The 59,195-nt window shown below is 41.8% G+C and overlaps 1 long non-coding RNA gene across 2 annotated transcripts; it reads left to right on the top strand.

Moving 5' to 3' along the window:
• Positions 1-32,733: 32,733 nt before the first annotated feature.
• On the top strand, positions 32,734-39,522 carry LOC124683750. 2 transcript variants are annotated; one of them, XR_006996800.1, is made up of 7 exons: positions 32,734-32,858; positions 34,415-34,475; positions 34,766-35,910; positions 37,306-37,366; positions 38,994-39,095; positions 39,210-39,266; positions 39,359-39,522. It is a non-coding gene; the product is annotated as an uncharacterized LOC124683750 (long non-coding RNA). The 2 variants fall into 2 exon arrangements; XR_006996799.1 differs by having other exon boundaries at positions 34,766-37,366.
• Positions 39,523-59,195: the final 19,673 nt, after the last annotated feature.

A 59,195-nucleotide genomic window follows, 5' to 3' on the forward strand; every position in this document is an offset into this window, starting at 1 on the left:
CTTGGGATGTTACAGCTTCCTGAACTTTGGCTGCCATTATGGCTTGACCTTCAAGTTCTTCTTGAAGGTATTGGGGAGTAGGAATCCAGCTTAGTGCAGTACTAGAAGAGGCGGAGAATGGTTGAGCTAATCGAATGTCGGAAACAAACGGTGGCAAGTATGCAATGGGATCCGGACAAATAGGTTCTAATGTATTGGTTTCTGGGCTACTCAGAGAGCTACCAGTGCAAAGTGGCGAACCATGTGACATGCTTCCAGCTGCACCCATGCAAAGCTAATTTGAGTAATCCGGAACTACGCTAAGTCTTCTTCTACAGAGCTGGTGCACGTACCGTCAATGGCGCGGTGGTCCGATGAAGCTCCGGTGAAGTAGAGTTCACCGGACTTGGAGTAAACTTCGCTTTTTGACCACGAATCGGCGGCGGGCAAAGTTTCCCGATCAATCGCGATGATCTTGGCGCGAGGGGATGCTCGGAGTGGCGGCGCGCGAAGCTTCCCGCGGAGATGCTCGCCGGAGATGAGATCGGACTGGCGGCGCGGCGTGAGGAAGAAGATGAAGTGGGTAAGGAGGTGAAAGAATGGAAAAGTTACCGCGCGTGGGGGTATTTATAGACCTCATGCGGAGATTCGTGTTTCGGATCCGTCGGTGGAAACTGAACGGTCACACCATTGGATGCGTGACACGTGTCTTAGGTTAAAAGCGGTGAAACGACGTGGAGGTAACTTAACTGTGCGCTCCCGAAATTTCCGGCTAAAGATTCGCATCTCCGAAAATTTAGCGCGGGAAAAGAGGAAGTTGTGCGCGGGAAAAGTGGAATCTCCGTTATATTGCCGATTCAGAAGAAAAGAGGATTTCCGAGAAGATGATACCGGAAACAAGTAAAGGTTTGAAGCTCTTCAAGATTCTCTTCGGATCCGAGCTGAATGAAGTCGGAGGAATGATGAATCTCGGAGAACTTCGGGGGCTATTGTTGTGGGTATACTTTATGGGTATATCAACGGCATGGCCTAGATCCGGCAAGCTCGGGTGGCCCACAGATGGTGATGTGGCATGTGGCCCATCGGGCAGCCCTTGCTGTAGATCCTGAAGGATGAAGTTCGGTCCAGGAGCAAGGAGCCGGATCCCAACCGTCCTACGAAAGAGGCCAGATCCGTGAAGGCCCATGAAGTATCCGGATCCAGCACGGTCCTGGAGGAAGGCGGATCCTTGACGTACACGACAAGATATTGTACCGTAGCTAGGCAACTTGTATTCCGGCTAGGACTCTCAATGTAAACCCTAGATCTGTGCGCCTTTATAAGCCGGATCCTGGAAGCCCTAGAGGCACGATCACAATCACAACCACAACTCATTGTAACAACGCGAGAGCGCCCAGATAATTCCAGACAAGCAGCAGTAGGCCCTGTTATCGTGGAGGTGTTCCAAAGCTGGGTAAATCGCGTACCACCGTCCCGAGTGCACTCCGCCCTATGGCCCCTACTTCTTCTCCCCCTCGTGAGGATCCCTCCTCCGAGGCACCGTCGAATAGGCAACGACACTCATTGTCCTCATTGATAATCATGACTTTGCGGTTGGGACAATCTCTCTTGAAGTGACCTTTGCCACCACATGTATGACAAGCCATATCACGGTTACGCGCAGTAGACACATTAGAGCCACTCGTACTTGCAGCAGATTCGGACTTCTTTGTGTTGGACACATTGGAGACCGGCTTACTAGGCGGAGTAGAGTGAGGGGCGGAGCGCGTCGAAGGCGCCGCACCGTAGATGGGGCTGCGCGGGGTGTGAAACGCCCAGCTCCTGAAGCTCGACCTTCAATCTTTGCTTCGTCAGCCAACTGTGATTCAGCTTCTCTTGCATGATGTAACAATTGATTCATATTGGTGTAGCTGTAGTGACGAACAATGCCTTTGATATCATAGTTCAAACCGTTGAGGAAACGCTGCATTGTCATCTCAAGAGACTCACGGACACGGCCATGCTGCATAAGCATCTCCATCTCCATGTAGTATTCATCCACAGTCTTCACACCTTGTCTCAATAAAGTCAACTTATCGTATATATTACGCAAGTAATTTGTAGGCACAAAGCGATAAGTCATTGCTTCCTTCATGGCACGCCATGTGCGTATAGGTTGCTCACCATCCTCAGCGCGGTTACGAACAAAAGCATCCCACCAACGCAATGCATAGCCATCAAATTCAGAAGAAGCAAGCTTGATCTTCCTATCTTCGATGTAGTTCGGATGTAAGTTCCATAACTTCTCAATCTTGAGCTCCCAAGTGAGGTATTCTTCAACATCAGCTCCTCCTTCAAACTTGGGTATGGAAAACTTAGGCTTACCCAAACCATCTTCCTCATCATGTCCACGACCGTTGCGGTCAAGCGGAGCCCATCCTCGAGGACGATTGCCACATGGCGCACCACGAGCATTGTGTGCGTCATCTTGAAGCTCAGGATCTTCGTCTTCGTCTTGTTGTTGTTGTGCGGTCAAATTCTCAATAGCTAAGCGCATATCGGCTATATTGCGCTGTATATCCGTCACTTGATCAGCCATTGTGGTGACGGTCGCATTAGTAGCATCCAACTTTTGGTTGATCTCTTCAACCTTCCCATTAAGCACATCGTCCTGAGCGCGGAATTCACGTCGCATCTCATTACGAAGAGCCTCAAACTCCCTCCATGTGATGAGGTCTGCAACACTCTTGTTTTCCTGGTTAACAATTTTATGATCACTAGCAGACATGATTAGTAGGTTAGTGCACTAAATCAAAATATATATGGTGGTACTCTCACAACTCACTCAAAACTGATAAGAAAAGGAGATCTTACCGTTCCAAAGTAAATTAGTGTTGCTTACCACTTGTAGGACAACTAGTGCATGGATGTAGCGAAGCGAATATCAAGGGTATAAGAACAAATCACACGACAAAGCAGGGTATATGTGGGGCTGTAGGTAGGCTACGTATTTGCACCAATAACAAGCTCTAGCGCTGACCGTAGACAACCAATGATACTCACACAAGGAGATAAGATGGGGCAATGCAACTATATGGAGGAAAGGTTGCAATGCACTAGAGAGACGCTAGCAAAGCTCAACGAAACAGGCACAAAATTGCTCAACTACGGGTGCAGTAAAGTAAACGTAGGCCTTCACTTGATTCTTCTAGCACGTCACTTTTCTTTTTGTATTTTATTTTTGTAGAACACACAGCTATGTAGCTCTTTTGGCTTCTTTTCAATTTTTATTTTATTTTATTTTATGACACACTCCTTGATAACACGGCCAACAAGATATGCAAAGCACCAAAACCCTAATGAGCAGCCTGTCGAGCGGGAAAACTAGTCTCTTCTGGGGAAGTTCCTAGTCACGTATATCGATAGGTTGTGGCTATGGTTGGGAAAAGCACACTGTACGCTATGTGGACTCGGAGTAACAATAACTACAACTAGATGATAGTAGAGACTCAAACCCTAACAATACTAGATGCAAGAAAAAGATACGCAAAAACAACTACGAAAAGCAACTAAAACTTGAAATTAGTGCAATCTAAGGCTATGGCAAACCCTAACCCTAATATTTTTGGCTTTTTCTGGATAGGAAAACACTCACAACTCAACTATGGGGTGAATTGTGGATGGCTTACCGAGGAAAACTGAATCTGATACCAAGATGATATGGGGTGGCCCGATCTTCTCAGTAAGCAACGGTGGTGATGATGATCACGGGGTGATAGCAGCGGAGGAACACGACGATGTAGTGGATGATAACTTGTATGACGCAACGAGATCTCTCGATTGGTCCCTGTCGCCAATGCAACAGCTCTCAACCCTGCAAGATATTCGCAACTCCACACACTTGCGCACGTAGCCGGCGACCACGAAGCGGTAAGTTGCAACCGTCTAATTCCCAATGGAACAGCAGATCACACAAGACTTTATCAGGATCTACACAATATCAAGCAATATGGTGTAGGGAATTCAATAGTTTTGCAGAGCAAACAACTAAGAACTAGGGTTTATCTTAAACGTGGTCTAAAGCAACTAGGGGGCGTCCTGGGCACTTATATAGGCGTTCGGGACGACTTCTGGTCGAAAAACTATGAGAATAACCGACCCAGAATAGATCTGGTCGAGACAGACTCGGACACGGCCGGTCTGGAGGCCGGTCAACCGGGCCTGGGACCGGGCTGGCTGGTTCAAACCGGGCCAGGGACCGGGTTCCAACCGGGCTTGGGAATTGTGGTACAGTAACCCCGCCGGTTGGCATCAGCGTGGCACCCGGTTGGTGCCGGGGTGGATCCGGCCTGCCGCCAGGTTGGACCGGGCCAGGGACCGGGCGCGCCGGCATGGCGGCCAGTCAGACCGGGTGCTGGGCCGGCCTGAATTTCATCTTCTCCTCTCGCGCATGCCTCCCGCTCCTCCCTCGCGCGTCCATGAGATTTCTTCATGTCCAGCTCCTTGTCCAGCTCCACGCATCTTCACGTCCAGCTGCTCTTCTCCTCCTCGTGCGATGCTTGTCTCCTCTTCATACCTGACGATACATAGAATGGGACTTAGGTAGTATAAAATTCTGATCAATAAAAGTATCGTTTAGGAACAGGTTCACCTGTTGTTTAAGTAGCTTCGCACGAGCCCTTGTAATAGGTCCAATCCGAACTTCATTGGACTTGAGCTTCACAGCAGGTTCATCTTCAGTTGGTAATGACGGAGGTGGTAGTGAGGTAGGGATGTCCTCATCACTATTACTGGATCGTGCTCGCGGATGAAGCCACTGCCTGAGCGCTGGTGCAGGTTGCTGCTCGCGCCGGCGAGCGCAGCTGTTGTTCGCGAGCCGCCGCTGTCGCAGGTTGTTGTTGCTGCACGCGCCGCTTACGCGTGCGCGGACCAGCACCACTGCTGCTACTTATGGCCTCGCGCGCGTAGCCTAGCGTCGCTGAGCGGACGGACGCGCATGCGGAAGATGGCGGTATTTGAGGATGCGCGTCGGACGGGGACGGCGTGGCCGTGGCCGCGGCCAGCCGAGCGCGCAGCTATTTTCCCGGGGCCAAGCCCCCGAGTTTTGTTGTAGACACCGGTGTTGGTGAAGATGAAGAGGGCGCGGCGGGGGTGCAGTCCGCGGCAGCGGCGATGATGGTGAGGTGGCTCGCGGTGGCGAGGGCCACGGCAGAGAGGGCCGCAACAGCGGTGAAGACGTGCCCAGAGAGGATGGCGATGCCGGTGGCGTTGAAGGCCGCGGCGGTGAAGCCGTGCCCGGAGAGGGCGGCGATGCTGGCGGTGTTGAAGGCCACGGCGGTGAAGCCGTGCCCGGAGAGGGCGGTGATGCCGGCGGTGTTGAAGGCCACGACGGTGACGATGATGAGGAAGGGTCCCGTCAGGACGAACTCCGGCCGGCACCACTTCAGGTCCCACGGTGGGCGCCAAATGGCGTGGTATCGTCACGGCATATGCTACGGGGTAGCTAAAGTTAGGTGATTCATGTATGGGCGTCGACGGTATCCGGATGCGGGATTGGTACACAGCACACGGTGATGTACCCAGCTTCAGGGCCCTCACGGTGGAGGTAAAACCCCTACTCCTGCATGTCTGATGTATATGACAGTATATAGTGTTACATAGTTGCTCCTTGAGCTGTTTGTCCTGAGGAGCAAGAAGCTACTGTGAGCTAAGAGGAGCCTGACCGGTTTGGGAAATGCTCGTAGGTGAGCTCCCAGAGAGAATGAGAGAGAGGGAGGGCAGCGCTGGCCCTCTTGGCCCTGTTGGCCATGATCCTCAAGGGCTCTCCCTGGTGTGCTTTATAAAGGCTGGCACCCAGTGGTGACCCGCATGCACTGTACATGATATGACTACTGGGGTCCCATCAACTGTAGGCTACAGTGTACAGTCAGGAGCACTATTGCTCTACACGAGCCTATCGATAACGTGTACGTAGACGTTGTCTGGTCGTTGTCCGATCGATGTCCCGATCGTACTCGTGGCAGGGGATCCAATGCCTAGTCTTCTGGAGCGATCGTACATGGCTCGTTCTTATCATCTGGATGGTTTGAAGCTGGCTCGTGGAGGTTGGCCACACCCGGCCACGCGAATGGAGAAACAGCAGCAGGAGCCGACCTTGGATGGTGAAGCTGGCTTGTGCGTGGCCTTGGAGCAGCTGGACACCACGATGCTCCCCGGGAGCAGCCGGCCATGCATGTACTTAGAGAAGCTGATGGCGGCGATTTGCACAAAAATAATCCAAAAGTGAAAGAAAAGCACAGACTGACCCTCCGGCGAAACTATTTCACCCATCTAACCCTTTTCTGTGGCGCCCCTCCCATAGGTGCCACACATGCCAGTGTGGCGCCCCTCCTGCCGGCGCCACTCTCCCAGCCGACGTGGCGCCCTCGACGCTGAGCTGGTCCGCCGATCCGACGTGGCAGCATGTGTGGCGCCCCTCCCATCGGCGCCACACATGCATTTGTAATTGCCCAAAACATACTGTAAGGCAAATCGTCTGGCACTTAGCCGTTTTGGCGAGGCTCTATGTGTGGCGCCGATGCCACGGGCGCCACACTAGCATGTGTGGCGCCGATGCCATGGGCGCCACACATCCACTTAAGTGTGGTGCCCGCGCCCGCGCCCAGCCCGACCCTCTTCTTTCTTTCTTTCTCTCCTCTCTTTCTCTCCTTCAACTGCCGCCGCCGACCGCCTCTCCTCCGCCCCCCACCAAATCCTCCACGGATTGGACAGATCTGGCCGGCCAAATCCATCCCCATACAATCCTCAAGGTATTCCCCTTCGTTCCCCTTCGATTCATCTGAGATTTGCTCCGATTTAATTCGATTTAGCCGTTTTGCCTAGATTGGAAATGTTTGTTGTTGGAATCTATATTGATGTGTATGTATTGAAATTGATAGCCTCATTGTATGCATGTGTTTGAACCATAGATTTGTTGGAACCATAGATGTTAAATTTTGCTAGATTTGTACATGAACCCTAGACATGGAAACTAGATTTGAAATGGGTATGTATGTGTTAAAATGGCTATGTATGTGTTGAATGTGTATGTGTAGGAACCCTAGATATGTATGTATCCTAGATTTGTGGACGAACCCTAGGCATCAAATTTCATGAATGTGTATGTGAAGGAATAACTCATATTTGTGATTGAATAACTCATATTTGTAAAGAATGGCTCATAATATGGTGTTCTATCCCTAGATATGAATGTATATGTATGTATTTGATGTATGTGTGATGGCTTATTTGGATATATTCCCATGTATGTGTTGCTCATATTTGTTAGAAATGGCTCATAATATGGTGTATTTCTGTAAACATGTAGGATGGTGTGGCTCCTAGATCAAGAGTATGACAGAGATCACCGGGCTTTTCATATGACGGCGAGGACAACGGATCTTCACCCTTTGAAGATTCGTTACCATGGCACAGTGGATATACCGTATGACGAGAGGTATACGGAGCACATCGAGCCTACCGGTCTTCTCCCGTTCATATTGCTTGTAAGCCGTGGGGGGCCGAACATGAACCCCGCGGCACTCACCGCCCTTGTCGACCGGTGGAGGCCGGAGACGCACACCTTCCACCTGAGAGCCGGCGAGATGGCCCCTACTCTCCAGGATGTTTCCATGATCCTTGGACTTCCTATTCAGGGCGAGCCACTGTGTATGAACACAGCTTCTGATGGGTGGCGCGAGCAGATGGCGGCGCTTATTGGCATGGCTCCTCCGGCGCCAGCAAATCCAAAGGAGGGAGCTTCCGCCGGTGCGTCTTTCTCTTGGATCAGGCTTAACTTTCGACAATGCCCTGAAGGGGCCAACATCGACACTATCAGGACGTACACCCGCGTGTACTTATGGTACATGATTTCGAGGACACTTTTCCCTGACAGTGGGGGGAAGCTGGCCCATTGGTGTTGGCTCAAGGCGCTTACGGTGTTGGAGCACCGGTGGAGTTGGGGAACAGCGGCACTTGCCTACCTCTACCGGCAGGTGATGATTTGTTCTATGTACTATTTTCCTGTAGTATTGTGCTAGACAAAGTACTAACCAAATGTCTTATGTACGCAGTTGGACGAAGCTTGTCGCAGGACTGGGTGCTGAAATATTTGTATGCTGCAGGTGGAGTGGGAGCCATATGGTATCTACTACCGTATTGGCGCGGCGATGACTGACCTCAACCACAAGTGCACGGAGGAGGCGCGGTTCTGGCGTATGCGCTGCCCACTCATATGCATGTGGCTTGTTGAACACCACCAGCCGCACAGAGTGATGAGACAGTTTGGACTGTATCAGGAGTGCCCACCTCAGTGGCAAGACACGGACAAGGAGCTTCATAGGTAAACTTCTGGAATCATGCGATGGAAGATTCTTGATAGAAGAGTGATGTCTACGCCCCCTCCTTTTCCTGTAGACAGTGTTGGGCCTCCAAGAGCAGAGGTTTGTAGAACAGCAGCAAGTTTCCCTTAAGTGGATCACCCAAGGTTTATCGAACTCAGGGAGGAAGAGGTCAAAGATATCCCTCTCATGCAACCCTGCAACCACAAAGCAAGAAGTCTCTTGTGTCCCCAACACACCTAATAGGTGCACTAGTTCGACGAAGAGATAGTGAAATACAGGTGGTATGAATATATAGTAGCAGTAGCAACAGCACCAGAAAAGTGCTTTGCCCAGGACAGTAAACAAGCAGTAGTAACGCAGTAAAACAGTAAACAAGCAGCGATAGCAGTATTTAGGAACAAGGCCTAGGGATCATACTTTCACTAGTGGACACTCTCAACATTGATCACATAACAGAATAGATAAATGCATACTCTACACTCTTGTTGGATGATGAACACCATTGCGTAGGATTACACGAACCCTCAATGCCGGAGTTAACAAGCTCCACAATGCAATGTTCATATTTAAATAACCTTAGAGTGCAAGATAGATCAACACAACTAAACCAAGTACTAACATAGCATGCACACCGTAACCTTCACACTATGAAAGGAGGAATAGATCGCATCAATACCATCATAGTAATAGTTAACTTCATAATCTACAAGAGATCACAATCATAGCATAAACCAAGTACTTCATGATGCACACACTGCCAACATTACACCATGGAGGAGGAATAGACTACTTTAATAACATCACTAGAGTAGCACATAGATGAATAGTGATACAAAACTCGTATGAATCTCAATCATGTAAAGCAGCTCATGAGATTATTGTATTGAGGTACATGGGAGAGAGATGAACCACATAGCTACAGCGGAGCCCTCAGCCTCGGGGGTGGATTACTCCCTCCTCGTCATGGAGGCAGCGATGGCGGTGAAGATGGCGGTGAAGACGGCGGTGGAGATGGCTCCGGGGCAATTCCCCGCCCCGGCAGGGTGCCGGAACAAAGAGTTCTGTCCCCCGAATTGGAGTTTCGCGACGGTGGCGGCGCCCCTGGAGTCTTTCTGGAGTTTCGTCAATTCGTGCTGCGTTTTTAGGTCGAAAGGAGTTTTATAGGCGAAGAGGCGGCGCAGGAGGGCTGACAGGGTGGCCACACTATAGGGGGGCGCGGGCCCCCCCTTGGCCGCGCCGGCCTAGGGTTTGGTGGGCCTGTGCCCCCTCTTCGACTCTTCTTCGGTGTTCTGGAGCCTTCCGGGAAAAATAGGAGGTTTGGCGTTGATTTCGTCCAATTCCGAGAATATTGCCCGAACAGACCTTTCGGAACCAAAAACGAGCAGAAAACAGCAATCGGCCTTTCGGCATCTCGTCAATAGGTTAGTTCCAGAAAATGCATAAATATGACATAAAGTGTGAACAAAACATGTCGGTATTGTCATAAAACAAGCATGGAACATCAGAAATTATAGATACGTTGGAGACGTATCAGCATCCCCAAGCTTAGTTCCTACTCGTCCTCGAGTAGGTAAACGATAAAAGATAATTTCTGAGGTGACATGCTACCAACATAATCTTAATCATACTATTGTAAAGCATATGAGATGAATGCAGCGATTCGAAACAATGTAAATGCAATGAGTAAACAATTGAATCATATAGCAAAGACTTTTCGGGAATAGTACTTTCAAGACAAGCATCAATAAGTCTTGCATAAGAGTTACTCATAAAGCAATAAATTCTTAGTAAAGGTATTGAAGCAACACAATGGAAGATTAAGTTTCAGCGGTTGCTTTCAACTTGTAACATGTATATCTCATGGATAGTTGTCAATGCAAAGCAATATAACAAGTGCAATAAGCAAGTATGTAAGAATCAATGCATGTTAACACAAATGTTTGCTTCTAGGATAGAGAGAAATGGGTAAACTGACTCAACATAAAAGTAAAAGAATGACCCTTCAAAGAGGAAAGCATCGATTGCTATATTTGTGCTAGAGCTTTGGTTTTGAAAACATAAAGAGAGCATAAAAATAAAGTTCGAGAGGTGTATGTTGTTGTCAACGAATGGTAGCGGGTACTCTAACCCCCTTGCCGGACAAACCTTCAAAGAGCGGCTCCCATTTTATTTTATTTTTGGGTGGCACTCCTTCCAACCTTTCTTTCACAAACCATGGCTAACCGAATCCTCGGGTGCACTGCCAACAATCTCATACCATGAAGGAGTGCCTTTTTTATTTTAGTTTTATTATGATGACACTCCTCCCAACCTTTGCTTACACAAGCCATGGCTAACCGAATCCTTCGGGTGCCGTCCAACAATCACATACCATGGAGGAGTGTCTATTTAAGCTAATTAATTTGTGACTGGGAATCCCATTGCCAGCTCTTTTTGCAAATTATTGGATAAGCGGATGAAGCCACTAGTCCATTGGTGAAAGTTGCCCAACAAGATTGAAAGATAAACACCACATACTTCCTCATGAGCTATAAAACATTGACACAAATCAGAGATGATAAATTTTGAATTGTTTAAAGGTAGCACTCAAGCAATTTACTTTGGAATGGCAGGAAATACCATGTAGTAGGTAGGTATGGTGGACACAAATGGCATAGTGTTGTTTGGCTCAAGGATTTGGATGCATGAGAAGTATTCCCTCTCGATACAAGGTTTTAGGCTAGCAAGGTTGTTTGAAGCAAACACAAGCACGAACTAGTACATCAAAACTTACATAAAAGACATATTACAAGCATTATAAGACTATACATCGTCTTTCTTGTTGTTCAAACACCTCACTAGAAAATATCTAGACTCTAGAGAAACCACTCATGCAAACCAAATTTTAACAAGCTCTATGTATTTCTTCACTAATGGGTGCAAAGTATATGATGCAAGAGCTTAAACATGAGCACAACAATTGCCAAGTATCACATTATCCAAGACATCATACCAATTACTACATGTAGCATTTTCCGTTTCCAACCATATAACAATTAACGAAGCAGTTTCAACCTTCGCCACGAACATTATGAGTAAAGCCTAAGGACATACTTGTCCATATGCAACAGCGGAGCGTGTCTCTCTCCCACACAAGCATTTATTCAAACAAAAACAAAAACAAGAAACATACAGACGCTCCAAGTAAGGCACATATGATGTGGCCGAATAAAAATATAGTTTCAAGAGAAGGAACCTGATAATTTATCGATGAAGAAGGGGATGCCTTGGGCATCCCCAAGCTTAGATGCTTGAGTCTTCTTGAAATATGCAGGGATGAACCACCGGGGCATCCCCAAGCTTAGACTTTTCACTCTCCTTGATCATAGTATATCATCCTCCTCTCTTGACCCTTGAAAACTTCCTCCACACCAAACTCGAAACAAACTCATTAGAGGGTTAGTGCATAATCAAAAACTCGCATGTTCAGAGGTGACACAATCATTCTTAACACTTCTGGACATTGCTCAAAGCTACTGGAAGTCAATGGAACAAAGAAATCCATCCCACATAGCAAAAGAAGCAATGCGAAATAAAAGGCAGAATCTGTCAAAACAGAACAGTCCGTAAAGACAAATTTTAAAGGGGCACCAGACTTGCTCAAATGAAAATGCTCAAATTGAATGAAAGTTGCGTATATATCTGAGGATCACTCACGTAAATTGGCATAATTTTCTGAGTTACCTACAGAGAATTTTGCCCAGATTCGTGACAGCAAAGAAATCTGTTTCTGCGCAGTAATCAAAATCTAGTATGAACTTTACTATCAACGACTTTACTTGGCACAACAAAACACTAAACTAAGATAAGGAGAGGTTGTTACAGTAGTAAACAACTTCCAAGACACAAAATAAAAACAAAGTACTGTAGCAAAATAACACATGGGTTATCTCCCAAGAAGTTCTTTCTTTAGAGCCATTAAGATGGGCTCAGCAGTTTTAATGTTGCACTCGCAGGAAATAGTATTTGGAGCAAAAAGAGAGCATCAAGAAGCAAATACAAAACACATTTAAGTCTAACATGCTTCCTATGAAGAGGAATCTTGTACACAAATGAATTCATGAAGAACAAAGTGACAAGCATAAGAGGATAAAACACGAGTAACTTCAAGATTCTCAACATAAAGAGGGGAAACTTAATATTATTAAGATGCATACGACCATATTTCCCTCTCTCATAATAACTTTTCAGTAGCATCATTGATGAAATCCACAATATACCCATCACTTAAAACATTCTTATCATGGTTCATATGCATAGAAGTATCATTAAATTTGGCATAAGAAGAGTTATTCTCATTAAAAGTAATTGGAGCAAGATTATTATCAAGAATTTGAACATGGTAAACAAGTTGCATATTAAAAGAATTGTTTTTGGTAATCCAATCATGACTATGACAAGTTTCATAAGGGTAGTTATAACCTATATCATAGCATTCTTTATAATAATCATCAAAGATCGGAGGCACAGTGTCATCATAGGAAATATAATAGTTATCTTTCACAGTCGGTTTATCTGTGTCCACACTATTATTGTTATTAGAAGGACATGTATCAAGAACATAATGACCAGTAGCTAAAGGATTTTCAAACACCTCTTCCCCAAGCTTAGAACTTTCTATATCATTATGGGAGGAATCATGGATAGCACTGACACTATGGCAATCATTGTCATTATCATTTTCAGAATTAGTTTCCCAGAGATTTGCAATATCAAAAGTAGTGTGCTCATTCAAATCATGATTGCTAATGTATGTAAAGGGCATAGGAAGATCATCGTATTCAGATTCATTATCACAATAATCATTAGGAGCAACATACTTACGGTTACCTAGCGTTATCTCATTCACGCGGGGATACGCCGTTACCTCTTTCTTTTTATTCTCCTTCTTCTTCTTCTTCGTTCCCTTTTTCTTCTTCTTCTTCTCTTCCTTCTCCTCGTTCCCTTCTTTAGGAGGAAGAGGCTTGAAGGGTGGCTTGTCCGCATAACCTGATTTACTTTCAGAAACAATAGAAGAAACTTGGGAGGATCCCTCCTTTTCATTAATTAGTTGAAAACACACAGCGGTCCTATCATATTTTGGCAAGGTGTCATCTTCTAAAATATTTTGTATGCAAGTATTTGTATGGCTATTATCAATGCAATAAGAAAAACACCCATGCAGGACATCATCAATATCAAGATCACTCATATGTAACAAAGAGATTTTTCTCGACAGTTCTTCACACCCCAAAAATAAAGTAAGTTCATCATGCTGATTAGGAGTAATTTCAATCATCACAATACAAATTTGCAGCACTCATTGGGTTCAAATTATCATTGGAGGAGCATTGAAAATTAAAATGACCCACTTCATGGCAAACTTCACAAATAAAAGGATAGAGGGCACAAACTTTTTTACCAAGATCATCTAGAGCCCTAAGCCACTTTCTAGTTTTTTCATTAATATGATGGATGCAATATTCATCTTTGGCTTGATTAATTCCACAAGGTCTATGCATTCCACAAAAATTAACATGCTTATAGGAAATAGCATTCTTAGGAGTTTGAGCATGCTTATTGCAATAATTAACAACAATTTCATTCTTCATGCGAGCCTCTTTAAAAGGTTCATGATACTTATCAAAATTCTTCTTAGGCAATTCAAAATGAGAAGCAAAGGATTTATAAAGATTTGCAGCAACTTGAGAGTCAAGACCATAAGTAGCACTCATATTTCGAAATTTATCGGTATCCATAAAAGCTTCAATGCATTCATAATCATAATTTATACCCGACTCTTTACCTTCATTGTTCTCCCATCCTTCAGCGTTCTCCTTAATCCGATCAAGAAGATCCCACCTAGCTTCAACCTCCTTGCTTGTGAAAGATCCCTCCGAACATGCGTCCGGATAGTCCTTGTGTTGTCTCGAAAGCCTCGCATAAAAATTGTTAACAATAACATTACGGGGAAGCTCATGAATGGGACATTTGAGCATTAGTGATTTCAATCTCCCCCACGCTTGAGAAATACTCTCTCCATCACGAGGATAAAAGTTATAAATATAATTCCTATCAATATGCACTTCACGAGGAGGATAAAATTTAGAATAAAAGAGAGATGCAATTTCCTCCCAACCAAGAGAATGACTATTCTCCAACAATTTATACCAATGCGCCGCTTTACCAGACAGCGAAATGGAGAATAGCTTCCTCTTCACTTCATCCATAGAGATACCTGCACACTTGAATAACCCGCATAATTCATGCAAAAACAGTAAATGATCTTTAGGATGAACAGTTCCATCCCCTTCATAGCGGTTATCCATAACACGTTCAATAATTTTCATGGGTATCTTGAAAGAAGTACTTGCAGTTGGTGGATTTAAAGTATCACAAGCATTATTAGAGTTGTCGCATATGGGAGATAAAGCATTATCAGAACAAATTTTCTCCCCTAAAGATGGGAAGCCAAAAAGATCACAGAAACTAGCTTCCTCAAGCTTAGACTTATTCATAGCATTAGTAGTGATTGCGTTCATACTAATAACATTGCTACTGGCATGCAATTGAGGCTCCATAGGTTCTTTAATTTTCGCATCACACAATTCATGTCCTAACTTAGGAAATAAATCAAAAAGCTCATAGTTGTATTCCATTATGCCTAACTAGTGTAAACAAGAAACAAAAAGTTGCAATTGCAGGATCTAAAGGAAATAGCTTCGAGCACAAACACAATGGCGCCAGAAAAGTACTCGTTACACCGGAACCGAAGTATGAGTGCCTTTTACCTTTCCTCCCCGACAACGGCGCCGTAAAATAGCTTGATGTCTACGCCCCTCCTTTTCCTGTAGACAGTGTTGGGCCTCCAAGAGCGAGAGGTTTGTAGAACAGCAGCAAGTTTCCCTTAAGTGGATCACCCAAGGTTTATCGAACTCGGGGAGGAAGAGGTCAAAGATATCCCTCTCATGCAACCCCGCAACCACAAAGCAAGAAGTCTCTTGTGTCCCCAACACACCTAATAGGTGCACTAGTTCGGCGAAGAGATAGTGAAATACAGGTGGTATGAATATATAGTAGCAAGTAGCAACGGCACCAGTAAAAGTGCTTTGCCCAGGACGATAAACAAGCAAGTAGTAACGCAATAAAACAAGTAAACAAGCAGCGATAGCGATATTTAGGAACAAGGCCTAGGGATCATACTTTCACTAGTGGACATTCTCAACATTGATCACATAACAGAATAGATAAATGCATACTCTACACTCTTGTTGGATGATGAACACCATTGCGTAGGATTACACGAACCCTCAATGCCGTAGTTAACAAGCTCCACAATGCAATGTTCATATTTAAATAACCTTAGAGTGCAAGATAGATCAACACAACTAAACCAAGTACTAACATAGCATGCACACCGTAACCTTCACACTATGAAAGGAGGAATAGATCGCATCAATACCATCATAGTAATAGTTAACTTCATAATCTACAAGAGATCACAATCATAGCATAAACCAAGTACTTCATGATGCACACACTGCCAACATTACACCATGGAGGAGGAATAGACTACTTTAATAACATCACTAGAGTAGCACATAGATGAATAGTGATACAAAACTCATATGAATCTCAATCATGTAAAGCAGCTCATGAGATTATTGTATTGAGGTACATGGGAGAGAGATGAACCACATAGCTACAGCGGGAGCCCTCAGCCTCGGGGTGGATTACTCCCTCCTCGTCATGGAGGCAGCGATGGCGGTGAAGACGGCGGTGGAGATGGCTCCGGGGCAATTCCCCGCCCGGCAGGGTGCCGGAACAAAGAGTTCGTCCCCCGAATTGAGTTTCGCGACGGTGGCGGCGCCCCGGAGTCTTTCCGGAGTTTCGTCAATTCGTGTTGCGTTTTTAGGTCGAAAGGAGTTTTATAGGCGAAGAGGCGGCGCAGGAGGGCTGACAGGGTGGCCACAATATAGGGGGGCGCGGGCCCCCCCTTGGCCGCGCCGGCCTAGGGTTTGGTGGGCCTGTGCCCCCTCTCCGACTCTTCTTCGGTGTTCTGGAGCCTTCCGGGAAAAATAGGAGGTTTGGCGTTGATTTCGTCCAATTCCGAGAATATTGCCCGAACAGCCTTTCTGGAACCAAAAACAGCAGAAAACGGCAACTGGCCTTTCGGCATCTCGTCAATAGGTTAGTTCCAGAAAATGCATAAATATGACATAAAGTGTGAACAAAACATGTCGGTATTGTCATAAAACAAGCATGGAACATCAGAAATTATAGATACGTTGGAGACGTATCAAAGAGGTACAATCTAACTTCTTGATTCTTGCAGGCTTGATAGGCAGCGGCAGAGGAAGATCACAAATTGGCCTGTCCATCATAGCGGCCACGTCGCAGCGTTCCAACACTGTTTGGAAGCGACACGAACTGCTGGCCCTGTGGAGATTGTGCCTCACGACTTGGCCGCTTTCAACAACTACCTCCATTGGTTCCATGAAAACACGCGTATCGAGTTAGTGAAGCACGCGTATGCTGAGGACATCTTGGACGACCCCATCGAGTTCGATGAGGTTGCGCAAAGCCAGCACGACACCTTTGCTCGCAGGGGGAGATCGACTTCTATTGCTTCCGAGCTGAACTTCGTGGTAATGGATTCTCTCACTAACTAGTACATCATCTAGATTGCCATGTGCTCGCTTAAATTGTGTATGCTATGTTTGTCACAGCGGACGGAGATCACAAAAACAGCTGAGGAGTGCGAGATTATGTGGGACCAGAGCGGGAGAGATGAAAAGCCTGTCGGACCGTTGCGGCATTTCATTAAGGTATGATCACCAACTTTGAATGTACGCTATTATGTTTTGGTGGCTTTGTAACCATGAGTTCCATGACGCAGAACACTGCACGAAAGATGCGGAGGTTAGCCAACTTGCTAGGTTGCCACGAAGGCAAAATTCCTACATCCTCCTCTTCTGAAGAGCGGGAGGTATGGACTATTTTGTTGCTGTCAAACATGTTCTTACTAATTTCAACTTTTGTAATCTCATGTGTTCATGTTTGTGAAGATTCCTGAGGATGACGAAATTCTGAGTCAAAGCATACCTCCAAGCAAGAAGCAAGCCCCACGGTCGGCTTACCGGTTGAAGCCAAGGGGCAAGGCTCCAAACCGGTACACTCCGGAAGATTATGTCAACCGAGGAAAGAAGGTTGTCATTGAGGAGGATGAGGGGCCGCCGCGGAGATCATCTTTGTCGAGGATGAGGAACGACGAGCCGTTATCTTCGGAGGAGCAGGGAGCGAGGAGGAGCGAGGAGGAGCAGCAAGCAACAAGAGCCACGGCAGCGGACGAAGAGGATGGCCGTCCGGAAGCAGCCCGTGAGGACGGCACGTCGAGGACGACACTAGGATGTGCTACGTGTTGTTGTGAACTATATCTTCATAAGTATCGAGTTGTGAACCCTATGTCATTTCGAACCATGTCTGTAATGCTACTTGTTGTTTGAATCTACGTGTTACGATGTGAGTTATGAAGTGTTATATGTGTATATTCTGAAATTGCTACTTGTTGTGTCCAATGTTGTACTCAAAACTGTTGGAGTATGGTAGGATTTTTCATGGTTTTAACACAAGTCAATGTGTGGCGCCCTTCACACTGGCGCCACACTGCACTGTGTGGCGCCCGTGGCATCGGCGCCACACATGCCAACTTATATCAACTTTTGGGTCGAAAACATCCAGGGCTCCGGACGATAAGTCCTTAGCCGTTTTGGCGAGCCTCTTTGTGTGGCGCCCATGGCATCGGCGCCACACATGCTAGTGTGGCGCCCGTGGCATCGGCGCCACACATGCTAGTGTGGCGCCCGTGGCATCGGCGCCACACATAGAGCCTCGCCAAAACGGCTAAGTCCCAGACGATTTTCCTTACAGTATGTTTTGGGCAATGACAAATGCATGTGTGGCACCGATGGGAGGGGCGCCACACATGCTGCCACGTCGGATCGGCGGACCAGCTCAGCGTCGAGGGCGCCACGTCGGCTGGGAGAGTGGCGCCGGCAGGAAGGGCGCCACACTGGCATGTGTGGCACCGATGGGAGGGGGCGCCACAGAAAAGGGTTAGATGGGTGAAATAGTTTTGCCGGAGGATCAGTTTGTGCTTTTTTTTCACTTTTGGGTTATTTTTGTGCAAATCGTCGCTGATGGCACACACGTACGTGGGAAATGGAGCCGGCCACCTTGCATGCGAGTGAGCAGGCGGGGCGCTCCAGGAGCGCGATCCCTATTCTCCGCTTACTGCGGAAGCAATCTGGCGCTCCGCGCACCCCCGCGTTATATGGGCCTGGCCCATAAACTTTTCATGGTAGCTTCCCAGACTGTTTAAGCGTCTTTTAGTCAGAATCTGGCCCGACCTGTAGTTCTCGTCTCGCTTGTTCCTTGCTGGGTTCGAGCAGCTTGCCTGATTCGCTTCCGGCGGCGGGGCGCCGCAAGAAAAACAGTGAATAGCTCTGAGATGGTTTCTAGTTCTAGTGAACTACTCCGTACATCACATCACTATTTTTATAGTAAACATTACCAAACACCAAACACTGTTTCTAAATTCTAACAGATATTTCGTAATTTCTCTGAAGTACCGATGCGCACTACAGCCCAGCACTGATTGTATGAATGATGGATAGTTGGAATGCTAAAAAATAGCATATGTAGTACTTCAAATTTTTGGGGTTGATTCTTACAAAATGATGAACGGCGAACCCTTGTACCTGCGATAGCGAATCCCACGGATAAATGTTCAATGAGGGAAAGCATTCAACTTTCATAAATGTTCTTACTTTTCTAATTTTGTTTCCGAGTAAACAAATGTTTATCTCAACAAATGTTATGTCCAAATAATTGTTAAAAGTGGAAAATATTTTCATAAATGTTTACTGTTGAAAACATTTTTTCAAAATTTAGAAATGTTCAACCATGGAAATTGTTCTTTTCCATAAATGTCCAAGCCGGAAATCTGTTCAAAGTGAAACTCGGTTCAAGTATGTTTAAGGCGGAAATCCGTTCATGTAGATTTTCCCGTTCAAGTAACATAAATGTTTAGACCATTCAACTCTTTTATAATTTTTAAGGCAAAAATCCGTTGAAGGTGAAATCAGTTGAAGGCGGAAATCTGGTCAAGATGGAATTCGGTTCAAGTACGTTCAAGGCAGAAATCCGTTAAGGTGGATTTCCCGGTCAAGTCACATAATTGTTTGAACCGTTCAACTCTTTTATAAATGTTCAAGGCGAAAATTGTTAAAGGCGGAATCCATTGAAGGCGGGAATCCGTTCATGTGGAAACCGTTCATTGAGGGAAACCGTTCATAAATTCTTAGGGGTGGAAAACCGTTCAAGGCACAAATCCGTTCAAGGTGGAATTCCGTTCAAGTATGTTCAAGGCAGAAATCCGTTCAAGTAACATAAATTTTTAAACCATTCATCTTTTAAAAAACTCTCAAGGAGAAAATCCATTCAAGGCCGCAAATCCTTTCAAGGTGTAATCCGTTCAAGGCAAAAATCGTTCATGGAGGGAAACCGTTCATATAAATTTAAAGTTCAAAAATGATGTTTTGATTTATGTTGAAGGAGAAAATTTGTTGAAGGTGGAATCAGTTCAAGGCGGAAATCCGTTCAAGATGGAACTATGTTCAAGTACGCTAAAGGGAGAAATCGGTTCAAGGTGGAATTCCCTTTCAAGTGACATAAATGTTTAAACCATTTTATAAATTTTCAAGGCAAAAAATCCGTTCATGGTGTAAAGCTATTCATAAATGTTTAAGGTTCAAAACATTTTTTTCAACATTCAGAAATTTTTAACCATGGAATATGTTCTTTTCCATAAATATTCAAGGCGGAAATCCGTTCAAGGTGGAATTTGGTTCAAGTACCTATTAAATGTTCAAGGCGAAAATCATTCATGGACGGAAACCATTCATAAATGTATATGGTTCAAAACAATTGTTTTCAATATTAAAAATGTTCAACCATGGAATTTTTGTTCTTTTTCATAAATGTTCAAGGCGAAAATCGTTCATGGAGGGAAACCATTCATGTATGTTTAAGGTTCAAAACATTTTCCAAACTTTGGAAATGTTCAACCATTGATTTAATTCTTTTTAAAAATGTTCAAGGTGGAAATCTATTCAAGGTGGAATTCGGTTCAAGTACGTTCAAGGCGAAAATACGTTCAAGGTGGATTTCTGAAAGTGCATGGAGCCCCCATGTGTGGTTTTGGTAATTAATGACAATCCCTATGGACTAATGTTTGCATTGAGTTATATTTGTAGGTGTTGTCCATAGGCAATGCTTGAACCATTTGTTGGCTTCAAGGTTGCAATAAGAAGAAATTGATGAAGGATATCAAGTATCAAGTATGTCTTGAAGATGAAGATGAAGTGAGCCCTCAAGTTCCTTCAAGACATCAACATGATCAAGAATGAAGAAATGAAGTGCAAGTTCAAGATGAGCCAACTCGAAGAGATCAAAAGATTGAAGCTTGCCATGAAGAAATGAAGTGCTAGTTCAAGATGAGCCATCTCGAAGAGATCCTTTGATTGACTCTTGCCATCCATATGGTTATCATGGATATGTGAAGTTGCGCCGAAGAAGAAGCTCTCCCATGATGGATTATGGGGGAGCAACCCACAAGACTTCGTCAAGCAAGCACAATCAAGAAAGGCGTTCCATCTTGTTGAGGTCAAGATCGTCATCATCGAGCTCAAGTGGAATGCGCAAGTATAAGGTTTGCTCTTGATAGGGTTTCTTTCTCACCGGTCTCATAGTGTAATTGGAGACCGGCTTATAGTTTAGTTGCCGTACTATCAAGAGGGCTCACGAGTGAGTAACTCGATCGTATCATTCGGAGAGAGCTCAAACCTTTGCATCCTTGCATCATCTCTCTTGGTTGTTATTTGTATCTTATCCATGTGATGTTTTAGAGCTTGTGCTTACTTCCATAGCAAGCTCTAGTTCATCGAAAACGGATTCCGCATGAATCACTTGTTGTGTTTTCGATATTGGAGTTTTTCTCGGTTTCTCGTATTGAGAGGTTTCACTCTAAAATACATAGAAAAACCTACCCCACTTGTTCTTAAACTTTTCACTCTTTGTGGGGTAGCTCTTGTCATCCCCTTTACAACAAAATTAGTTTCACCTAAATCCGAGTTTCCTAACTCAACTTGTTGCATTTTCGAGGTTGGAGGTTTTACCGGTATGTCTTTTTTAGATAGGTCAAACCTTTCATCTTTTATTTCTATCCTACCTTACTGGACTGTGATGGTTCCCTGCAAGATCTTGTAGAGCTTGTTACTAGCTTCGAAACGAGCCCAAGATCATCAAATTCGGAGTCCGGATGCAAAAGTTCTTGAGGTTTTTGTACCGGGTGTTTGGGTATAAACAGGGAGGCTGGCAGTGCCGCTGGGAGCACTCCAGCACTGCCGCCGGGAGCACTCCGGCACTGCCGCCGGGACGCGATTTTGGCCATAACGGTCAGATATTTTGGCCCCTATTTAAGGGGGTCTTCTTCCCCAAAGTTCCTGGTCGGTTTGAGCTCGTTTTTCCTCCATTGTTGACCTTCTTTGAGCTTGCTATCTTCCTCTCCCTCCAATGATTCTTCCATCCATTTGAGAGAAAGATAGAGGAGATCTAGATCTACATCTTCACCAATCAAATCTCTCTATTTGTGAGGGGAATCCACTAGATCTAGATCTTGGAGAAATTTGGTGTCTCCTTGTTATTTGTTCTTCCTCTCTTATTCCCCCAATAGCTTTTGTAGCTTTGTTGGAATTTGAGAGAGAAGGACTTGAGCATCTTTGTGGTGTTCTTGCCATTGCATTTGGTGCATCGGTTTGAGTTCTCCACGGTGGTTCGTGGAAGTGAAAATAAGAAGGTTGTTTCTCTTGGGTCTTTGGACCCTAGACGGCTTAGTGGCCTTTGTGGCATCTTTGTGGTGTTCTTGGGACTCCAATGAAGTTGTGGAGAATCTTCAAGGGCAAGGCCTTTGTGGCATCTTAGTGGTGTTCTTGGGGACTCCAATTAAGTTGTGGAGATTCTTCAAGGGCAAGGCCTTTGTGGCAATTTGTTGGGAGCCTATAATTAAGTTGTGGAGATAGCCCCAACCTTTGTGCGGGTTCGGTAACCTCCCTAAGGTTACATAGTGGTTCGAGGACATCCCTCTTGGTGGGAATTCTCGAGGAGAATACGATGGCCCTCGTGCTTTTGGAGTGACTTGTCCTCCACACCGCTCCAACGAAGAGTAGCACTCGCAAGAGTGTGAACTTCGGGCTACATCATCGTCTCCCGCGTGCCTCGGTTATCTCTATACCCGAGCTCCTTACTTATGCACTTTACCTTGTGATAGCCATCGTGCTTGAAGTTATATATATCTTGCTATCACATACTTGCTTGTATTGCTTAGCATAAGTTGTTGGTGCACATATGTGAACTCTTGCTTAGAATAAGTTGTTGGTGCACATAGGTGAACCATAGTATATAGGCTTTGGGCTTGACAAAGTAAACGCTAGTTTTATTCCGCATTTGTTAAGCCCATCTCGTAAAAGTTTTAAATCGCCTATTCACCCCCCCTCCAGGCGACATCCGTGTCCTTTCAATTGGTATCAGAGCAGATCTCTCATTCTTAGGCTTCACCGCCTTGAGAGTAAAGATGTCGGTTAGGGGTTTAGCGCACAATAACTTGTTTATATTTGATGGCACAAATTATGATCTATGGGAAATTTATGTGCTTAAAATCTTACGGGGTATGTCCCCGGACATGGAGCGATTTCTTGGCATGGTTTTTTCTTCTCCTAAGGATCCTCAAAATTTATCTCTTGAGGAGGAGAAAAACTCTTGCCTCGATGCTCTTGCTTCTCATGTGTTTTCCATTGTTGTGAGCAATGTAGTTACTTCGACAATCATGCCTTTTGGGAGCTCTCATGAATTATGGACAAAGCTTCAAGACAAATATGATGTGTCCAATATTATTAAGGATGATTGTATTGCTTCCACTTCCAGCCGTGATGAGTTCTCATCTTCATCCACTTCACCAAAGTGTGTCAAGACACAAGCTAATGATATGGTGAGTGGTGATGAAAATTGCAATGTCGATATTGAGCTTTCTATTGATGATTCTTCATCTCTATCTCATTGCAATGTTTCATCTACGGACTCAAACACATCTAGCACTAGAAATGATTTACATGCTTGTGTTGATAGGCCTTGCATATCATGTGTAAGTTGCTTGAATAAATCTAATGATGATATGCTTGCTTTGTCTTGTGGCCATGATAAAAATGCTTCTATTTCCTCTAGTTGTTGTGTGACTAACATTGTAGAGGAAACCAAAGATTCTATTGGTCAATACAAGATCTTGAAAGGAGCCTCAAGTAACTCCTCACCTTTATCTCACGGTTCTCATATGTGCCTTATGGCCAAGGGTTCCACGGTATCTCCTACCATGGAACCTCATACTTCTCGTGGTGATAAGGATGAGGATGTTTATGAAGAAGAGGATTGGGTTGTCTCTCTACGCGATAAGGGTAAGAGTGTTTTCAAGGTTATTTGCAAAGATAAAATTGTTTGCTCTCACTTCTTTGAAATCTTGACTACGGCTATTGAGAGCCAAAAACTTATTTGGATGCATGAGAACACCATTGATAAAAAGGGTGCTCTTGAACGTGAGTACGCCAATGATGAGGCATCTCTAAAGGATGAACTTGAAGAAGAACAAACCACCAAGGAAGCTCTTGAGGAAACCTTTGCTCTATAATTGTCTAGAGAAAAGGAAAACCATGATAGAGCTCTTGAGGTGGCAAATGAACTAGAGCTAAAAAATGATAAGCTTGTGTTTGTTAATGCTAAACTCCTTGAGGATTTTGAGCAACTCAAAAAGGGCTCAAGGGTTATTGAGAGTGCGCTCACAAAACTCACCGAGTCGCATGAGCAACTTAAAGCTTCTTATCTAAAAGAGCATGACAACTTGCCTTCTCCCATTGCTATTAATAATGATGCTTGTGCTACTAACTCTACTTCTTGTGAAGCATCTATCTTGAAGGAGAATGTTGAGCTAAGGGCTCAACTTAAATTGCTAACTAGCAATTATGGGAAATTGGAAGAAAATCATGGAAAGCTTTCTAGCTCCTATGAGGATCTTCTAGCCTCTCATGATAGTCTAAAGTTAGCTCATGAGGCTATAATATATAAGGCAACACCTTGTGAGCCTCATGTGGGTACTAGCACTACTACTCAAAATGTTATATTGCCATGTGCTAGTCCTAGTAATTCATCCACTCATAATATTGCTAAATCTTGTGATGAATTATCTTCCTTGCCTTGTTGCTCTAACAATGAAGGTTCTACTTCCTCTAGTACTTGTGTTGTTGCTAACCATGTAGAGGAAATCAAAGAGCTCAAGGCCCAAGTCTCTTCTTTGAAGAACGACTTGGTAAAGGGTCATGAAGGGAAATGCAAACTTGACAAGATGTTAAGTGTGCAACAATCCCCCAGTGACAAGAGTGGACTTGGATTCAACTCCAACAACAAGAACAAGTCCAAGAACAACAAGATTAAGAAGGGCCAATTACAAGTCAAAGACCCGGCCAAGATTTTTTTGCTTCAAGTGCAAAATTGAAGGGCATCATGTTAGATCTTGCCCTTTGAAGAAGAAGCAAAAAGGGAAGCGGCCTCAAGCTCAAACTCATATTCAACCTCAAGTTGAAGAAATGCCACTTCCCAAGAAGAATCAAGCCAATGCTCCCATTGTGGAGAAATCTAGTGATAAGAAGGAGAAGAAAAGAACTTGCTACATATGCCGTGAGAAGGGCCACATCTCCTCCTTTTGCACTATTGGTACCTTATCCAACTCTATCACCATTGATGGTGTTTATTCTCTTCGTAAGGATGAGGGTGGCGATGTGTTTGCCAAATTTGTTGGCGCTCAAAGTGGTTTCAAGAAAAGAACCATTTAGGTTGCCAAGCCTATTGTGACTAACCTCTTAGGACCCAACTTAGTTGGGGACCAACAATCCAAAATTTGATCAATAGGTGCTTGTTGGAGGGCATTGGAGACTTGGCTACATCATGAAGAATTAAGGGATCTTCATCATTTATATTATCAAGCCAAGTCTTGGTTATCTTGCTTCTATCATATGATCAATGTTCCTCCTTGCGGTAACATGTGCTCAACTCATTTATATTGAAAGTTACTCGCCCCTCTGCATGTGTTAGTTTTTGTTCCTAACATGTGTTTGTATATGTTGTACTTCCTACTTGCTTTTCTTGAGAAATCAAGTCTATGCATGTTGGGTTGCACACCATGTATTTGTGTTTATGTTGGAGCCACTTTGCATCTTGTTGTATCTTATATGGCTCTTTTGAGCGATTACTGGACTATCCCATTTTGGGGGAGTGATATTCCTTTGGGAATTTCATGATCCTAACAATGTGTGTACATGAGGAGTATCACTTAGAATTGATATTGCAAGATTACCTAGTCTCTATGTGGTATGTCATATTCATGAGAAATTCAAATTCTAATGTCCATTAATATCTCTAGTTGGATCTTATTTGCCTCTTGTGAAAATAAATTCCTTATCACATTATGGGGGAGTAATAAGCTTTGTGCATATTACAAGCCTAGAAAATGTGAACATTAGAGGTTGTGTTACATAGAATTGATACCGTAATTTATCTCTCTCCTATGTGGCATGTTTGCTCAAACAAGTTCCAATTTGCTTAAATAGGCTTCATTGCTAATATCTTTGTGGATCTTATTTGTGAAAGCTTTTCTTGGCATGGTTTTTTAAAACATGTACCTCAATACACTTTTGGGAAACCATGTGCTTCAAGTCATTCTATTGATTGCTTTGCATGTTGGCATGAATGCTATTAATTGCTTTGCATGTTGGTATGACTAATTGAAGCTACCAAGAAACTCTCTTTGCATGATGGTTAACTCTTATATTTTATCATATGCTTTATTTTTTGTAAATATGATCTTTCGTATACTTACAAACTACCACCGGGAAATATTTCCTAATACCTCTTGTCCAAGGACAATTGGTAATCTATTATGAGGTAGATTTTTATTGATCATATTTACATTGGCTCTTGTGTTCAAATTGCCTTATTTATTGCCATGAATTTGTTTTGCTTTGACTCCCATGTGTCTTCCTTGCATCTTATGGATCTAATTTATCTATTCAAACTTTCTTAGCATTTTAGTAGATATAGGTAGTGTGATGATCCTAGTTTTTGTGCATTTTGTATTCATATGAAAAATCCTAGATAATGCACTAATCTTGGGGGAGCTCTTCTATATTTGTTAGAATGCTTAACATCTCTTGATCATTCTCGAAAATTTGGTTTGGGAGACATAAAATTTTCTTTTTGGTACTTTGTGCCATCATAAAAAAGTGTTGAGGGTTTGGTTTATTCGTTGGAACCTTGCTCTCTTGGGAGTTGGTTATCTCATTCCTTGTGTTTAGGTTTAATTAGCTTCTTATAATGAGATAAGTATTTGGAGTCAATCTTTTGTTGATTTGATTCTTTGATATAATTTGGGCAACCATTGTCTCTTGATTTATTTTGTGTTTTGTCCAAATTGTATCTCCATTTGGTTCTTGAAAGTATTGTGCATGCATATTTAATATATGTATATCTTATGACATGTGTTACTTTCTTTGATCCAATATATAGGGTAAACTCCATCAAATCCTAATTTGGCTAAGATGTGCATGAAAGTCAATTTCATATCTATATGCACATAAAATTGTGGAGTTTGTCCTATATGTTGTAGTGTGTCTAACTACTTTGGACCCAATTAGTTAGGGGACCATTTTGTACTTACCTTTGTGTTAGGTACAATGGATATGCATTGGATGATTGTGTCACTCTTGGAAAGAAGTGGTGACTCAATGGTAACTTGAGGCAAGCTAGGATGATCAACGAACACATATCTACTACATCCACACCAATGCTATCTTGGTAAAATGTATCTTCTCATGCATACTTTTCTTGTATCCAACCTTATGGTTGCATCTTGGCATGAATCTCTTGATTTGCAAATATTGTGCTTCTTGAAAAAGTTTTTATGAAACCTCTTTATTGTGAATGTGAGTAATTTGAGATGAGTGCATTTGTTGGGAAGTATTTTAAATCATACTCATGATTCATCCATCCCAACTATGCCTATCTAGCAATTTTATTACATATCAATTCCTCAAGGCTCTCACGTGTGCAATATAGATGAAAGTGCAAATTTAGTTATTTCTTTTGGTATCCTCGTTTGTGATACTTGTTGCTTTTCTCAAATCCATCCCAACTATCTTCTATCCCTTGTTGATATTTGTGATGTATTTTAGATGTTTGTGGTTGAAGTTCATGAATGTAAAATAAGATAAAATTGAGCCTTTGGCCATGCTATTAAGCAAAAATTCTTATTGGTATATTGCATGACTTCATCTTGGATATCATGCTATATGTCTTGTGTGTCTATTTTGTGTGTGCATGTTTCTTTGTGGATAAATATCTTAGTGATTTTGTCCACTTAGAGAAACTTATACACATAAGAGATGATACATCTCCATTTGATATCTTATTTATTTGTTGCATGTTGATTGCTCATGCTAAGCAATATAATTCTTTGAAGACTATGATGATGCTTTTTGCTCATCCATATAATAGTCTTATAATATGCTTTGTCATGCCTTTCACATATCCTCTTGGTTGAGCCTTTTATTATGGTGCCTCTTACTTGTTGCTCAACCATTTGTTTATTGCAAGTGTTAAGCTTAATTTTCTATCTATGATCTATTGAAAATGTTTGTGTTAAATGGTAATGAGGGAGTGAGGATTCCATGTTATGCATATTGTATTCAAATGCAACATTTTAATTTATGCATGTACCTTGGGGAGCTTTCTCATTTTATTTAAGGCACTATTTTGTGGTGATCATTAGAGTTTGATTCACTTGGTATTTTTTCGAATGATATTATGGGAGTGATGATTCCATGTTTGTGCACTTTATACTCCAATGCAAATTGTCTAGTTTTGTGCACAAACCTTGGGGAGCTTCCTCATATTATTTAGAGCAATCTTCTTGATCTTATCATAATATCTATCTTTCTTTTGGTATCTTCTTTGTGGTTCATTTGGTTGCTTGCTTCATTTGTTGAAGCTTCTTGACTTCGTTATCTTTTTGCGATCTTTGATCCTATCTATAGTGTGATTCCTTCCGAATATTCTTCATTGGATACGTGCATTTGATTCCACTCAAATTATGAGAAATGCACACGCTATGGAGGAACTCTCACTATATTCGCCTTCTAAAATTTTCACCCATTTCGGCAATTGGTGCCAACGGGGGAGAAGTTTGGAGGATTTAAGGGAATTTGGTTATGTCTTTGCTTTGTGCTTAAGCATGTGCCTTTATTGCATTGCATCTTGTTGCTTTGCATAGTTGAATATTTAGAGGAAACTCCACTAGGCTTTGAATGCCAATATATGCAATGAAAGTCAAGATCATTCACACATGCATATATTATGGAGGAGTTTGCTCTATATATTCAACTTGTTTGTTACTTAAATTCCTTATATAAACCCACTCAAAGAGATTGTCATCAATTACCGAAATGGGGGAGATTGAAAGTGCATGGAGCCCCCATGTGTGGTTTTGGTAATTAATGACAATCCCTATGGACTAATGTTTGCATTGAGTTATATTTGTAGGTGTTGTCCATAGGCAATGCTTGAACCATTTGTTGGCTTCAAGGTTGCAATAAGAAGAAATTGATGAAGGATATCAAGTATCAAGTATGTCTTGAAGATGAAGATGAAGTGAGCCCTCAAGTTCCTTCAAGACATCAACATGATGAAGAATGCAGAAATGAAGTGCAAGTTCAAGATGAGCCAACACGAAGAGATCATAAGATTGAAGCTTGCCATGAAGAAATGAAGTGCTAGTTCAAGATGAGCCATCTCGAAGAGATCCTTTGATTGACTCTTGCCATCCATATGGTTATCATGGATATGTGAAGTTGCCCTGAAGAAGAAGCTCTCCCATGGTGGATTATGGGGGAGCAACCCACAAGACTTCGTCAAGCAAGCACAATCAAGAAAGGCGTTCCATCTTGTTGAGGTCAAGATCGTCATCATCGAGCTCAAGTGGAATGCGCAAGTATAAGGTTTGCTCTTGATAGGGTTTCTTTCTCATCGGTCTCATAGTGTAGTTGGAGACCGGCTTATTGTTTAGTTGCCGTACTATAAAGAGGGCTCACGAGTGAGTAACTCGATCGTATCATTCGGAGAGAGCTCAAACCTTTGCATCCTTGAATCATCTCTCTTTGTTGTTATTTGGATCTTATCCATGTGATGTTTTAGAGCTTGTGCTTACTTCCATAGCAAGCTCTAGTTCATCGAAAACGGATTCCGCATGAATCACTTGTTGCGTTTTCGATATTAGAGTTTTTCTCTGTTTCTCGTATTGAGAGGTTTCACTCTAAAATACATAAAAACCTACCCCACTTGTTCTTAAGCTTTTTACTCTTTTTGTGGGGTAGCTCTTGTCATCCCCTTAACAACAAAATTGGTTTCACCTAAATCCGAGTTTCCTAACTCAACTTGTTGCATTTTCGAGGTTTGAGGTTTTACCGGTATGTCTTTTTTAGATAGGTCAAACCTTTCGTCTTTTATTTCTATCCTACCTTACTGGACTGTGATGGTTCCCTGCATGATCTTGTAGAGCTTGTTACTAGCTTCGAAACGAGCCCAAGATCATCAAAATCGGAGTCCGGATGCAAAAGTTCTTGAGGTTTTTGTACCGGGTGTTTGGGTATAAACAGGGAGGCCGGCAGTGCCGCTGGGAGCACTCCGGCACTGCCGCCGGGAGCACTCCGGCACTGCCGCTGGGAGCACTCCGGCACTGCCACCGGGACGCGATTTTGGCCATAACGGTCAGATATTTTGGCCCCTATTTAAGGGGGTCTTCTTCCCCAAAGTTCCTGGTCGGTTTTAGCTCGTTTTTCCTCCATTGTTGACCTTCTTTGAGCTTGCTATCTTCATCTCCCTCCAATGATTCTTGCATCCATTTGAGAGAAAGATAGAGGAGATCTAGATCTACATCTTCACCAATCAAATCTCTCTCTTTGTGAGGGGAATTCACTAGATCTAGATCTTGGAGAAATTTGGTGTTCATCCTTCTTATTTGTTCTTCCTCTCTTATTCCCCCAATAGCTTTTGTAGCTTTGTTGGAATTTGAGAGAGAAGGACTTGAGCATCTTTGTGGTGTTCTTGCCATTGCATTTGGTGCATCGGTTTGATTTCTCCACGGTGATTCGTGGAAGTGAAAGTAAGAAGGTTGTTTCTCTTAGGTTTTTGGACCCTAGACGGCTTAGTGGCCTTTGTGGCATCTTTGTGGTGTTCTTGGGGACTCCAATGAAGTTGTGGAGAATCTTCAAGGGCAAGGCCTTTGTGGCATCTTAGTGGTGTTCTTGGGGACTCCAATTAAGTTGTGGAGATTCTTCAAGGCCAAGGCCTTTGTGGCAATTTGTTGGGAGCCTCCAATTAAGTTGTGGAGATAGCCCCAAGCTTTGTGCGGGTTCGGTAACCTCCCTAAGGTTACATAGTGGTTCGAGGACATCCCTCTTGGTGGGAATTCTCGAGGAGAATACGGTGGCCCTCGTGCTTTTGGAGTGACTTGTCCTCCACACCGCTCCAACGGAGAGTAGCACTCGCAAGAGTGTGAACTTCGGGCTACATCGTCGTCTCCCGCGTGCCTCAGTTATCTCTATACCCGAGCTCCTTACTTATGCACTTTACCTTGTGATAGCCATCGTGCTTGAAGTTATATATATCTTGCTATCACATACTTGCTTGTATTGCTTAGCATAAGTTGTTGGTGCACATAGGTGAACTCTTGCTTAGAATAAGTTGTTGGTGCACATAGGTGAACCATAGTATATAGGCTTTGGGCTTGACAAAGTAAACGCTAGTTTTATTCCGCATTTGTTAAGCCCATCTCGTAAAAGTTTTAAATCGCCTATTCCCCCCCCCTCTAGGCGACATCCGTGTCCTTTCAATTTCCCGGTCAAGTAACATAATTGTTTAAACCATTCAAATCTTTTATAGATGTTCAAGGCGAAAATCGTTAAAGGTGGAATCCGTTCAAGATGGAAATCCATTGAACATGGAATCCGTTCAAGGTGGAAACCGTTTATGGAGGGAAACCGTTCATAAATGCTTATGGGTGGAAAACCGGTCAAGGCCAAAATCCATTCAAGGGGGAAGTTTGTTCAAGTACGCTCAAGGCGGAAATTCGGTCAACTAACATAAATGTTTAAACCGTTCAACTTTTAATACATTCTCAAAGCGATAATCCGTTAAAGGTGGAATCCATTGAAGGCGGCAAATCTGTTCAAGGTGGAATCGTTCAAGGCGAAAATTGTTCATGGAGGGAAACCGAAGATATATGTTTAAGGTTCAAAAATGATGTTTCGATTTATGTTTCAAGGCGAAAATCGATTGAAGAAGGTGCAATCAGTTCAAGGCGAAAAAGGTAAGCTTCTAGTTATGCACTCTATTACTTGTAATGCCTGATGAAGTTGAAACTCTTACTTTGTTGTATAAATGCATGCTTTACATTAACTTTCAATTTTTGCTTATCCACATAATCATATTAATTGACTCTAATATGGATGTATCTAGGCACATTTTAGTTCTAGATACATCCATATTGAAGTCAATTAATATGGGTGGAGTATTTTTTTTTTCAAAGTGTTTGTTACAGGCTTTTGTAATCTCTGTGAAGTTGTACTCTGAAGTCGCGGAATGTTTAACAGTAGTTTCATTTGCAGTTTGAAAAATCATGCGGGGGAGCCTGTTTTATACTGTTATATATGGTGAAGCATGTGTGTACCTTTATATACTGCACAAAATATTCCTACTTCGCGTGTTCGAATACAGATAACGAAATGAGAAAAGTTAAGGCATGAAAACATGGTCAGTGTCACGTTGTATCGTGTCGGGGAGCAAAATCGGAGACACCGTTTCACAGTTGTAAACACACCGTGGGATACATTAGCGAACAGGTACTACACATTAGCAACGCTAAAATGGGCCGAGCCCATCAAACCCGATCGCTCGAAAAAAGGTATGCGGAGCCACTCGTCCGCTCCGCTTCAAGCGGTCAATAGGCGCTCCCCTCCAGGTCGGTGTATACGGTTCGCCGCACACCCCCCGTGTACATTTGGGCCGGCCCATTTCTGTCTCCGTTGGTTACCGCATCGTCCCGACCGAGCGAGTGACCTAGTTTCGACTCGACCTCCTTCTTTCTGGTTTCCGCAGCCGACGGACGGAGGCTTCGTCGGCCAAATCCTTCTCGCCCAAGTTCATTCGTCGATTGCTGGTTCCTTTGGCTTCTGGTTCGGTCGTCCCCCGCCGGGCTTCTGCTTCGATCGTGCCCGTCGATGGCGGCGGAAGGTCAGTATCCTTTCTACCTTCTTCTCCGTACGAGCATTTCTGGGGATTTGTTCTGATTAGGGTCTTATTCAGAGGAATTTGTTGGTTGTTTTCGATAGGATTCTAGGGGTTGTTCGTTAGGTTGCGAATTACAAGCGCCGCTTTTCTTTTACTGGACTCTGCTTTTAGGGATTGTTCCTTAGGTTGCTCTTCCTAGGATTTTTTTAGGGGACCTGCACTGCTTCTTCAACGGGTTTCCTCGGCAAGATGTAAGAATTATGAGATTTCTTGTGCGAGAATTCAATAAACCCATGGAAAATATCAGCAATCCAATGTAGCCACTTCACAAAATCATGTGCCCTGTACTTGTTGCTTGGTTGGGGAGATTTCTTTGTGTGAGAATTCAATAAACCCATGGCAAATTTCTGCATTCCAATTTACCTTGTACTATCATCCATACAGTTTCTTCGAACTTGTTTGAGTGTTCTGCTGCTCTTTTTTTCATATAAACTTCTGGCATAAGTAGTGCTGCAATTTCATTCCATATCTTTGCATGCCTTTTTGTAATAATTACTCTTGCTGTAAATGATTGATACTCTTACAGTGTCATAAGCTGCAAGTTCTTTTTAACTAATGGCACTGTCATGTTGCTCTTTTTTTATGAATTGTCTTGTTTCAGTGTAGTGCTTTCTTAATTATACCAGGTTCTGTAACTAGTAATTGAACTATTTTTATTGTTCCGCTGTCTTTTGCTGTAACCTTATGAAAGAAAATTGAAGTACTCCTTTCTGAATGGTTTTACTTGTGCTTCATGATTTCATCGCTTGACTCTAGTAATATGTCTCAAATCATTTCATCTCCAAATTAGAATTAATCAAGAAAAGAGCATACTATCACGGCCAGTACTTTCTTTTTGTGCTTTGACTTTTGAAGTTCAGGTCCTTAACTATCACGGCCTGAACTTTCTTTTTGTGCTTTGACTTTTGAAGTTCAGGTCCTTAAGTATCACGGCCTGCAATGACCTATAGTGTGTCACCACCCCTAACATGCATCTTGTGCATCATAGGAAGACTGTTTGGTTTGCACTTCTTCCCGTTCCCAACGCTTAAGCTGCAGTGGGGAAGGATTGTTTTCCATTTTGCAGCACCGCCTGCAAGCCTAAAGGATATCTCTAAATATGTGTCTGTACTCTGTAGTTAGCAACATGGTAATACGGGACATGTAGTTAGCAACTCTTCCAGGCAGCAGGCAACCAAATCTAAGGTATATGAAGATAGGATATTGGTGGAACCTTCGCTATTCTTGCTCGCTGCATAGTCTTTGTTCATATACAAGTTTGTCTCTCATATTCACCGGCAGAGCCTCATAGAAAAGAACAATAAGATGTTAAACACCACTACCCAACATTCCCTCCTTTAGGCTTGATTGTTTTCCATCTCGAAGTTACTCTTGGTTCAGTTGTATCAAAAATTTGCCGCATAGTCTTTTGTTATATGTTTTAGATCTTTCCAGTCATTTTTCTATTTTCTAGACACTTCACTTTATGTTACTCTTGGTTCTGATTTTTTTCTTTTCAGGAAGTACCAGGGAAGGACCGAAGGAGTTAATGAGTTTACCTGTTGTTTTCTCTAACTACAGGTAATTTTTCTAGCTGTCTAGATTCTTTCCTGTAAAATGTTTTTTGTTCTTTTTATTAGTTGTACAAATGTTTCAGATTTTGATTTTTTTTCCATGTCATCTCCATTCACATTTCTAGGAACAATACTATATAGGTTTCAAAAAAGAAAGAAATAGGTGAGAACTATAAAAAGAAATAGGTTTCAAAATTATTTGCCAGTATGTCAAGGTTGACGTTTAAAAAAAATGCTACATATATTATTTGTTCGGGTTTTTCGAGTTTACGTGTTGTTTTTTCTCTTTTGTCACAGGGACTGTACAATGCTGTGATTGTAATGCCTGGAATTGTAACTGACCAGAGTAGTTTTGATGAGAGGAACAGAAAAAAGTGCGCTGCCAAAGCAACATCTCTTGAGCGAAAAATGTCAGAGTTTGTTATAGATCCATTCATTCAGGCTTTCCACCATAAGCATCTGAGGAGCAACAGATTCAAACAGGCAAATCCGCCATAAGTCAATTTTTCGGTGCTAAGCCCAAATCAGGCAAATCCTCCGTACTTCAAGTTCACTGCTTTTCTTTCTATTTTATTACTTTTCCTTATCTGAATTCACACACATTTCTACACTATATTAGCTAGCGTCTTGGAAGACACATTTGTGGCAGTAGTTGTATGTTGGTGCTTTTATAGCTGCTAGTATGGCTTAACGACAACAGTTTGTGGAGTGTAGTAAAGAAATCTGAAATAGTGGGCTCGTTTGTTTGACATGCCTCATGCCTGACCCTTTTTGGATTGAATATGAGGAATCAATAGCACAGTCTTTTGTAAACTAGGTACTGCTAGTACTAAATGGCATGCCAGTATTTTTTACCTAATGCCTGCCTTCTATATCCATTCATGCCTCCATGGTCCTTGAAAAGAGTCACACGTTCATAGTTTCTTAGGAGAAAAGAGTCACGCCTAATACCCACATTCTATTTGCATGCATCCCTCCATGTTTTATATGTTCCTTCCAGTTTACGCCAAATGCTTGGTCGGTCGCATTTTTGATGGTTTTAATGGAAAAACATTAGTTGATACTACTGAAGTTTTAGATGTCCGTTTTGTTAATGTTGAAACATTCAGAACATTCTCATGAAGTAGCCTCCCTTTAATAGTCCATCTAAGCATTATGTATTCTTCTGGTATGTTTGACAACAACAAATTTGGTTATGGGTTTTATAGATTATGGGTTTTTCCCGGATGCTTATTTTTTACTGGTTCTAACTGCCACTAGCCTGATATAATGAACTCATATTTTCTTGTCTCCTCTCAGTACTGTTTTCCTGGTTGTTCATGCCAAGAATCTGTTCACCTTCATGCTAAAATCCGTTCCAAGAATCCGTTCACGGTGGGTAACCGTTCATGGAAGGAAATTGTTCATGGCAAGAATCCACTAATGACAAGAATCCGTTCATGGTAGGAAATCGTTCATGTTAAAAATCCGTTCATGCTAAAATCCGTGCATGGCAAGATTGTGTTCATGGCAAGAATCCGCTCATGCCAAGAATAGGTTCGTGGTAGGAAACTGTTGATGTCAAAGTTATGTTCCTGCTAAAAATCCGTCCATGCCAAGAGTCTGTTCATGGTAAGAATCCGTTCTTGGCAAGAATCTGTTCGTGGCATGAATCCGTTCATGGTAGGAAACCGTTCGAACATAAATCCGTTCATGTTGAATTCATTCATGATTTTATTATGTTCAAGGTTAGCGAAATGACATGTTAAGATTCCGTTCATCCTTTTTTATGTTCAAAGAAGGAAAACAATCACGATAAGAATCCGTTCATGATTTTTTTTATGTTCAAGGCATTAAAGTGTTCATGTCAAAAATCTGTTTACTGCTAAAAATCTATTAATCAGGAAACCGTTCATGTTAAAAATCTGTTCATGCCAAAAATCCGTTCACGTTAGGTAATCTTTCATGGCAGGAAATCGTTCATGGCAAGAATCTGCTTATGCCAAGAGTCTGTTCATGGTAGGAAACCGTTCATGTCAAAATCAGTTCGTGCTAAAAATCCGTTCATGCCAAGAATCCGTTCATGGTAGGAAATCGTTCATGTAAGAACCAGCTCATGCCAAGAGTCCGTTCATGGTAGGAAACCTTTACTATCAAAAATCCGTTAATGCCAAGAATCAATTCATGCTAGAAATTCGTTCATGACACGAATCCGTTCATGGCAGGAAACCGTTCAAACATAAATACGTTCATGCCAATAATTCATTCATGCTTTTATTATGTTCAAGGTCAGCGAAAGGACATGTTAAGATTCCGTTCATCCTTTTTTATGTTCAAAGAAGGAAAATATTAAGAATTCGTTCAAGCTTTTATTTAATGTTTAAGGCATGTTCATTGATAAGTCTTTTGATGTACTCAATCCTGACTACTCAATTGAAAAATTCTCGTTGTTTGAAGTTTTGAATTCAGTGTAAAATATGTGCATGTGCCTAAACCCAATTTCAGGTCATTCTTATACATTATCTACCTTCCTAGTCTGTGTCTTATTATATTTTATGCTTACTAGGGAATTATTTCTTTCCAATGACTGCAGATATGGTTCTGAGATATTTGTCATTCAGTTCATTAGATATGTTCATGTGCGTAAACACAATTTCAAGTCATTCTTATACATTATCTACCTTCCTTGTATGTGTCTTATTATATTTTTATGCTTACTAGTGAATTATTTATTTTCCAATGACTGCAGATATCATTTGAGATATATTCTCCAATGTTAGCTTTTTATTCTTTTAATTCGGATGAATAAAAAGAATAAAAAGCTAACATTTTTTTGGATGAGTTTTTGGGTGTTGCAGGCGGTGCTGACTCGATAGGATGTGCTCAGTTATTTTTCTGAGGGATAAGAATCCGATCATGGTAAGAATCCATTCATGAGTTTTTCAAAGGAGGGAATCCAATAACAAACCATTCATGATTTTGGTTTTAGTTCAAAATAGGGGGAGGGGGGGGCGGTATTTTTTTTGGGTGAATAGAAGGAATCGTTCAACGATGGAAACCGTTAGTAGGAAAAATCGTTCATGGGAAAAAACCATTCACCGTAATAATCTGTTCATGATAAGAATTCGTTCATGAATTTTTGTTGTGTTCAATGGGGGAATCTGTGTTTTCCCTTTTTTGTTCATGCTTTTTTTGAAAAAGAAGGTATGTTTTTAATTCAAACGGGGGGGGGGGGGGGGGGGTCTGTTGTAATAAAAACCGTTTCATGCTAGTTTTTGGAGTGAAGATAACGTGAACCACTTCGACCTCCAGGGGGTCGGTTATAGGTATAATGATATTTATAAGTTTAAGAAACCGTCACTTTTTAATTTTTGTAGGACTAACCCGTTCATGACAAGGGAAATTGTTCATGGTAAATTTTTGTGTTCACGGTAAGGATCCGTTCATGCGAAAAAACGGTTCAACATAAGAATATGTTCATGGTAAGGATCCGTTCATGAGTTTTGTTTTTTTAGTGTTCACTGTTTTTGCAATGTGCGTTTGATTTTGTTCACGATTTTTCTAGAAGGAGGGAATCCGTTCACAATAACAAACCGTTCATGATGTTTTTAATTCAAACAAGGGGGGAATTGTTTATAATTAAAAACCGTTCATGCTAGGGTTGTTTCATGAACGGAGTTTTTTGTTTAATCTGATTCGTTTCACAATAACAAACCGTTCATGAAAGTTTTTTTGTTCATTAGTTTTACTTTGTCAGAAGAATCCGTTGATTGAAAAATTCGTTTCACTCTTAAGGAAAATTCCGTTCATGCGAAAACTGTTTACCATAAGAACTGTTCATGGTAAATATTCCCGTTCATGAGTTTTTCTCATAGGAGGGAATCCGCTCACAATAACAACACGTTCATGATTTAGTTTTTTAGTTCAAACAGCGGGGGTAATCGTTTATACTTAAAAATCATTCATAACTATTTTTTGGATCAATAAAGGGTACTGACATTTCGTTCATGCAATCTTTTTTATTCACACTATCTTCTGTTCAAGTGGGAAAAACCGTTCGTTGGAAAAACTGTTCACCATAATAATCTGTTCATGATAAGAATCCGTTTATGAGTTCTATTTTTTGTTCAATGGGAAATATGTGTTTTTCTTTTTTGTTCGTGATTTTTTTCAAAAGAAGGTAAACCGTTCACAATAACGAACCGTTCATCATGTTTTTAATTCAAACAGGGGGATGGGGGAATCGTTTAAATTAAAACCCTATTCATGCTAGGTTTTTTGTTTTCATGTTTTTTGTTAAATCTGATTCGTTAATGATAGCCTTTTTGTCCATGGTAAGAATCCATTCTTGAGTTTTTCAAAGGAGGGAATCCAATAACAAACCATTCATGATTTTGTTTTTAGTTCAAAAATAGGGAGTTGAAGTGACATCATTCTCAAATGTTAGTTCTCTACCGTTAGAATTTTCTAAGATGTCAGATACTTTTTCATTTTTATTATGTAACACTGGTTTCCTATTTTTAATATATATGTGTGTTCAAAATAGGCTGACTTTCAAGCCATCCGTGAAATAATCACAACTCAGATTGTGATAAACAAGTTTAATGAGCATCAAATTCCTATAGCAAGACAATTCATTGCTAAACATGTAAGTAAAACCAATCTCAATATGTTAATTTTTCTTCTGAAATAATCAGCAAATGTAAGTTAACTATCAGGATATGTTGAAAAGTGTAATGACATTTTTTACATAATTATGTAGGCTCCTTCATTGACAGAAGTTTACATCTCCTATCTTGCATGAAGATATTTAGCAAATGTAAGTTTTTCTCATTTATATGTTGTTTCTTCACCAAAAATCAAGATTTTTTTTTTCATTTTTCATCCTAACAGCACTGACCACCAAGACAGGAAACAAAAGGAGCACCTGATAAAGCTATACACTCCTGGAAGGAAAGAAATGTGGAAGAAGCAATACAAACTTGAGTTTCATTTTGAGTTTCAAAGCAGTTGTATTGGAGCAAAATCAAATTATGACCTATTTATTTCTGTTTTCATAATCTGTTTTTATAACATGATTCAGTGTACCTATTTTATTCTAATTTTCCAACTGTCTCTATATCAGCAAAACAGGGGAACAGCTTAGTATGTATTTCTACAGCTTTTTTCTTCTCCTTTGATAGCATTTTGCCATAAAGGATTTTTGCCACAAGTTTAATGAGAATTTACTCTTTTGAGAGCATTTCCTAGAAATAATTTCCCAGAAAGGATTAGCGTAAGTTATGAAGGATTTGACTGAGTTCTGCTTCGCTTTTTAGGGCTGGTTTCGAAGTATCAGAACCACCGAAACAGCAAAGCAGCAACATCCGAACGAACCACCAAAACAGACGAGCGAAATCGATTAGCCAAGCAGCGTTACGAGCGAAACAGACGAGCCAACCGTTAATGGGCCAGGCCCAAATGCGACGGAGGGGTGTGCGGGACGTGTTCCGCACCGAAAACTCTAGAAAAAGGCCGACCTCTGAGAAGGGAAGAGACTTTCTCCGCGCGCGACACGTGGTTGAACGTGGGGCGCGGAATTTGCCGGTGGACTTCCTCCGCGCTCGACACGTGTTGCTTTCCGGTGATTTTGCGAACCGTCCACTTCTCGTAACGGGTCCGCTTCTCACTTAACGGGTTTACGGGGACCCGTTTCGCGTCTGCCTTTATCTCCGTTTTCTCCCTTATTCTTCTTCCGTCGTCCGGGCTGGTCGTGGGTTCCGGTTCCTTCGGCTGGTCGTCTCGTCGGCGGCGCTGCTATTTTCCCTTCTCCTCCGTTGCTGTCGAGAACCTCTCGCAACTCATCGTCGGCGGACGTTTTTCCCGCTCCGGTGGTAAGCGCCGTCGCGTTTTTCCGCTCGCTTAGGGTTTCTAAGATCTTGGTTTTTCCCTTTGATTCGATTAGATCGAATCAGTATTTTCCCTTTGTATTTCCGGGCTGTGAGTTTTCCGGGGAATTAATGGGAGGGAGGTAGCACTTTCAAATGGAAAATATGCGGAAGGCGGATGCGGATGCGTTTTCTCTCGCAAAGTCGTTCTTTTTTTCATCGATTTCTTCCGCCTCTTCTTGGTTATACACTTTCTGAGTAACACTAGTTAGGGTTTGCCTTTGTCGGAGTAGCCGTATAATTCCACATTTCGTGGTTACATGCATCTGGATGAGCTGCTGAGTTTCACTATTTAGGGTTTCTTGGTCTTTTTTCTTGACGATTTACCCGCTCTGGATGAGCCGCTGAGTTTCCCGTGTCGTGTTGACATGCAGATTCGATGACTCTGGTGGTTCTTGTGGTTTCTATCTGTGCATTTTGTTGTACTGTTTGGTCTAGTTTTATCACACATCGTACCTGAACTATTTCTAGGGTTTGTCCAGTGGTTGTTCATAAGATGGTTTTGTACTTCTGTATGTCCACCCGTTTCTGTTTGGTACTTGCTGTCCTTTGTGTCTTGTACTTGTTCGTGTTTGACCTTGGTACTCGTGTGACAATTTGTTCTGTACTTGCGTAGCTTAGTCTATCGTACTTGTGCACGTATATCTCTTGTACTTGTGCACCTATATCTCTTGTACTTGTGCACGTATATCTCTTGTACTTGTGCACCTATATCTCTTGTACTTGTGCACGTATATCTCTTGTACTTGTGCACCTATATCTCTTGTACTTGTGCACCTATTTGTTGTAGAGTTTAGCGGCAGCAAAGGTGCTGCTCTGTTACACGTCTTCGCCGATGCATGCGTGTAAATTATGTTGCTTTCTTTTGGTTTGTTTGGTTGTCGATGTATTTGCGCCAAAGGCGCGTATCGTTTTAGACGTGTAGTGAAGATATGCAATTGCGATGACAAAGGTGGTTTCTGTTGTAATCTTTTTTTGTTGTCCTGTTTTTTCTAGTTTCGAAATTGATAAGCTGCACACATTGTACCTGAACTAATTTTAGTGTTCTCCAGTGCTTGTTCAGAGTTGGAAAAGATGGCAGATCCAGGTTTTCACTCTCGTGCTTGATATTCCCGACCATCTTCGTGAAGCGATCGATCGTCACATCTCGGATATGTTTCCTGGTGAAATGCATAATGATGTAAGGTTTTTTATTATGTCTTTTGATTTTTAATTATTGTGTTATTGTAAATTGCATTCTTAATTGTGTTTTTTATTTACGAGTTACGTTCTAAGCTGAAAGAAATGTGGAAGACTATCTTCATTTCGTCGATGATAAGAACGGGACGTGGTCTTGCTCGATCAGATGCGTGATATGGTTTCTCTTTTGTCAATTGAGTTGAAGAAGCAGCCATGTGCTTGCAAGAGAAAGGAGCCTGAAACCGGAAATGTTGTTGGAGGTAGTTCGCTGGCACGAAGGGTGATGGCAATGCGGACTACTCGATTCTGATTATTGTCTTGAGGATTGTTGTCTTGAGCGTTCGGGGCCATGTACATGCAAGGGAAAGGAGCCCGAAACTGGAAATGTTGTTGGAGGTAGTTCCGTGGCTCGGGAGTATGATTCCTATGCGGACGGCGATTCTCGATGATTGTCTTGAGCTTAAGGAGCTATCCGGGGAAGAGGAAGTCCTCATGAATCGCTTTGCATAGAATGTTGTTTGCTCGATGTACTTGAGGCTCCTAGGAATTACATTGAAGGGTAACCATTGGAATTCAATTTTCCATCTATTTTTCATCTATTTTTGTATATACGGATGTTTATTCTTGTTGTTTTTAACAATTGCAGTTCCGAGAAAATACTTGAAGTTGGTGGTAAGTCTCATCAACTGGCATAGTTTCTACCTTGCTATGAAGGGTGGTGGTTTCATGGATCCTTCTGTTATGGATGTTTTTCTTAAGTGCGTTGATGATGGTCTTGATTTCTTATTTATTCCGAGCTCTTTGGCGGTACGTCATGTGTATTTGTTTTAGATTTATTTATTTTTTAACTAAATGTTTTTAGCATTTAGTTTTTTAAACATCTTCTTGTTGTTTTTTCCAGCATATTCTTGATGTGGATGAGGCTGACCCTATTCATCTTGCTGCAAGCTTTGGTGAACATGATCTGAAGTACTATAGTTTGGATAGGGAAGAGGCATGTTTGTCATGTTTTGTTTGGCGCTTATATTTTTTCTACTACAAGTATCGTGGATGCTTTCTTATTTCTCGTGTGATTGTTTAATTTCAAACAGGTCTACATTACTTGTTGCGATTACAGCCATTGGTGGGTTATCTTTGTCGACTTCCATTTCAGGAAATTTAGAGTGTCTAGCTCGCTGGAGTTGACTGAAGCTCAGATGGCTTCTACTCAAAGAATTGTATGGTTTTCGTTGTAATCTAGCTAATTAAATAATTATTTACACATGACAACAATAACTTTTATTTTTTATTCTTTCAGTGCAAATCATTTAAGAAACTTTACAGTTATCTTCATGGTGTCGAGAGATTAAATATCTCATCGTTCAAGATAAAAGTTTGTGGCACCCCTTCTTGTTCAGAGTAATCATCTTTCCTTAATGTGAACTATGATTTTATTTTGTTTACTGTGTTTGGATTTAATTGTTTCTTTCTTTTTGACCATTAGGACAAGCGCGAGGCGTGATCGTGGTATCTATGCAATGAGGTTTATTTGGATATTCAAGGCTAATTTTTACCTGGATGTATTCAAGGTAGGTAGTGTGTTGTGTACATAGTTTTATTCAATAGTATTTAACGCAGTTTTTTAGTACTTGTTCGCTGTATAAATAGTACATGTCAATGGTTGTTTTTAGTACTTGTGCATCTTTTTGTTTAGTCGTTGTGTACTTTTTCGTTTGGAGCTTGTGCATTCTTGTTGAAGATCATTAACCATTGTGTTGTTTCGTGTTTTTCGAGCTGACATCGAAAGTTTTCGACAGCTCTTCGCCGAATGATGCTCACTTATGATTCTCCCGATTATTTGGCAAGTTTCGTTCGCGAACAGATTGAAGAATTCGAAAGTAAGAACTGTTTTACAATGGTTATCCTTTTTTCGTCCAGTGAAGTCAATGAAGTGAACTTGATTGTACAAAATAAGGAAATGAAGTACATAATAACGTTACATATTCATTCCATTGTCTGTATCATATATTCTAAATATTCATGTGGCTTCCTCCTTGAGTGATTCCTACTTTTGTTGCTCTCCTTTTGATATCCTTTGTTCATCGTCGACGTCTGCAAATAAATATATTTTAAATTTATGTTAATTTGTAGGGAAAAGCGGATTATTTGCATCGGTAGGTTTTCATCACCGGCAAAGAAACTTCATGGGCACACTTACCTTGTTAATGTGTTTTCTCGTACCAAATACTAGATATTCCAAGTTGCATCTTATTCTTCCGTTGTGGTAGTACATACCGTAAGTGTTTCCTGGTTGTGTTGTTCTCTCTCGTTGTGTTACTATCGTTATTTGTGTGTCCGTTGCTTGATTGATTCTCGTGCTGTATTGCTTGTATATCTTTCCCGTGATGCTCGCCGCTTCTGCTCGCTGCCGTCGCTTGTGTCTTGCTGTCTCGTGCTGCCTCTCGCTGCAATTTTTGCTTTCAGTTCTCCACATCCTGTTTTGTTGTGACCTGATTTCTTGCAGTATCCGCATTTTATTTGTCTAGTTTTCTGTCTTTTTTCTGAACCTGGCATCATTCTGTCCCCTCTTTTTGTTCCTCTTCTGTCGGACATTGGTGGGTCACGCAATGTTTCGTTGCTACCGTTTCTTCGTCATGAAGTTTTTTAGCTCCTTCATCTTCTCTTATTGCTGCCAAGCACTTTTGTTTCCATATCACGCATACACTCGAATCATGACATTGTATGCTTTGTCATTTGGGCACGCTTTGTTGCAAAGTTCTGCCATATGGCTCATCACACCGGCAAACTTTAGTGTTTCGTCTCCGCAAGAAGCATCTGCGACATTTCCTAATGTTGCGAGTTCCATGTCTATGTCTTTTCTCCATCTTTTAATCACAAAACTCTCTGGCAAATCATTGATCTCCATGTGAACCATTGCTTTTATTACATGGCAGCAATGTATACCATCCCTCTGCATCTTTTTGCAGGAACACATGAAGTTTTTTTTTCATCGTCAAATGTGACGTCAAACAACTCCCTTTTGAATTCCATGTGGTTGTAGAATTTCACTATTCTTTTCAGCCGCAGTGGCGACCAGGTTCAAGTGATCCATCTACCTTGAATGCCGTGTTGTTTGTGATCTCAATCTGGAACTTCTCGAATATGTCATTTGTGAATTGTTCAAGAGCTTGCTTCTCAAACGGATGTCTTGTTACTAATTTTGCTGTTTTCAGTGTTGATGTGAGCTTCTTCTTGTCCAGGGCAGATAAGCACTTGTCTTGTATTACCTCATATTGTTCAAGGAACATTGTTATCGTGTCTGTGTGCTGGCTATAGCATTTCCACATGTTATTTGTGCTCTCGCTCCTTCCTGTGCTTGATGAGAATGGGAAAAATTTATCCATGAAGTATGCTGGTACCCACCTGTGTCTTATCCTGAATAACTTGCTTAGGTGTTCTTCTCCGCTAGCATTGTAATCCTCTATCACTTTATTCCATCCCATTTCGAACTCAGCTGGTGTGAATGCGTTCTTTGCAATGTACATTAGCATTTCCGACAGCCCTGTATTTTTTGCAAAGAAGGTGCTCTCTTTCGGCTCATCTTGGTCACGATGTGGTAGTAGCAGCTTCTGTGTGTTGTGGACTTTAGAACTCGTTTTTATTGCTTTCTTCATTGCCTTGTCCTGGTCTGTTATTATTGTCTTTGGTTCTTTTCCACCCATGGCCTGAACAAATGTTTCCAGTACCCATATAAATGTATCTGTTGTTTGATCCTTTAGCAGAGCAACGGCAAACAGTACTGTGGAGCCGTGATTGTTCACCCCAACTATAGGAACAAATGGTAAGCCATACTTATTTGTGCTGAAAGTTGTGTCGAAAGATATGTAGTCACCGAACAGCTTGTAGTTCATTACGCACATTGCGTCCATCCAAAACAGGCTCCGAACTCTTTTCTCGCTGTCTATTTCCATGGCATGATAGAAACCAGGTACTGTTTTCTGGAGTGTCTTGAAGCGTTCTAGGCACTTCTGGATGTCATGGTCCTTCTCTATTTGTTGTTGTTGACTCTTTATGTTGCTTAGATCAACAACATCGAAGGGTATTCCACGGAATTTCCCTCTGATCGACCGGAAGATTAACATCATCTTCCTTGGTGGCAGACGTCCCATCTGTAGTAGATGAATTAATCTCCTGTCGAGATCAGTCATCCTTTTGTGACAGTGTGCAAACCTAATGAGATAGTCTCGTTGGTTCCAGTGGGTGGTTGTGTTCTAAGTGAACCTTCTTGATGTACCGAGTATCCATCAAATTGTTTTACAATTATCTCGTGCTTCTGCATCGGTCTTCGATAGTATGTTTGTTCTCTCGTGCGACGATGGTTCGGCATCCGTGTTTGTGCATCCTTCCTTGTTACATGCAAACGTTTGCATGTAAATTTCTCCGTTTTTTCCGATCTCTTGCTCGCTGAACTTCTTCACCGCAAATCCTTCCTTTCTTGCATACGGAGCGTATCCGTAGAATGCATCGTCTCTTGTTTTGAAACGTTCACCTTCCTTTGGTGTAGCTGCACTGATAATCTCTTCAACTGCTGGGTAGTCATCTGTGCTGAACATCTTGTCCATTTCCTCTTCCATCTTTGTTGGAGGATGTGGATTTATTTCTGGATCATCATCCTTCAGTTCTTCTTTTGTTTCTTGTTTGGTAGCTTGTTCCTCCGAGGGCGAGTTTGAATCTCCTGTGCTGTGTTTCTGCGATGATGAATAAGCTTCTTTTTGATTTGTTTCCTTTGAGGCACTTGTTTCTTCGTCTGTACTTCCCATTTCTCTGTATTCCTGAATTCATAACATTCATATTGTGCATCAGTTTTTGTAAGATGGTGTTCCGGATGTTTAGATATTTTAATGTTTATTTCCACATATAACAAAGTGTGTACTCGTTTTTGAAATCAAAAGTACGTACCTGCTGATCGATGATTTTGTTTCCCGATGTTTACGTACATGTGTATGCTTCATATGTTTCTCTGTAAATTAAAGGTATACAATTTTTTTTAATGCATTATTTTATATGTAATTTGTAATTATAAATACATACATGTAGTTACTACCTTTGCATTGCTTGTTGTGCTATCACTGGAGTTGGTGTTGGCCGTGGCAAACTTCATTTCCTGCAAATAAGTAAACCAAGTAAACTTTGTGTTAGATTCCTGGTTTACTGATGTTTCTCCATAATGCATAATCATCATTTATCTTGTATAAATTCTTGAATTGTACCTTGATAATTTTTTCTGGTATTGGTTGCTTGTGTGTTTTCCTGTCATTCTGTTTGTCTGGTATAGCATAGCTGCTGCTTGGTCTTGCCTGGTTGCTGTAGACCTCCTGTAAATTGGATATAAATTATTTTTGTGAGGCTATTTTTTAATCACAGATACTTTTCTGGTCATTTCGAGAATTGTTGATTAACTGTAATCTACATGCCTTCTTGATGTCTTCTTTGTTTTGTTGAGATTGTTGTTGGGAGCTGTCGTGCTTGTCTACTAGCTTGATCTGTGTGTGGTTGTTGTCGTTGTTGTCGTCAGACATATCATCGTCGTCGATTTCTTTGAATAAACCTCGGGAAATGGATAAATAATTGTCGGTATTTATCCTAAAAATGTTTTTGATTATGTACTTTGCTTGTGTAATATTTGTTACTTACCTCATAACTTGATGATTGTCTTTGCATGTATTTTTCCGGCTGGTGCAGCTGAGCTGCTCTGGCTGCTTGTTGCTGACACATAATTATGCTTTCCTGTTTCTTCGTGATGCTTTTGTCTCAAATTGGTGCCATTGGCATCCTGTAAGAAGATTGACAGTCAATAATATTACCATCTCAGAAAAATAATCAATTTTAAGTATATTCGTTAAATTGATTCAATAAAATCTAGTAGTGAATTTTTGGTGCCATGTCTTGTAATTAATTTTACCAACCTTCGTTGTGAACTTTTGCGATTGATTTGATTTGATGTTGCTTGGAAGCAGGGAAGGATGCTCTCTTGAACAAGCGTAGGAGGGCGCATACTGATTGATTTTCTCAGAGGTTAGCAATTTTTTTTCCTTCGTCTCTCTATCCAATTCCATTGTCGAGCTGTTGCTGGAAGCTTCTTCCTTCTTTACTTCTATTAGAGATCGTTTAAGGTGAGCACACTGCACTCGTACTATGACTCAGCTTGTTTAAGTTTATTTTGTTGCATTTTCTCCCTTTTATTCCTCCACGTGTGTATTCTTGCCTGAAAAAAAAAATTGAATAAAAATTATTTTGTACATGCATGTCAAAAACAAAAGAAATATAGTTTATGTTGTGTACATTTTAAATAAAGATATATGATAACATTACAAAATAAACCACAATAAAGTTATATTATAGGCATAGTACTAGTACTTGTGTACCTGTCGACATGAGGAAGCTGTTATTGCCTGGAACTGTTTTAATGCTTCTTAATACTATGGGTTAGTACTCTTTGAACAACGTAGGCATCCTAATACTGTTGCTTTTGTTTGACAGCATGGAAATTGTTTTTCCTTGCAAATGTTACTAGTACTTCTTGATATGAACAGTTAGTTTTTCCTGATCATTGTAAGCACGAGACTGGTAGTTCTGTACTTGCTACACTCGTTAGTCTGTTTTCTCCATGCAGTGTTACTAGTATTTGTTAGTATGGTGATTTAGTACTTCCCGACACCACAAAGTTTAGCACTATCATAACGGGAAGGTGCTTGTAAGTAGAGTATATTTCGGTAAGTTTTACCATTTTTGCAACTTTTGCCATCTGTTCTGCGGTTAGTGGTATCTTGACTCCAGGAGGCAGCTTGTTCAACCACAATATTGGTTGTTCTTCATCCTTGTTCTGTTGTGCCCATGTTTCATCCATCTTCTCTGATGTCTCTCTTTTTTCTTCTCCAGCTCTCCGCACGAGTATGAAGTGTTCAAGTCCATGAGTATGAAGAGCAAGCGTGGAAGGTTGAGAAGTTAGACTCGCTACTTTTGAAAAGTATTCAGAAGCAAATGTGCAAGTTTGAATTTACGATTACTTTTGATGAGTACCCAGTGTTTGAACTTATTTAGTGCCACCTGTTTGAGTGGTTAGTCTGTGACTCTTTAGATTCCAAAACCAATGAAAAAGAAACCTGGTGAATTTTACCTATGTGGATATTCCTATCGGATGTACTGTGCACGTTGCCTAATTCTCTCATCCCTTGTTTGTTCCTTTGCGTTGATGTTGTCCTGCACGTTCGAATTTTGAATCGTTGGAAAAAAAAAAGTTAGATGGAAAATTGCGATTGACCGAAATACATGTTAGTCGTGGATGGGGTTCCAGATGTCGAACGAGAAGAATCGGGGTACGGTATACAACGTTACAAATCTTCGAATCCGGGATTTAGATGTTTACCTTGAGTTCGTGGTCGTTCGTCTTCCTTCGTCTTCCTTGGTGGCTCCGTCGTTCCTCTCGTCTGGATCTTGATTTGAATTTTGAATCTGTTGATGAGAGAGAAAGGGATGGAAAGCGTGATCCTGCTGTCCACCAGAAGTGGAGGATTTGTTAAGATATCTATCTATCTCCGATATATTTCTTCACCTGTATTTGTGGGCCAGCACATGTCATTAAAATGGGAGTTGATGTTTCAGTATGACATGTGGGTCCTCGTTTTTCTTGTGATTCCTTTTCTGCGTGGATGACATGTGGGACTGTGGATGGGATGATTGGTTCTATTTCTCTTTCCCAATTTTTCTTCTGTGGCGTTCCCGTAATTTTTGTCGTCATTCATTGATCCCGTGAGCCATCTTCTTCCTCCCTCTTGGCCTCTTCGTACGTTTGCGCCCCCCATCTCAGATCTGTTTTCCGAAACCTCTCGTCTTGAATGCTTCCTAATCCTATTTATCGTTTGATTTCTTTCTTCGATTGTTGAATGTAGGCGGCGGGTTCTCAATAAAGAGCCCCGTGGATTTTTTCGGCTGGTTTTGTGAGTTCTCGTTGTTTTCTCGTAGCCTGCGTTGTTCAATGGATGACGAAGCTGCTGTACCTCGTGATGGTGAAGATGAGGTCACCCCTCGATTATCTGATACGCAGTCTTTTTCCGTTGATGGTACTGAGATGGTGACTCAGGAATTCATGGTGCGTGACCAGCTTGAGCAGGAAAGGATCAGGATGGAGAAGAAAGTATCTGCTAATATCGAAAAAATTGAGCCGCTACAGATTGAGAAAATCTTGGTTAGTTTAGATTGTTTGTTATTCCTAAATATGTTTGTTCATGCTTGTGGTTTATTTTCATGTCATGATCATGTGTTTATGTGTTATTGTTTTCTCGTTTTCCAGTTCTGGATCTATGCCTAATGGTTCATCGAATTTAGTACAAAACTTAGCCTTCCAAAGTTCATTTCTCGTTTGCAAGTCCCTTAGCCCCAAACAAAGGGGTTATGTTGCTGATATAGGTCAAGAATCTCTCCTTGATATTCGTCTTGAAGAGATACCAAGGGCTTTTGTTGCTTGGATTGTCAGCAACTATGTTGCTTCAAAAAGGATGTTTGTGTTCAAGAATGGCTTTGACTTTGCTTTCAATGCACTGTGTGTCCATAAGGTGTTAGGCACACCAATTGGAGGACGGCGCATCCCTAACAAGTGCAGTGAGCAATTCAGGGATGTTGTTAGGAATCGTTCATGCTGTGAGGGCAGTACCCCAACTATAAATGAGCTAATGAATATGCTGTCTTCTGACTTGGAAGAGGAAGATTTCAAGATATATTGGATGATGTTCTGTATTACTGCATTTCTATGTCCAACGACATATGAGTGTGTCAGTCCCGACTACCTTTCAAGCACTTGAGGGTCCTTCGAGGAAATCCGCACGTATGACTGGTCTACAGCAGTGTTTCAGAAACTTTCAGTTTCCATGAAAACGTTCGTTGATTGTGGTCTACAGGGTGCCCTCTGTGGTTGCTTGGTAGTTCCTCTGGTTAGTAACTTCTTTAGTTTCTCAACAGCTGCTGTTGTCATGTTATTGATTAATTCTATCTGAGTGCCTGATCTTTTTTTTTTTTTTTTGCTTTGTTGTTCTTTGTAGATGACTTACTTAGAATATCTTGATATAAAAGTCAAAGAGCTTGCTAGTGTTGTTCCAAGAATTAGCGTATGGGATTCGATTCATGGTTAGTGAATTTGAAAAACTTGACTTGGTTTCATGCGGAGGATGGAACCTATGGCGAAATACCGGTTAGTGTATTTTATTATCCGATGATGAGCAATACATGTTTTAAAATTTTATGTTTATGTGTTGTCCCGAAACCGTGTTTTTTATTTTTCTTTGTGTGTGTTATAATTAGGCTGAAGGATGTGAGACGTACTCCGTTTCATCAGAGTGGGTCTTCCACTTTCTGTATTGGAGATCTGCATCCCGGTCTCGAGACTTTTCTTTGCTCCTTTGTGAAGCCTGCGATGCGTCCGTTGGTACGTTTATTGTGATGTTCTGTTTTAATTGACATCTGTAGTGTAATGTTTTATATTTTGAAGTAATTGTCTGCAATTACTAATTTTTTGTTTTGTTTTGTTTTTGATTTTGCAACAGGCTATCGATGACCCGAAAGAAATTCAGCAGGGCTTGTACTTTGAAATATTTTCTGCAATTCAGCCAATCATCAACAATAAGATTGCCAATGTTTTGCAGCTTGCGAGCCACTATAATGAACGAAGATTTTGCGCATCTGAAGATAAACAGGGTGGTTCTTGTTCAAGGCCATGGTTCGAGTAATATGGCGAATTGTCCGGGTATACTCAATGATTTTGATCATATATACCGCTCGAATGGAACGGGTGATAGCCCATCCGCCGTTAGAACCGAATCAAATCAAGAAGTCTCCGTATTGAATGATCAAACATACAGACTTGCCGAAGGCCGGAACAGGAATAAGGGTATTGCTACTAATGCTGAGATGTGCGATGACATGTGGCGTGAGCAAATCATGCCGATTAGTCGGAATGTTTATAAACGGATTAGGTTGCTTCAACAGGCTCATTCCCATTAATTGCAAATACACGCCAAATGCATTGTATAAAGAGTATCTCTTGAATCTCGAAGCGTATCTTGATCGCGTTGTGGAGGATCTTCCATCAATACTCCCATCCGAAGGAGCTTTGGATTTGCTTGTCCGTAAAGGAGTTGTTTGCAACTCGTTGTGGACTTTTGAATAGTCCTCTTGCTTCGAAACTTGCAACTGCTCGGTTGCCTTAGATACCGGTAAGAGCGCAGCTTGGTGAGAGGTTAAACGTGCCCTCTGTGACCCCCCTGAAGGTGCTTGACAATGTTAAACAAGTTGATGCAGCTGTAGGAAATGAAGTTGTCCTTTGTTTTCCTGAGTCCACTAGCAAAGGGAGTGGCTCAGCTGCGTGTTCTTCAGGTGCTACTACGAAAATCTGCAATGCCGACTCTTTGGCTTGTGTTAACGCTGATAGAGTAGATTGCAAAGATGGTTCATCCGGTAATTCTAACGATCCAACAGTTGAAGTTAGACAAATTGGCAAGAAGCTGGCGGTTGAAACTCAATCTTATTGCACTACAAGTGCGGAACCTCCAATTAATCCCACTGTTTTTGCTGATGAGCATGCTAAGGTTTCCACTTCTAATAATCCAGCTACTGGTCTTGAAGATTCTCTTCTACAACCGTCTTCGAAGAGAAATTCATCTGAGTCTCACGGTTTCCAGCATGACTCGTCTGCGAAGAAACAAAAGATGTCTGTACTGGAGGAGGGGAGCTCAAAGATGGCAAGTGGAGCAGACCAAACTAGTTATATTGTTCAATGTGACCCGTTGGATGAACCTTCTGCCTGGGAAGAAATAGAAAGGATTGAGAGGACGAAAACGCTTGCAATGAAGAAATTTTCATATTCATCACCCTCGGATGTCTTGATGGCTGAGCATTTGGTGCTCGTTGGAAGTGTTTGTATGCCATCCAAGTACTCAACACCGAGTATCTAGACGCGAGTCCCCGGTATGTCGCAGCCATCGCAACCTCGTATTGTCATATGGTTATCGGGGCATTCTCCGTGATCGAAATGGAAGAACATTCCATGGAGGGCGAAGGATCGTTAATTTCTGCAGACCCTCCTCGCCTCCCAAGCTATTATTTCTAACATTGATGGTTTGCACCTGTCAAATCATTCTTCTTTGCAAGCAGTAAACACACCTGGAAGGACATTATCTGTGTCTGGTTTTAACTCCGGGTTTGCTGGTTATAGACATGAGAGATCTATTCCTTATGAAGCGTCTTCTGTTCAGAGCTCTTACAACATCTGGTCATAACAGCTCTTACAACACGCTTGGGCAGCAAAATTTTCGGAGCTCTCAAAGTGCAGGAAGGTATAATAGTAGCCAACATGATGATGAAGATGTGGGTGGGAACGCTGGTTATGTGGTTACTCCCTTTCCGAATTCATGATTCGGTCCCCACGTGTTTGTGCTACGCCGCGAGTATCACCGGAGGAATTATGGTGAACAGCGAGTACGATTTAACACGAGTCCGTCACAAGGCACATATAATAGAGGATCAACGAGCAGGGCTTTCACAAAGTCAACCTTTGCATCATGGAAATCATCGCCCCTTCCTCTCAATTAGAGATTCGACGCAGGCTGAGATTGATATGATGGAGTGGGTGCGAAAGTATTTACCAGCGCAATTTGGAAGAAGGTATCCTACTATTTTATGCCACTGGTTTTCCATTTTATTTAATCATTTTAAATAATGTTTTTGCTATGTTGTGATTTTGTTTCGTTGTGCAGCCCAAGAATTGTTGAGACAAGGGGAAGATGGGCCACTCACAGAAATTTTGGGTTGTCAATGCAGCCTGGTGGTTATGTTCATGACTACGTTATGAATGTATTTGCTGCCACTGTAATGGAAGAGCAGTATGACAACAGTGTCTTATTTAATCAACAGCGTCCCCAGTGCCTAAAGTACATAATGTATAGTGAGAGTGTAGTAAGTTTTTACTCTTTTTTTTTATTTATTAAATATGGATATTTTCTACTTTTTTTATGGATAATTGTTTGGCAGAATGGTAAAATGTGTTTTTTATTCTCTCTCTCCTCTGCTAGAGGGCATTCAGGGAATTGGGTGCTGATCCGAACGCACTGAAGAATTACATTATGGAGCCTAATTTACCCTGCAGGATATATCACTTTGATGTTGTGAGTATTTTGTTTTTATGATATTTGTATCTTGAATATATACATTGTCTAGTATGCCACAAGTTTTCCTTTGATGTTTTATAATTGAATTTGGTTTCAACTGCTATTTGAACTCTTGTGCAACTGTTTGATTTTTTGTATTTCAAAAATTAAATTTGTCCTTTTAATTTTATTTTTTTAGGTATTTTAAAAATTTGGTTGTTTTTCAGGTAATTCTTCCTGTTAGAGATAATCACTTTTGGATTGTGGTTGTCGCTAATTTCGCCCGACTGCGATTTGAGACATATTGTCCTTATTATGATGCTACTGACGTGAAAATATTGCAATGACTCGTTATTGATAACTTCAAGAAGGCTTATAGAGCAGCATATTACTCGAGCGTTATGATATTTATAACTTTCAGGTGATGCTCGCCCAAATTGTTTCCGACAACATCAATGAGTAAGTAAAATTTTAGGAGATTGTATTTATCGGTGTGTTTCTATGTGTCTTTGTTTTGTTCTCGTGGTAATCCATATAGTTTTATTTTCTTGATCTTACTCAATACTTGTTTTTAGGAACGACTCCGGACCTCAAGCTATGAAAGTAATTCTTCAACATTGCGGTGGTTTCCAGCATAAGATAAGAGAAGTAAGTCTTTGTCTATATTTTTCTTTGCAAATGTAATTGTTGGTCTGCATATAATTTTCATTTGTTAATTGCAGAATGATGTTATCAAGCTGCGTGAGCAGCTGGCGTTCTATATGCTAACTTTCCAAGGCAATGCAAAGAAAATGCCTGCAGTCATTGATATAATGAGAAAGCATGCAAGACGGTGAATGTTGCTCGATAAGGAGATACAAACCATTTCGGAAAGAAACATGTTTCTCTGTTTGTATTCCGACAGTATCATTGATTCTCCGTTATGGTTCTATTTATATTTTAGCTTGTGCTTTTACTATTTGTAAGTGAACCCAAGAATCTCCTCGTTTTGTACTGTCACCTTGTGTTGAACATATGTGGTTTCCTTTTTCTGGCATATATTTTTCTGTACTTGTACTCTTATGTCTTACGTACTTGATATTTGCTTCCTGATGTACTTACCTGTTTATTGTGACTGTGAGACACTTACTATTCCTTGCTATGTTTCCCTCAAGTTATGTAGATGTTATTTTCCCGTATTCGAATTGTACTTTGTTGTTTGTTTGTTCGTTCTGTAGTTAATACATGTGTTTGCAGGCTTATATTCTAGCTTATATTTTAGCTGTATTTGTACTCTTGTATGTTGTACCTAGGACTTTTGTGTTGTTGTACTTACGCTCGTACCTTCATGCACCCATCACCGCTGTACCTGTACACACCTTACACACTCGTACCTTCCATCGGAACCTAGAATTTGCGGACAAATATAAAGAAACAGTCATGTTTTGCTCTTGCTGCCTAAACTCGTATTCGTGCACCTTTCACCGATGTACTCCACCCTCGCTGGCACATGTTCATTCCCGAGAGAACCATAAAACATGCGAAGAACATAGGGAAACACTCCTGTGCTCCTCTTGCTAACGAAGCTGTACTTGTGAACCCTTCACCTCTCGTACTCGACACACCTTACACCCGTACTTTCTTGAATAACCCAAAATTTGCGAGACAAATATAGAAAAACAGTCATGTGTTCCTGTTGTTGGCTAACCTGTACTCGTGCGCCCTTCACCGCTGTAATCGACCTTACTGGCACATGTCCATTCGCAAGTAACAAAAAACATGCAGAGAACAGAGGGAAACAATACTGTACCCCTCGTCCTAACGAAGCTGTACTCGTGCACCAATCACTGCTGTACTCGATACACCTTACACCTGTACCTTCTTGCAGAACACAAAATTTGCAGACAAATATAGAGAAACAGTCATGTTTTGCTCTTGCTGCCTAAGATGTACTCGTGCGCCTTTAACCGCTGTACTCGACCCTGCTGGCGCATGTCCCTTTCCAAAGAACCATAAAACATGCGGAGAACATAGGGAAACACTCCTGTGCTCCTCTTGCTAACGAAGCTGTACTTGTGAACCCTTCACCTCTCGTACTCGACACACCTTACACCCGTACTTTCTTGAATAACCCAGAATTTGCAGACAAATATAGAAAAACAGTCATGTGTTCCTCTTGCTGCCTAAGATGTACTCGTGTGCCTTTAACCGCTGTACTCGACCCTGCTGGCGCATGTCCCTTTCCCAAAGAACAAACAACGTGCAGAGAACGAGAGGAAACACTCCGTACTTATCTTGCTAACGAAGCTGTACTTGTGCGCCCATCACCGCTGTACTCGACAAACCTTACACCCGTACCTTCTTGCGTAACCCAAAATTTGCCGACAGAATTAGTGAAACAGTCATTTATTCCTCTTGCTGCCTAAGCTGTACTCGTGCGCCTTTCACAGCTGTACTTGACTGATATTTTACATGGGGAACTATTGAGTACTACTCCCTCCATACCAGGGAACAGGGCGTATAATTTTTTGCCGTTTTTCATCAGGGCTTAAGGCGTGGGGGTCGTGGACGTGTGCAACTTCCGTTTCTACCCCTACTTCACGTACCCCCTCGTTTCCCGATCGTCTTCCCCAGCTCCTCGTATCCAGCGCGCCAGCAACGTCCATGGCGGCTCGTTCTTCGGCTTCTGCGCCGATTAATCGCTCCGTCCCACTACAAATTGTGGTACGTCGTCCATCTCCGTTAATTTCCTCTCCCCGGCCCCTTCTTCCTTCCGTTTCTTGGTGAGACATCCATGGCGATGGGATTTTTTCGCATCTGTAGGGCGGCAGCAGATTTGGCGATGGTGGCGTTGGCGCTATCCCATGCCGCCTACGGGAACGGTGAAGGGTGTAGCTCGTCTGGTACCACGGGGAAGGGCGGCTCGAGCAGCAGCCTGGGCAGCGATGGGCGAGGGCGGATCCCCACCATGGATGGAAGACGGAATTGCGATGCCGGTCAGCGTGGAGGACTACATCTTTGAGGACAACTTCTTCATGGAGCAGCATCGCACGAACATGCAGGTAAGTGTGTTAATCTCTGATGATTTTTTTTTTGTAGATAGAACATCATGTGAGGCATATGGTAATGGAGTTTTTCCATGTAGTGGATGTTCGATGTGCGATCTACTTTTGATGCATGGCTCGATGGCATGGATGTTGAAGATAATGTGATGAACGATGGAGTTCAAGATGTGGCCGTGCGGATGGTTGGGGAACGAGAGTTTGCTTGCGGACATAGGAGGGATTGAAGATGGTGTTCAAGATGTGGAGATAGAAGGGGTAGAAGAGGTTGTGGAGATGGATGGGGAAGGAGAGTTTGCTGCAGACATAAGAGGGATTCAAGATGTTGTTCAAGATGGTGCTCGAAGATAGTGTTCAAGATGTGGAGATACAAGGGGTAGAAGAGATTGTGGAGATGGATGGACAAGAGGTTCACAAACGGCGAGCAAGTAATATTTGATGTCATGTTTGACATTCACCATCCTAAAATTTATCTTGACGACAATGGTGTTTATCGTTATTATGAGGAATAGGTAATGAGTTATGAAATGTAATGCAATCTTTAGAGATATGAAATTTATGTTATGGATTGCCTTATGGTAAGAAAATTATGGATTGCCTTATGGTAAGAAAATTATGGATTGCCTTATGGTAGGAAAATTATGGATTGCCTTTTGTTAAGAAAATTATGGATTGCCTTTTGTTAAGAAAATTATGGATTGCCTTTTGTTAAGAAAATTATGGTTCTAGTGAGACGAGTACATCTCATGCGCACGAGTAGGAGTATCGGATTATCTCGTGTTTGTTTTCGTTAATACTTTCGATTCTGCGGGGTAGGTACTGCGTAACGTGTCGAGTTCATTTTGCAGCGAGACGAGTGCATGTGTATCATGAATAGGAGTGTTAGATAATTTCATTGGTTTTTTGTCGGTCTGTTGTATATCGTAGGTACGAGTGCTTTATGGTATAGAGTACATTCTATTGAGACAGGTACATCTGTGGTACGTAGGAGTATCAGATTATCATGGTGGTTTTCGTTAGTACTTTCGATTATGCGGGGTAGGCACTGTGCTAATGTAGTCGAGTTCATTGTTGCAACAGAGACGAGTGCATGTATCATGAATAGGAGTGTTAGATAATTTCGTTGGTTTTCTTGTCAGTTTTCTGTTGATATCGTAGGTACAGGTGTTATGGTATAGAGTACAGTGGTTCTAGTGAGACGAGTACATCTGCGGCACGAGTAGGAGTATCAGATTATCTATGGTGGTTTTCGTTAATACTTTCGATTCTGCGGGGTAGGTATTGATGCTAAGTGTATCGTGTACATTTTTTTGTAGATACAAGTACATCTTTACCATGAATAGGAGTGCTAGATAATTTCTGTTGGTTTTCTTGTCAGAGTTTTCATCGTTGTATATCGTAGGTACAGGATGTGCTTTATGGTCATGAGAGTACTGAAGGTGGTTCTCGATCTCGTGACGAGTACGTCTACGTGCGATAGCACGAGTAGGAGTACCGGATTATATGTCGTGGTTTTCGTTATTAATTTCGATTCTACGGGGTAGAGTACTGGTGCTAAGTGTATCGAGTACATTTTTGCGGTAGATACAAGTACATCTGTATCATGAATAGGAGTGCTAGATAATTTCTTTTGTTTTTCTTGTCAGCTATAGATGAGAGAGCAAAATTGTATTGCACACACAAACACACATAATAGCTGTATAATTTAAGGTAATCGGTGTACACAAATAAATATGTCCAACATATTCGGCAAATATAATAAGCACATAACTTAATCTACCAGGTTATAAATAAAGCTCCATCCTTCTGTATTCTTCCTCATTCATCGTCGGAAACTACAATCACTTCTTTGCAGCTTTTACCCGGCGTGTCACACATGCATTTCCTTGCACGTCCACCGTCCCCGTTGATTTTATCATTGATTGCTTGCTTCTTGGATTGTGCAACTCCCATCAACATATCAATGGTGAACACTACATCATCTTTCCTCTCGTTGTATTGCTCCAGGAGTTGCCTCGGGGTATTTTAGGCTGTCCAGGTGACTCTAGGCTCGCATAGTAGAGGTTCCTCTCATCCTCGTCCACTGGAATTAGGTCCTCCATGTGAATAAAGTCTCCGTATTTTTCATCATCATCGATTCCGACTCACTCGTTCATCGGTAGCATTGCTTCATCACCATCACCATCATCACCATCATCACCATCATCATCGTCTTCATCGTCGGCATTGCCTCCTTGCACAACATTATCTCGAATGATATTCCTGTTCTTCATCACTTATGACAATCAGTTCAACCTCCTCGTGTTCTTGATGGGTGCTCATGATTTCCTCATCTTTATCAACCTCCTCCTTTTTATCCATGGTGTACTGATCCTTGTCGAAGCTTGATTCAATTGCCTGCATTTATTGAATGACAGTTGTAGTTTAT

This window comes from Lolium rigidum, chromosome 1 (assembly GCF_022539505.1).
Source record: "Lolium rigidum isolate FL_2022 chromosome 1, APGP_CSIRO_Lrig_0.1, whole genome shotgun sequence".
In the NCBI taxonomy this organism is placed as follows: domain Eukaryota; kingdom Viridiplantae; phylum Streptophyta; class Magnoliopsida; order Poales; family Poaceae; genus Lolium; species Lolium rigidum.